The sequence below is a fragment of the Uloborus diversus genome, chromosome 8, assembly GCF_026930045.1.
Source record: "Uloborus diversus isolate 005 chromosome 8, Udiv.v.3.1, whole genome shotgun sequence".
Taxonomy (NCBI): domain Eukaryota; kingdom Metazoa; phylum Arthropoda; class Arachnida; order Araneae; family Uloboridae; genus Uloborus; species Uloborus diversus.
In genome coordinates this window covers 6,279,691-6,351,779 of record NC_072738.1, presented here as the reverse complement: position 1 = coordinate 6,351,779, position 72,089 = coordinate 6,279,691, and positions in this window count along the sequence as shown.

The following is a 72,089-nucleotide window of genomic DNA, read 5'->3' as shown; positions in this document are numbered from 1 at the left end:
CCGTAATTTTATCAAAAAAATTCCACTAAAAACCATTTGCACCTCTCCCCCCTCTGCACCATGTTCGGTGTTCGAAACATGCAAATTAGTTTTTCTGAAATGTATTGGCAAGCGGAAAACTAACTCCCGTTTTTGCGGCACGAAAATGGAACGGAAAACCACTCCCCCTGTACAGTTACGACCCCCCTTGCCCCCTGCACCATTTTCGGCGCCGGCAAAATCCTAATTCCTTTTTTGTTATCCTCCTGCCAATAAATACCTGTCAGAAAACTTACTCCCGCAATTGTATCACAAATTGTATAGAAAACCACTTGCCCCCCCCGGGGCAGTTTTAACCCCCCTCCCCCTTCCTGAACCATTTCCAAAATTGGCATCATCCAAATTCGTTTTCCTCGATCCAATACCTTTCAGAAAAACAAACTCCCATAATTGTATCACAAAAATCGCATAATCTCACCTACTTCGGGGCAGTCGAGATTTCGCTCGCAAGTAAAGGCGCGAAAAGTCACTTTTTCCCCTTCTTTTGGAGCTTAGAATACGAACTTGCGAGACTGCGATTTTCCTTAAAGCGCCATCTAGTGAGACGATCAGAACTAATCTCGCAAGGTGAATTTCGAGCTTGGAATAAGCACCCTGCAGCCAGATATTCAAGAAGGATGCCCGGGTGAGTTGTACCTTTAATGATATCATACGTAAGGAAAAATGGAACAGACAGGACTTTGATAGGCAGATAAACAAAGCTCTAACCTTGATAGCTCTAGAAAGAATTGAAAGCCCCCTCCAAGTGATCCTTAGTGCTGAGGAAAAGTTTAAATTATCTGATTCTGAACGTGTTAAATGCGACCAGATAAAAAATCAAATGATTAAGATTAAGGACAAAAAGATGAAATTTCTCGCGGAAGAGTACAAACTGTATAGGAATAGCTACCCCACCAGGACTGATAATATTGACTTGCCCCCCCTCGTCCCAACCTGATCTAACTTTAGATAATGATATGGCTCATTCGGCCCAAGGGCCCATTAAACGGGGCCGTAGTGATGATGAGGACGACGATCATCCCTTAGATGATGGATTCCAGAGAGCGCACCCCAGCAAAATTGCCAGAAATTTACAACATACCTCCCGCCCTGACACCCCTCTTAGCAACAGATTTGACTCCCTACCCCAAGAGGAGTTACTTGATGATTTCACCAAAGTCGAGAAGACTAATTACAATAGGGCCAGAAACCAATTTAGGAACAACTCCTATAGGAACCCGAATCACAAACACGTCCCCCCCATTAGTATTTACAACCCCCCTAATAACACTGATCTCCTCACAGCCCTGAACGAAACTTGCACCGATGAGGTTACGGGTAGGATGACCTTCTCCCATCAAACAAAAGAAAAGGTTCTGATTGTTTATCCCCCTTCAGCGGAAGACTACAGAAAAATTAGAAGATTCATTGATGAGCATAATCTGGAATCTCACACTCACCCCCTCAATGAGGACAGAGACCTCAATGTTGTAATTAGGGGTCTACCCCTTGATTTCCCCGTTGAAGACATAATAACCGCCCTCACTGAAGAAGAATTTTCTGTCAATAAAGTTAAGCAGATGAAGAGGGGAAAAGAACAAACCCCCATGCCCCTATTTGTGGTGAACATGCCTAAAGATGAAAAAAAACAAAACCATATACGACCTCGGAAAAATAGGTTATCTCAGAATAAATATTGAGCCCCTAAAAAAAAGGGAAGGCAGAATAACACAATGTTGGCGATGCCAGCAATTCGGCCATTCGAGTCGTTGCTGCACTCGCCCCCCCAAATGTCTGAAGTGTGGCCATTTTTATTAATTAAAAAAAAAAAAAAAGATTTCGGGTAGGAAACTCCCCCCCCCCCCCCCCGAACTCTTTCTCACAACGTTATCCGTCAAACAACGATTGAAGTCGCGTTTTTAGGACATCATTTTCAAAAGGTTTCCATGGGAGACGGAAAAAATATCTGACTTCCCAACATTTTTGGAAACTTATGCCGTCAAAGACAGCCGGCAATTGCGTTTTTGAAACTTCGGCATCGAAAAACTTCCAGAGAGCTCCTGAACATTCCCTATTCTCTTTAACGTCATCAGAGATAGACTAAAATTAATTTCAAGTTTCAAAATACTTCGGGAGGAAAAGCCAGTCTTTGTTGGATTTAGGGGAGACCCTTACACCACTAGATACAGCCTACATTTTCGTGCTTTTCAATTTTGTTGAAAAGCTTTCCGGACAGCGCCCCAAACCTTCCCCAATATCTTCAAGTATTCAAAAATAGCCTAAAATTGCTATTTAAACACTTCAGTTTCGGAAAATTTCCTTGAGAAGTCCCGACCCCCCCCCCCCCCTAAAAATGTATAAAACTAATTTTAATTTTGAAAAAAAAATGGAGGGAGCTCCCAGCATCTTTTCTATAAGCGTTGCTCTGAATTACTTTTTTTTCTTCTGCAAGAAAAATAAGAAGGAAGAAAAAAAGGTTTATTTTCATGTTTTCTAAAATCTTATCAAAATACTTTTGACTCTTTAATGTGTCAACTATTTCCCATCAAAAAGGGTGGCAAATTGAGGAACATCAGTGGACGACAGAAAGTAGCTATGCCACTGCATTTAATAGACCATCATCTGCTTTACTGAAGTCGCTGGCCCAGTAAGCAAAATATCTTGCCTCAGTATTGCATAAAGGTTGACATGCAAGAAAAATCATCTTGCATTAATGCTGCCTCAATGTTGTTATGTTACTCCATTTATGCTGTCAGCAAGCTGCCACAATATTGACTGACAAGGTGTATGCAGCATAATATCAGAAAAATATCAAGGTAGGCTGCTTTTGTGATATTGCATACGTATTGATATGACAGGATAATATCAAGATGTTGTCATGACAGCATGAAATCAAGGTCTAGGCAAGATGATCTTGCTTTTGTAATATTGCATACGTATTGATATGACTGGAAAATGTCAGGATACATTGACATGACAGTATGAAATCAGCACGTTTACAAGGTGTTTTATCTATTTGTATTATTTTCACTTTAAACTCGAGAATTAAATTTCATTCTTTAATTATTTCTGTTATTCTTCAAGATAGTTTTCTAGCCTAAGAATATTTTCTTAAAACTGACATCTGATCGGAAATTCATATGAAGGTATTAATAGTACTCGCAATTCAATTTAAAAAATGAAAGTTTCTTCGTTTTGCGTGTAATACTTGACTTATTTTTTAAATTCGTGCTTCTAATTGTATTATAAAGACATAAAATGCCTAGTTAGGAATAATTGCGGAAATTTTTATAACACATTTAGGAGCAAAGAAAGCAAAATAATAAATAAGTAAATAAATGCAATTAAGTACATTTCCAAATGGATGTCAGCATTGAAAATATCCCATTGACAAAACACATGAATTTATCTTAAAGAATAACATAAATAACCATTGAATAAAATTAATCTTACTCATGAGATTGAAGTGATAATACGAAATTCTGGGCTTCATGTCCTTTGTTTCAAAGTCTAGGGACGAAAAAAGTTATTTTCGGCCATTTTCAACATTGATCGCACATCGTCTGCGATATGACTTGTTTAGTACTATATTAATAAACAAATGCAGTTATCAGTCATTCATAAGTTATTCCTAAAACAATACGATTCCACACTAATAACTAAGCAACCAACTTAACAAAGCCTAAAGAAATGCAACGCCACGTGCAGCTCCTCTGAACCGACTGAATCGGAGGTCGAAGGAGAAAGATGTGCCAGCAAAGCGAAAGACGCTGGGTAGAAAGAACTGTGCGCATGCGCAAGTATCAACGAAGGTCCACCTGTTCTATTGTGTACTAATTACCTTGACGGCGACAGCATAAAATCAATATCATCTTGACGGCGTCATCATGTATGCAATGTTGTTATTGTAAGGTAATATCAATATTGATATTTTAAGATGAATGCAATGTTGCATACGTGTTGTTATTGTAATATTGCTTTTTAATCTTTGTGCAAGCTTTATGCAGTATGAAACACGTCAATATTGACGCCGTCAGTATAATATCAAGATCTGTCAAGGTTGATGCAAGAAATTTTGCTAGTAGGGGGACAGAGATCTTGTTTAGAACCTCCTGCTACAGGAACGAATGTTATAAATGGGTCCACCTCAGCAGTGTGGCGGAGTTCGCTGTCCCCGAACACCCCTCATTTACATTAGTACACAGATACAGATATCAGATAATATTGGCCAGAGCGAAGTTCTTTGCCAGATATGAGAAATGGGACATGAGCAGGGTTGCCAGATTTAAGAACAGTAAATACGGGACAGGCTTCTAGAAGTGAAGGGGGGGTATCTTTGAGGTTGCAGGCAAAAACTGGGTATATTTAAGGGGTGATTTCCGGCATAGGACGTCTCTTCATGATGAATCTATAAAATTCAATCGTAACAAAGCATTAAACCTTACAAAATGTCACCGATCAAAGTATAAAAATCGTTTTCATTGTGATTGATGACGCATGCGCATGGATATAATTCCAAGCATTAGTCAATGAGCAAAGAGGAAGCAATCATTCGGCTCCTCATGGTCTACCGCCAAAACGAAAATAATTTTTGCGTTTTGCTGCCACAAGATTTTCTTATAGCTCTTTATTTCATTCTTTGTTTTACATTTTTTCCCTTAAAATAATGTCTCGTTTTGTAAAATATTGTTATTAGCCAATATACGGGATTTTAGCCGTCCCGTATGGAAGTTCCCCGGGACGTGGGACAATTTTTCAAAATACGGGACTGTCCCTTGACGGGACGTCTGGCAACCCTGGATATGAGGGAATTGACATGAAGCAAGGTGTGAAGGGAGTGAGGAAATAAAAAAAGGAGTCGTTACAAGACCATCTTATTTTCAAATGTACATGTGTGTGAGAATATATGGAGATGAATATGATATTTATATGAATGTAATAATGAGAGCCGAACAAAATAGATACAAGAGTGAAATGATCAACACACTTTGGTTGGAGGAAATGGAACTTACTGGCAGGCCTACCTCTTCAGTAAGTGACAGTTCTCCACGCCTGGAAAAGTGGGAGTAGATCCATAATGCGGATCCTAGTATATTGAGAAATGCTGATCCTACATAATATTTAACTTTTGAAGGAAAAATGAGTAAACAAAGCATGAGACGGTAAATTTTTACCACCTGCGTCGTACGTGAAATATATTTGTTCCTTAAGTGAGAGGATGATCATGGGTCTCCAAATTCGCAAAATAATTGGTGGCAGTTTCAATGCACAAGTCAGTCGGGTATGGAGCCCCAGAATCGTTGCACAAGTATGTAATGTATGCTACGCTCCTCTTTTATTTTTAACTAGTGGCACCCGCACGGCTTCGCCCGTAATAGAAAAATTAAAGGTCTTTTGGTTTGCCTGTATATTTACAAATAATGTATGGTGAATTTTCTCGCCAATTGGCTTGTACCGACGTTACAGTTCCACGTTATGATAATTTCGTATCTCGCCAATTGGCTTGTGCCCATGTTACGGTTCCACGTTATGATAATTTCGTAATTTATGATAGTTTTTTTCTTAAAATTGGAATAAAAAAGAACCACATCGAATTTCCGAAAAATCGCTTCGAGGTGCACATTCCCATGCTACAAACTAACTTTGTGCCAAATTTCATGAAAATCGGCCGAGCGGTCTAGGCGCTATGCGCGTCACAGACATCCAGACATCCAGACAGAGAGACTTTCAGCTTTATTATTAGTAAAGAAGAATAGCGCGGTTACGCAACTGAATTAGAATAGACTCTGGTTCTAGTTCAGGTTCTGATGTTTGCACAGGTCACGGGGCGAAGCCCACTTTGCCTGATGTCTATGGGAGGGTTAGGAAAAGTCTAATCAAATGACGTGATCTGGATCTACAGAGAGAGGGAAAAAAAACACCACGGGAGGGGTGGAAAGAAAGAGGCAGCAAGTGTAAGAAGAAAAGGCCAAGGCAAGAGTCACTGGTGAGTGTCTATGCAGGTGACGTCACTTTTACCATCGAAAATCTCAGCAGAGCGTTTGCTCACACAATTACTCTTTGTTACACAGAAAAAATTATAACGGTGGTACATTAAATGGAAAATCAAAAGAAATGAAAATAATGCTAATGTTGTCAGTTTCAAAAATAGTGCTAAAAATCTAAGCAATAAAAAGATAAAAATTAACAACAAAACTACGCAGTACACCGCCTCCGCCAAGTACCTCGGAATCATTCTCGGTTTCAGGCTAGTTTTTCACCCGCACGGAGAAAAGGAATTGAAACACACTAAAGTTAAACTAAATATGCTCATCAGCCCTCTTCTTGGCAATGGCAGCAGCCTCAGTATCAAGAATAAAATCTTAGTTTACAGAATGATTATCAGACCGACGTTCCATTATGGTGCTGTCTCGTGGGGGAAAGCTGCGAAATCAACGATTACTAATATTCCAAGACTGCAGAACAGAGCCACTAGAAAAATGACAGATGCGGCGTGGTGAGAGAGAAATGTCGATCCGCATGACTACTTAGACATTAAATCACTCTCTGTTCACAACATTAAAAGTGCCATGAAATTTTCTTCCTTCCACGAAGCTCATCAAAATCAACAGATATTATCTCAAGCCAGCATGGATAGAGATGAAAAGTTTCTTTTTTCCGCCCACATCATGCACATAAATTACGATTTAGTCAACACTGAAAATCACCCCTAACCGAACTCACAGCTTGCCCTGCGCCAGCCGTACTGTTTCCTTTCACCGCGTAATAAGCATTCTATGCAGCGCGTATTTAATGAAGTTCTTCATTTTCCTCTTTTTTTATGTTTAACCTTATGAACTTCAGCCACAACGAAAGCAACACACAACAAAACACACACGAAACGTCTACAAACGAAACCAAGTGGGCATTAGAGCGAACGCGAGTTACTCTCTGAAACGCCGTCACTCATTCACCTCCCCCCTTCTCCAGTAACCCCCCCCCCGAAGGAGTCCGCATAAAATATCCACTTAGTTCCCTCGCTCAGTTTCACACCTGAAAAGAATGATAAAAGGTCCAATCCGGTCATGCAAGCCTACCCATATCGAATCCGATGTGATATAATTTAGAAAAATACTATTGATTTATCTACCAGTTTTGAAAAACCTTTTACTTGCTACTGTATATATAACAAAATATCTGAATTATTTGATGTAGGTATCGTCGTGAACATCAGCTTGTCGAGGTTCTGCCCGCAAAATGCGGCTAATTGTGTAGAAGACCGCAATGATAATTGACGGCAAATAATAGCTTATTTCTCCTGAAATAATGACAAATAAAAGCAGAAAAAATGCTCTTTCGAAAGTTTCAAAAATACAATACCCCAATTACTCACTGGCAGATTTAGTAGCGACGGTACCTTTTGAACGTTGACTCGATGTGGTAAAAATATTCTTGTAATTTTCGCGAGTATTGAGTAATCATCTTTTTTTTTTTTGAGCAATCACAATAGCTTATTGCTTTCATTTGACTGTTTTTGGCGTTCCTATGATTTTATTTTCCCACCAGCACCCTCTACAGCACCACCGTCGACCGGCCACCTCACGATGCTGCTCCTCTAGCGAAAACCGTCTCCAGGTTGCGTCAATATCTTACACTTACACGCATGAATACACGCACGTACGCACACGCAAACACATACACACATGCATATATACAGACACGTACACATACATACAGATACCTACACATACACACACACAACTACCCACACACTCATACCTGCACAGAGGCACAAACACACTTGCCTACACATATGCACATACCCCCTACTCATAAACACACAACCCCCCCCCCCACACACATAAACACACACGCCTACATACACACACACACTCGTGATTGCGAAAAACATAATTTGAATTCAAAAGGTCAAAATTCAAATTATTATTTTTTTTTTTTTTTAGAAAGAGATAGAGAGAAAAGGTGTTTCGCAGAGGCGCCAATCGGGGTCGGTAACCTTCCCCGAGTGATACACAAGATGAATTTCAGAACAAACAAAAAGTTTTAATGCTCTTTCTAAAATTCAACCAAAGCTCGAATCATATAAAATCTGTCGAATTTCATCAAAAACTGAGCACGGTATAGCGAGGTGGGGGGGATACATAGACGTCTTGAGAAAAAATTACGTAAAGCACATTTTTCTTGTATCTGGTCGCAGTTAGCTAATTTAAACTTTTCTTAATCTATATGTATAAAAATGAATGTTTGTCTGCATGTCATCCATGAACTCAAAAACTACCCGGCAGATTTGGCTGAAACTTTCACCGTTTGTTATTTTTGGTACTGGGAATGTTTATAGACCAGTTCGAAAAAAATCCCATCGATAGTTCCTTTTTTATTCCAATTTAAGTCACAATCCATTGGATAAATACGAATAAAATTATCGGCTGCAGAAATTAATTCGCGTGAAAGATCTCATTGATAAGAAGTTAACTGTTGCCATTTTTCTTGAGTTTGAACAAATAAATTCTTTCTTTATTGTTTTATGGCTTTTCATGCAACGGGGGGATTTAAAACTTTTTCTATTTGATATTTTTAGCGATTGATTGATATTGCAAACTGCGTGAGTACAAAATTTGAGTATAGTCACGGCTTCACTTGATACGTGTTTCTATAAGACGCGATAAGACGCGTATCGAGTGAAGCCTTGGTATAGTAAGCTAATCGGGACTTTTAGAAACGCGATTTAGACACGTGTCACATGAATTTTGAAACAAAAAAAGAAAAAAAAAAAAGGAAGGATATGTGCCATTTCGAGTCGAGAGTGAAGAATTTGTATAGATTGTGCGTATTTTTGACATTCAATATTTACAATATTGTGCGTATTTTTGACATTCCGAACGCATTTGCTGTGCAGTTTTTTTTTTTTTTTGGTAACATCGTATACCATCGGCGACTTGGCGACATCTTATAAATTCAAAAGCATCACGTCATCTATATATATAAAAATGAATGTTTGTCTGCATGTCATCGATGAAGTCAAAAACTACTAGACCGATTATTATGAAAATTGCTATATATGTGTATTTTTCCACGGAGAAGGTGCATAATATGCTCATTGAAGCCACTCGCCACCAGGTGGCACTGCAGAGTAGCAACTTCTGCCCCGTTCAACCGACTGTCATGAAAATCAGTATAATGATGTATTTTTTTGTTGGCGTAGCAACTCGCGTCGGGTACAGCTAGTTTAACATAAAAGTCCAAAAGGGCCGTAGCCGGGTTTCTATGTTAAATCTGCCTTTGCGGCCTTTTCAGCTCGCACTTGGGGGATCATTTTGGTGTCGAATAAAAATAATTTAGCCTAATTTTCAGTTCTTTAACTCCACAAACCTTCGAGATTTTTTAAAAAAACCTGTTTTTCCTATTTTAATTTTTTATCATAGTAAATTTCAGAATTAATGAATGGTAATTTTTTCCCTTATTCTTAGGAATAAAATACATGAAAAGTTATTATAGCCAAAATTTTTAAACTAAAAGCCGATTTTTGGCGACGAAAATAAAATTTAAATATTTTTTTTAATGCCTCTCTGAAAAGTCACTCACCAAATTTTGTCAGAAAATGTGTTTTATACTCTTTTACACTCAGGATTTTTTTTTTCGAATTTTTTGAAGTTGTGGAACAAAACGAAAAAAATTAAAAAGTGATTTTTTTTTTCATCATTTTGCTTTTAAACAAATTTAAATATTTTTGATTGCCAAAAAAATTCATGTGAACTAAGTCGTTAAAAATCGTCTGCTAAGTGAAAAATAATAAGAATAATAATAATAATAAAACATCATAAAAACTAAGACATATCCTTCATGAAGTTGGTAGGAATGTAAAGAAAAAAAAATTACGAGTTTTTAAATAAATATTATTCAATGCTAAATTGTACATAGAGACGATTATATAATTTGTCCACGCTATTTTAAAGATTTTTTCCGTCTGTATCCAAATAAAGATAAAAATTCTAAATAAACTGATAATCAAGAAAGCAACAATATGTTTTTGACTTAATACGTCACGATCTCACTTCAAATTAAAAATATTAGGTGTGATTTTGACATTATGGAGCCATCATCTTCATTTATTATCTCATCTCATACATATAAAATCTGAGTATCTATCTATCTATCTATGTCCAAGCTTCTTCTCCCGAACGACAGTGAACTGACCATCGAACCAGGTATCGATGGATTCGTCATCTTCCCGTCTTCATGTTTGGCTATTTAACATAATCCTCCGATAATAATTAGCGGAGATATCAATTAAAAATTATTAATTATGACTCTTAGATTTCAAAATAAAATCCATATTTTTCGAAGGCTTTCCTCCATTCAAATTATTATTCAGTGCTTCAATTCAACTTTCCGGATGAACGCTTTTATTAAAATTTACAGCGTGAAGAAAATCATTGAGATGAAAGATCTGTTGCCATTTCTTTTTCTCGAATATGAACAGGTAAAATTCTTGTTTTTGTTTTGAGGCTTTTCCTGTAATCAGGGGATTTAAATTGTTTACTTTTTTGGGGGGTTTTCCGCAATCTGCCGCAAAACTACACTGACTTTTTTTTTTTTTTTTTGGTTCAAGCCTGAGTGTTGAACTCGCGTCACTTGACATAACTTTTATTTTTGAGGTGGACCGTGCAAAGCCGGGCGACGCAGCTAGTTTAAGTGTAATATATCTTGAGACATTTGATTTTGACACATATTTTCTGTCTCATGCTCGATAGTTGGCAAAAATACGTAGTAAAGCCTGCTGAAATATTGAGTCGTCTGTTCACTGACGAAAAAGTCACCGTCTTTGTGATGAAGACAGTGACGAAGACTAACCTTACTTTAAAAAAAATCATTGTAAAATGTTGAAAATTATTATATTATCTAATGCAGGGTAGTCAACATTGGAGAAATAGTTTGAGGAGCATCTGTGGTGATTTTGAAGTTTAGCGAAGCAGCTCGATATTTTGCATAAATTCAATAAAAAATTTTAAAATCACATATTTAAAATTGTTTTTGAGCTTTGATAATCATTTTAAGCTTTGATAATCATTTTGAGCACTAGCATGAAAATAAAAAAACAGCCTTAAACACTTCGTCATGCTTGAAAGCGCACGGCAGGGGAATGCGGAGCAAAATAATTTTTTGCAGAACTGCGGAGTTTCACTAGTTTTGTGGAGCAACTCCGCAAAATGCGGAGCAGTAGGCAACCCTGCTAATGTCAGTTATTTAAAAAAACTATGTTAAAAGTTGTAAAAAAGTTACTTTAACATTCAAAGTTTTTGTCCTTATTGGATGCAGATTGAAAAATTATTCAAAATAGCGTGGACAAATTATGCAATCGTCTATATTCAGCATTTTTTACATTCTTAATAACTTCATGAAGGATATATCTTAGTTTTTTATTGTATTTTTTTCTCTAATAAAATAGTATTTTCGAAGTTTCTTTTTTTTTTATTTCCTTTTTTTACTTAGCAGATGATTTTTTAGACTTAGTTCAAATGAATTTTTTGCAAATCAAAAATTTAAATTTGTTTAAACACAAAATGATGAAAAAAACATACGTTTTTAATTTTTTACTTTCTTTTATATCTAATATATAGAAGAAAGTATTGGATTCGTGCAAATTTTCGAATTTCGAATTTTGACGGATTCGAGCGTTTTGAGGTGTGCTGAGTCCATTTCGACCATTTTTGGAAAATGTCTGTCTGTGTGTGTGTGTGTGTGTGTGTATGTGTGTGTGTATGTATGTATGTGTGTGTGTATGTATGTGTGTCACGTCTGTGTGTGACCAGTTTTTTGTGGCCGCTCTACAACAAAAACTACCGCATGAAATCGAACGAAATTTAGTACACATATGTGCCCCTATGTGAACTTGTGCCCATTAGTTTTTGGCGCGAATTCCTCCAAGGGGGGTGGAGCAATGGGACGTTTTTCGAGTTACGCGTGCTTGCTATTCCTCAGGAAGTTACTGGCGGAATCAAACAAAATTTGGTCCATATGTTGGTATTAACAGGAACAGGTGCTGATTCAATTTTGGTGTCAATAACTCAAACGGGGGTTGAGCTGTACAACGTTTTTTGTCATCAATTGTGACTGCTGTATCTCAAGAAATAATGAACGGAATGAAAGAAAAATTTATCGGCAAGTAGCCCTTAGTGGGTATAAGAACTGATTTTAGTTTTGTGTCAACAGCTAAAAGGGGGGTAGCGCAATCACCCGTTCTTTTTTTCCATTTTGAGTGCCCTATCTCAAGAAGTAATGCTACGTTCTGGTTGAAATTTGGAATATATGTGAATCCATATGTAAACAGGCTTTGGTTCTATTTTGACGCCGATCGCTCCAAGAGGTGTTGATTTTTTTTTTTTTTTTTTTTTTTTTTTTTTGCGAATAAAAATAGTTTTATTAATGCAACAATAAGAAAGATAAATCGTAATAGATTGTCGTCTGCGTATTTCTCGTGATTTTAATTGTATGGAAATGATAGGAAATATTATCTCAATGATTTAAAATTTTTAACTGTTGCCATCTTATGTTTGTTAACAAATAAAATATTTGTAATTCATTCAAGCAAGGCTTTCAAAATAACTTTCAATTTTCGCTCTTTGCTTTGCTTTTGCAATAATTCAGACATTGGGATAGTCGTCAAGTTTTTGCATGTGTAATTTTGTTTTTGTTGGGAATATTGCTTCCTCGTCAAGCATGGGGAGGGATCAGAAAAAGGAAAAATATAGAAGAAAGTTTCGTGATGGCCACAACATACTAGTTTCGTATTGTTCCACCATTTCAAAAATTCAAAAAAGAAAAAAAAAAATCCTGAGTTTAGAAGGGTATAAAAGAAATTTTCTAACAAAATTTGGTAAGTGACACTTTTCAGAGAGGCATTGAAAAAAAATATTTAAAATTTATTTCAGTCGCCAAAATTAGCTTTAGGTTCAAAAAAGATGACTAGAATAATTTTTCATGTATTTCATTCCTAAAATTTAGAGAAAAAATTACCGTTCATTAATTTAAATTTTCCTACGAAAAAAAAATAAAATCCAAAAAACAGGTGTTTTTTTTTTTTAACTCGAAAGTTGATTAAGATTAGGAGCTGAAAATTTGGCTAAATCATTTTTATTCCACACTAAAATGATCCTCAAGTGCGAGCCGAAACAGCCGCAAGGGCAAATTTAACATAGAAACCCGCTACAGCTTTTCGCAGTTTTTCACAACGAGTGCAAGTTTTTGCCACCAGAATGGAATTCAACGCATAGTCAGGGCTGCAGGAAGCAACGATCGAGCGGACATCTTGAATCTGCTTTTGTTGGTCTTGGATATGGACGGTGCGGACTTACTTAGGGTGTCACCCACGGTTCGCACGCCCCTCCAGTCAAGCGGAAACTTGACGAGTGGGCATCGCCCACAGAGGGAATTAGTGTCAATCAAACTGAGGGAGAGCAAGCAAAGGGTAGAATAGGGATTTTTCTTTTCCCTCTGAACGACACGTGTAGGGAATCTCTCTCTTGGTTGACCGTTTTTTTAGCTCCTTCAATTGCAAAATGGATTTCTCTTTTATTTCCTCAAAACGCGGAGGGAAATTGACAGTGAACAGTTACGAATTTAGGAATTAATTTACAAAAAAATTTAGAAGAGAACTCCCAAACACCTCATTCCCCATATCAATGAAGATCATCAAACATTTAATTTTTGAAACCTCATCACATTCCTAACTCCAAACTCCTCACTACGCAAAAATTAATATTACAATCGTCTCAGTTTTCGTTTTTATGACAAATATCGAATTCCGGACTTCATTTCGGAAAATTTCTGAGGAAGAAGTTCTTCCCTCAGAACTACCGTTTTCTGAGGGACATCACCCCCGAAGGACGATAGATAAAATATTTCTATTGTTGTTGTGGGGAGAAGTATTACTTCCATTGCGCGTATGAGTGCATGCATCTAAGTTAAGTTATTGAAAAGACATTGAATACCCAACACGGCTGAAGTGATGTAGTGCACTCATTAGAATTTTTTTTTAATTTAATAGATAGATCAGCATTTATATTTAATCATGTTTTACGCTCTTAAAACAACGTCCCCTCATTTAAACAACTTATTGTAACAGAAATCAAATGCATATGAATTCAAATTTTTTTGATCAGATTTCACTCGAAATGTGTCTGGCAACCTTTCCCGAAACGAAATTCTGGTTAAGGTCCTGTTCTAATGTTACTAAATAAAACCTATTGTGTTCTTAATACTTAATTAAAAAAATATAAAAAACGGCGATCTAGAATTAAAATTTGCTAATAACAGTTTAAAAATAGCATAAAGCAATTCACAAAACCAGCTCTTCTGAAAATTGGTGAATTTAAAAACGGACCAAAACTATAGTGGAGAAATTCCTAAAGCTTTAACAGTAAAGGATATTTCTTAACAGTAAATAAGTAGTCCTGAATCTTAACTAGGGGTGAACCAATTAATCGGCCATAATGGTTATCGGTCACACTGCCAAATATTTAATTAATATCCAATTTTAGCTAATTAGCGAATGGATTTATTTTTTTAATTATAATTATCTAAAAATGCTTAGAACGAGGACATATGCAGGATGACTTTCTTAACAATACCCCAATACACAAATACAATTTTTTTATTGTTTAAAAGCAAAGTTGGTGGTTATGAAATGGTTATATGCATTTCTGTCTCAGTTTTCCACGCTTCTCTTTTGAGGGAATACTCTATTCGGAGAAAAAAAAAAATCAATCTTCATATTCATCTTTTAAATACACTACGACATACGTTTTGCAATTTGTTTTAAAAACTGATACTTTTTGTCCTGTATAAATTGATTATTGAAACAATATTATTATTTTACAATATTTTTTCATTTAATTGTAGTACTACTCTATATGGAAATTAGTGTCACTTTGAAAAAAAAAAAAAAAACATTATCTTTTAAAAATATCTATTTGCAATTATAATTAATCGGATCAAGTCACCGGCTGCCAATTAATCGGTAATCGACCAATTAGCTTATCAGTGCAAACTTAGTTTTAACAAAAGGATAGAACACGTAATTGAATGAATTGCTCTTATTAATCGTTTCTTCTAAAAATAAGTTAGTGTATAGGCTATTTTCGTATGTGTTTCAAAAAATTGAATTTTCATGCCTTAAAAAGTTTTTAAGTTTCCCAAAGCAAAAAAACGCCTTAAAAAAATTTAAAATAAAGTATTTATACTTAAATTTAGAAAAATATTTAATAATTTCTATCAGGAACATATTTAGAATCTGTACTTAAGTAAAATTCAAAGTTTGAAGTATTCAACTTCACTAAAAAATGTAAAAATATTGGAAAAAAATCCTATACAAAAAACCACTCAATTCCGAAAAATTGCTGAATTATAATGTAGTAGCATAAATAATAATAACTTTTGGATGAATGGAGAAGAAAAAAAGAAAAGAAAATTAATTTGAATTTTGAATTCAAATTATGTTTTTCGCAATCACGAACTGAGACAGGACCCTACTCATTGGAGTTATTCTTTCTAGAAACGGCTCCTGTCCCCCCCCCCCAAGCCTGCCTCTCCTCCTGGGCGGTTACGTGTGCATAGTTGTGTGTGTGCGTAGACCTGTGTGTATGCACGTAGGCGTGTGTGAGGGTATGTGTGTGAACGTGCGCGTGTGTAGGACATGGACGCCTCCGACCAGGAGACGCGGGTAGCTCAAAATCGGAGCAGCCGCGCCGCGCCGCCAGCAGAGGACGGTGGGCGGTGGTGCTGCATAGGCTTCTGGTCCAAGTTGAAAAAGGCACGGACACCAAAAACGGTCAAATGAGAACAATAAGCAATCGTGATTGCTCAAAACTCCAAAATGCTTTTTAGAAAAGTCATAAACTCAAAGACTTCAGGAACAAACTAATTGAATTTTCGAGATTATCAAAATTTAAATTTTATTTCTTTTTGTAATTTATTTCAGTTATTCTAATACATGAATGCAATCTGCATCGGCATAAAACAACTTATCCATCGCCCCTTTGGAACAAACTTCAGTAATTCAAGTTAAAATAGTAGAATATCCTGTGCGCCACATAAACCAAGTCCTGCGAAAAATCCCTATTCCAAAATGTTTCCCCTACCAATTTTCTCTAAATTCCCTCCAAACAGCAGGTGTTCAGTTTGCTCTTCCAGCAGCTATTGTCCACTCTTAATCCCCTACCCTTCCTATTCATGGTGACAGGTTAGGGGAGATTAGCCCGAGCGAACCGTGGGTAGAACCTTACTTAGCGCCTCCGTGCTTAGCGCTATCAGAACGTCGCGTCGGTTGCATAGTTTTGAATTTTCCGCTGAGCTTCTGGGCAGCAACCGAGCGATGGAGAAATGCCGTGGGTCCATTATGGTTGTGTCAAAATGGACATTTGGGGTGCAGTGGCGAAGCGAAAGTATGATGGCACCCCGGAACGGAGGCCTAACTGTCCCCCCTCCCCCACACTCTTCATTAAAGTACCAAATGAAATTTGTCTCCCATTTTTATTATGTTATTTATTTATCTATCTATTTATTTATTTATTTTAAATAAGTCAGCAGGGTATTATGATTACTCGTCTGTAAAATTTGTATCTTTGAATGAAAACATACCAGCGAAGATTTATTAAACAAAGTTAATAGGAAATGAAGCATTTTTTTTCTTTTTTCTTTTTTTTTCTTACTGTAATAGCTGCGTTGCGCGGTCTCTTCGAAAATAAAAGTTATGTCAAGCGCGTTCAGCAATCAGTGGTAAGTGGGAGAAAAGCAAACAATATTAAAAAATTTACAGTCGAAATATTGGTGATAGCGCTAAAAATTCCCATTCGGATGAGAAATAAGTTTAATAGAGTAAATAAGTTTACATTCCCCTAAACATGTAAATATCTGAATGAGTAAGGATAAACATAGATAAAATCATCATTTGAATAAAGGAAAGAGTCTTACAATAACATTAATAGAACCTCATTATAATAAGGACAACAGCCCTCCAAATCTCCACTACGATCTCAACATTAGTCCCTAAAAATCCTTTACTGAGTAAGGAAAATAGTCCTTAAAGATCCCTTTGAGAGCAAGAAGTACAACCCCGAAAAATTCCCACTAGTCCCCCAGACTCTCCCTTCAGAAAAGAAAAATATTCCTTAAAATTCTGTGTTATGATAAGGATATCTGTTTCTAAATATTCCTGTTAGAATACGTTAGGATTACAGTTTTCAAATAACGTCAACGGTCCCTCTAAAAATATCTGAATAAGAGAAATATTTCTAAAACTCCTTTCAGAATGAGAAAAAAGTTACAAAATAACATCAACATTATCTCTTTAAATCCGCATAAGAAGTGGAACAATAGCTTCAATAAATTTCTTTTTGAACAAATTCTCTAAAAATAGGAAGAAACTCCTCCGACTGTCGTGGAATGATTACCAAGATCTTTTCCATAAGCCGACAACCGGTAAAAATAGGAAGAGCCTTTTCAAACCATTTTCGGGTTCTGAGATTAAAACTCGACTGGTCCGGAACTGTTTTGGCTGTTATTTTGGGTGTTATTTTTGGCCATTTTAACGAAACTCGAAACTTTGCTGTGGTAACCCTATTGCAAGAATATGAAAAATCCGATCAAAAATGGCCAATATTAAGCTTATGCGTCGGCCTATCTTTATAGTGGCTCTAAGTATAACTATTGAAAAAAGAAAGAGGGAGCTTTCTTTTTCTTTGAAGCGCATGCATATTTCATGCTTTTGAGAAGGCTTTAGTAGAAGCTTCATGTAAAAAGCACAATATAGTTTTTACTTTTGCTGCCATTTAAACGGCACTTTTCGCCACATGACCGAATAAACGTTAAGCCATCTCCATGCCATTAACACGTTTGTCTGTTTTTCTTCCCAACTTGGATTTTTTTTTTTTGTATATTTGCAGGTTTATTCTTTTCTTTTCTTTCTTTTAACTTCCTTAAACAGTATCAAAGCTTTGCAGGTTAACTACCAGTAGCGATAGAAGTCAACTCTAAATGAGCCACTTTCGATTGAACAGTGGTTTTTATAGTTGTTATTCGCCGCGAAGTTACGTAGTGCTTTTCCTTGCTGTTTGAAGGGCACCGATTCCGTAACAGAGAGCTTGAGTTTAAAGAAGCTCTCAAAGACAACGGGTGTGGTTCAAACAGCAAACCGTAGGTTCCAAGAGTTTCCAATCCGGGTGAGATGATAGAACGCACGTTAGACTACAATATACGCTAGCCTTCTTAATTTTATTTTTGACCTTCAAAAGGCTTCTAAAGGGTGTCCCAAAATTAACACAAGATTTGATTTTGCCACAATTTTTGCTGTAAACTGTTGGCAGCCACGGAAAAAGAACAATTTGACAGCTGGGAGTTTAGGGTTAGTAAAAATGGAGTGTTATGCTATTATACAGCCAGCGAAACAATTCAATCACTGCATAAGGAATTTCCTGTTCGTGTACTCTCTCGTTTCGGTGATACGAACTGTACCCTAGATCGTGTGATTTTACATCATTAGACTTCTTCCTATGGGGTTATTTGAAGTCAAACGTCTATGTCAGCAATCCCACAAAAACCCGCGCATTACCTAATTGCGATATCGAGCGCCAATAACAGTAAACCGCTTGACCCGCCCAAACTTTCATTATTTTTCAAATAATTGAGGAGCAAGCATTCAAACCATGTTTTCTCCTTCGGATACAGTTTTTCAGGAAACAAAAAAAACTAATATATTTAAAAAAAGCTCGTATTAGACCCCAATTATCATTTTTTTAGTTGTATTACTAATTACTAGTAAGACTTGTAGGCGTACTTTACCTAATAAACTTAAAATGAATTAGAAAAATGCATTTGAAATTTGGAGAAATCATGTTTTGACCGAACTCAAAGGAGGAAACGTGTTTTGAATGTTTTCAATGTGGATAAAACACTTTTTGAATGAAAAAGATAGTAACTTAAATTGCTACGATTACATTTTTTAATGGAATAAAACTAATTAATGACATAATAAAACTGATTGTTATAAAATAAAGCTAGAAATTTATATGTGAAAAAAAATTGTCCTGCATAATCCTCATCCAAACAATCGCACACTACTTCCTCCGTTTCATCATTGCGTGCAGGTAAATTATAAATAATGTCTTTGTACCAATTAAAATCAGGTTGATTTTGCCACTCTTTGTCATACATTAAGTTTAAAAGTTTGTCTACGTCTCTTTTCTTTTCAACTGATATTCCATGGCTAAGAGGAAGAGATTGTAAGACAACACTTTTCACAATGTGCATCTATTATTTCTTCCATCCCTAAATTAATAATAAAAATTTAGGTAAAAGCACATCGCTCTAAAATAAACAAACAAACCCCCCAACATAGCACCAAGCAAACAATAGCATAACCTCTGAAACACTAGACACATTGGGAAATAGCTGGGTCACGTGATCAGTAAGAACAGCTCTGATTGGTTGACTGGAAGAATCACTGTTTGACTGGAAACTGGCTCTGGAGGAAACACTTTTTGAATGAAACCTGAATTTTATAAATAGGTTTATAATGGGAAAAAATATGTTTTGGTTGAAAACAATAGCATATTTTTGTACCATTTAATGTTGAGTTCAAAGAAAAATCACTAACTCATTTTTTTTCATTTTTGGAGAAAACACTGTTTGAATGTTCGCTCTTCAATTGTTCGATAATGAAAACGCATTATAGAATCGAAAACGCTCCATTTGTAATAACCCTAGCCCTCAGCTGCCAAATTGTTCTTTTTTCAAGATTGCTCACAATTTTTTGCAAAAATGGCGGCAAATTCAAATCTTGCGTTAATTTTGGGACACCCTTTATATATCTCGGTTTTTACGAGCAGATATCGCGGTCCCTTCGCTCTCGTTACAACCGAGAAGGACTAATAATATTAGGGCGATTCTCGAAAAATATATTCCGTGCGGAACGCTAGGTTTTTTATTTTACTCAAGTCGCTATTTATTTAGCACGGGATTAACTGCTATGCTTTGATAGAAAATTAAATTATGTATTATTCCCCAACAGCAATATCTTTTGAAGACTTTGGTTATCTGGAAAAATTTAAAAACTTTGTGTTATGCACGGCACATTTTGTCGAGAATCGCCCATTAGACGAACTGAGTTGGAGCTTCCCAGGCAAGGTGTTAAAATATCGGAGTAAAACTATTCGAATAATTTTTGTATCGAAGATAACAAAATGTGCAGAAGTGAAATTGAACCGAAAGCACTGATAGCATTCTGCGAATGAAAGAGACGGTCTAGAAGAAAGAGTTCACTAACTCATTTGTTTGCTGTTGCTGCTACATCTATCGAAAATCTAACAGTTTTGCTATCAGTTTTGAATATTTATCTTACCTGCTGTGGTATACATAAAAAACCTCTAATTAGGAGAACGGGTATCGTCTCGAAAGCCGAAGTTACATCAGCGAATGCCGGAAAATATTATGTGACCGCATATAAAAATGGACGGCAAAGCAGAAATACTAAACGAAGGGAGCTATTGCAAATTTTTCAATATGAAAAGCGTGAGACAAAATGTGCCCAGGTCTCATGACTTGTTTGGGAGAGTAGTGGTCGCGTTTTGGCACGCACTCGCTCCTTTGGGATTAAAAATTCATTACACGACGGTGCTAATAATAATGGAGTCCGTGCTACAAACCAGTGCTGCGGATTAAGAGCTCAAATGACAAACGGTGTCTACGTCCAGGGCCGGCCGGCTCTAGAAATTTTACCGCCCTATGCTATGTTGACAAGTACAACCAGAATATAATTGCGTAAATTGAGTCCTAATCCGATTAAGATTACATATACTGTGCAAAAAAAAAAAAAAAAAATGCCCAATAAAGACCACGCAAAAACAGATATGTGTACAGGCCCGTCATTTGGGCAATCCCCTCTTTCTGGATTTTAAAATGTAATGCAACTCTGCATTCCCCATGCATTTTGATGTTTATTACTTAAATGATGTGCAAGTATAAATACTTTATGTTCTGTTATTGATTGAAAATTTATGGAGTCCTATGTCTTGTAATTGATGTTTTGAAATTGTTTCATACGCATGCATACTAGTTTTTAAATGAAATCACAAAGACAACAATTATTTATTCCCAAATCCAAGACTTGTTCTAAACGTATCTGCTGATTGTAGGAGCTTCGAGAGATGGCTACTCGCCAACAAAGCAAATAGGCACAAAATACTCAAGAGCAGTAAAAATAATTACGTACTAGTTTAATAAAAAGTGCCCTTATGGAACTGAATAGTTATTTATACTCATGAGATACAATATTTCATTTCATTTATAAATGAAATCAGTACGAAAATTAAAAATTATAGGCAACTGTGGGATATGTACTAGTTAAATGCATCAGTTTCTTACTTTTTAATTATTTTAGAAGTCGAAATTATTCGTACATACCTGTGAAAAGTCACTCGACCTCCTGCTGTGGCTTTTTTTTTTTTTTGACAATTGGTAATGCAAAAACCAGACTTACAGATTTTCAGCTTTATTATTACTAAATTGGGGAGTTTGATTATGAATTTTTCTGATATTTCCTGCGTTGTAATGGTTCACAATTTAGGGATACATATTCCTTATTTAAACTTTAACATTTTTGTTTTGAATGTTTTCTTAATATCGTCTATTTAGACGTGGTTCTAACAAAATTTGGCTAATGACTTCATATTTCCCATTTTTGTTTTGCTTCATATTTACCAACATGCGCCACTTGTTCTTAGAGGATTCAGTTTTGGTGGTCTACCCCCACATCAAATGAAAAAAAAAAATGACTCCTCTTAAAATTGTCTTTGTGTTTACATAACCTATTTAAAAGGTTTTCTTTTTTTTTGAAAAGCTTTCGGGGGAGGGGGGGAAGACATCAGAAATTACTGCCCTCGGTGACGCCGGTGCTTGGAAAACCACTGACTTTTGTTTCAGGCTACAATACAAATATTGCTGTGGGAATAAAAGACAGTTATTTATAACTAATATTTGTGAATTACAATTGCATATTATTTTTCTGAAATAAAAAAAGCAATAAATGCTACTCTAACTCTCGGGCGGAATTTAACTGTTAAGTTTTCTGTTGCCGATGAAAATAAAAAAGGTTTTAAAGCTAATTTTAAAAAGATAAAGGTGCTTTTAACCTACAGTTTAAAACACAACATAAGAGAAAACATTCAGATTCTGGTAACGTTAAACGACGATGTTCTAGAAAAGCAAAATGGTGTTGATGGGAAGGATACGCCTGGGGATACACTCTGCGCTCCCCCCCCCCCCCCCCCCCCCCCCGTCAAATCTTAGATCTCTCAATGGTCTGAGGATCTGATAAAAAGTGTCAGCAATTCAAAGATATAACCGTCAGGGGGCTTGAAATGCTGTCATTGGGCAAGAATTATCATCTGCTATCAGCGGGTTAACTGTCTTCAAGGAACTCCTAACTAACTACCAGGCGTTTTAATGACAACATGTAATATATACATCAGAACTTCTGACAGAGTAATATCCAAAAACTCCTTTGATATTTCTTTTTAAAAAAAGGTGTAGTGCTTAATGCTCTGTGCCGTTAAAGCTAAGGTAAGGTTTTCTACACCGTAGTGAAAACGATCACTCTGATCCGATAGTAACGAGCAGTAAATACAATTTTTAGCGTACACGTTTTCAGGTATGACGTAAAAAATAATTAGTTTCATTCGGTGTAAGACTACACAGTGAAAACAAATTAAAATACAGATGAAAATCTTCCGAAGTCCAGGGTTTGTTTCAAGCAAAACATTGCATAACAATTCTGGTCTTATACCTGACTGACTCGATCATTGAAACTGCCACCAGTGTTTAAATTGGAGCCCATGACAATCCACTGATTAAGATCACGTGGATTTCACTCACAACACAGCAGACACGTAGCTAGGATTTTGTTAAGGGGGGGGGGGGTTCAAGATTGCACGAACTTGAAAAATGGAAGCATGCCAAATCAGAAGCATTAACTGTTCATTGTATAAATTAATACTATTCCAATCAAAACTGCAATTAATAAGTATGTTAATTAGCTTAATTAAGTAATGATATAATATAAGTATGATAATTAAAGCTTTGCAATATATTTGCTTTCAAAAAAAAAAAAAAAACGCTCATTAAAAATTATCATATAAGCTTTGTGCTACAATATGATTAAGGTGAAAAAACAACGTAAATAAAGCACAAATATTCGAGAAAATTTGTGCTTTATTTACGTTGTTTTTTCACCGTAATCAAAAAAACGCTCATATTTATTTTAACTACATTATCAACTGTCTAAATCAATAAATGCTCCATAATTCCACACTCCTCACTGCTTCGAATTGGATTTTGGACTGCATTGCATTTGATGCTTCTATGGACGAAAATATCGCCAAGGCTTATTAAAGAGAAGCTCAAAATGTTTCTTAATTCATTTAAATTTTTAGAATTCATTCAACGATAAGAAATGGATTGATACTTCTAATCTTCATCTTTTTTATAGTATTTTCATATAAAAGTTTAGGAAAGCATTAATAAATCTGTTAAAACAGCTAAAATACATCGAAAGTGTCGTTGCTCGTTAATAAGTATTTTCTTGTGATGTATTGCTAAAATAGATATCTAAGGATCAGTTATGATATTTACGATGAATTAAGTTAAACAATAAAATTTTGAAGAAAATTTGAATGATAATTTGTTTTTAAATACTATTTTTAGGACATCAAACATATTAGACATTTTTCTTGGACATTTTGTCTTTAAGGAGTTTCGCATGCAGGATCATTTAAGGGTTATAAGAGGAAGTATTACTTTTAGAACTTAGGAAAATGAATGAATACACTTAAGAACACGTTCCATATACACAGTATTTTTATGTATAGTCTTTACCCTTCTTCAGGAAAACAAATAAACCAAATCAAATCCGTAGTTCTGTTCATTATGCTGATTCAAAACAACTTCTGTGCAAAATGTTCCATTCCAAATATAAAATTGCAATTTAAACAACTGTAGGGGAAATGACCGATAGTAACAGTAATGAATCATCACAACAAAATTTGACACTCTAAACCTAGTTATTTTACCAACAATATGGAAATATAAAAATGTTTAATTTATACATTTGGCGGTAGGCATCCGTTTTCGATCCTTTCGGAGGTAATCTTTGCCCTACTTGTGACAATACGGCAGCACCAAAATTAGATATACTGTAAAAAGCTAATAATCTTTCGGTGACAAATATAAAAGGTTTATAGGTAGTTTGAAGCCTCAATTAGCAAACATTTTGCTCTAAGTCATCAGATGTTATAATCTAAAGGTTTAAAAAAAGACAAATCTCTTGTAAAAACTCTAAGAAAATTTGTAAATAAAAAATTTAGATACGATTTAAATTGATATTTTGAAATTATATAACAACTAGAAAATCGCCTATCAAGATATATAATGGATGAAAATTGATTTCACATTTGAACGTAGCAATTGCCCGTTTGGTGACATTTTTGATAGTTGACATTTTAAACCCTAACTCCAGTGGGTTAACCCTAAGCTTCAGTAGATAACGTTCATTGTTGACCGCTTTATCGATTCTTTAGTACCCTGAAATGACACAGTCTTACCTGTAAAACAGTTAAGTTAGTGGATTCAGTTCAGTCTTGTTACAATAAAGCCTTTCCCTGCATTTTAAACATTACCAAAACATGTTATCAAATTATCATGGCATGGAGCGAGTTTCAATATTGATGAGGTCAAGAGCGTTACTCGATCATTGTCTATTATATATATGAGGATAAGAACAACAACTATTATTTATGCATTCGGAGTCTACTGTGCTTTTTAACTATGAATATACAGATACTTATTAAATAATTCTTGAATACAAAAAAGTCAGTAAATAGCTATCAAAAAAATTGCTAAATGAAGCATATGCACGAATATTATATAGTATTTTATTCGAAAAATGGAACTAGAAGATAGAAGAAAATATATTTTTTTCAGTTAAACTAATTAATAACTTTTCCTTTTGACCTCGTGAACACAATTCAGTTAGTATTTTAAAATAATGATTTAAAATAATTTCATTGTGAAATATGTACAGTGGCTCCCAAAAGTGTTCGTACCCCTACGGCTTTCAATGAAATAGGCCCCTATGCATTGGTTAGAATTAATATTTCGGAATAGGTATTTAATTATAAGATCTATGATTTACTTTTCACAAAACTACACGAAAATTTTTAATAAAACATTAAAACTTAATTTTTTAAAAATCAAAAACCAAAAAGTGCCCGAAATTTTATCTCACAAAAGTCTTCGTACACTTTGAAAAAATGTCAAAAAATTAGTAAACTTTGTTCAAAATTATTATTTAGTAGAATATCATGCAGTATCAACAACAGCTTTTAAACGTCTGAAAATAGATTTCATTCTTTTTTCTTTCTTTTTTTTTATGCAATTTCTGAATAAGTGTTCAGCCGCACTTCGAGTCTTACTGTTTCTAGTTCGGAAAAATAGTGGAAAATATTTAACATTGCAACTGATTTGTAAAGTTCTTTAATGCGAATGAACTAATGAAGGTTCAAGTTGAAAGAATTGGCATTAGTATGATTACTTTGTACCTCCAAAAGTTGCCGTATTCGTAACTTAATCTTGAATGCAACTCAGATTTATAGAAAATTAAAATAGAATAGAATTAAAAAAAAAAAATTGACAATGCAATTGTTTTACTCTAAATAGAAGTAAAAGTTAGATAAATATGAATAGCCTAAAGTCTATGAATAAAATCAGTAAAATATTACTCATAGCTGTTAAAAAAATTTCGCACAAAAAGAAATTTTAAAAATTTCTACAGCGTAAACAAAAATAATGTTTCAATAATTATCATTCATTTTTTTCGCAGAATGTGTTTCCAGTTTTATTTTAATGCATTTTTAAAATTTTCACATATCAGATACATAGATAAATGGCAGCACTGTAGAATGAATAAATGAATTGGTAATTTTATCAAATTTTCCGTAACCAATATTTATTAGAATTTAAAAACAAAGAAAAAATTAGTACTTACGAATACATAATTATCTTTCCCTGAGAAACTGAAGACCTTGAATTCCATTTCGTATTTGTCTGAAGTCCCAATTCTTTCACCAATTTATTGCACTGCTTCACATTTTTTATGTTGCTGTGTATAGTAACACTTCCTATTTACAATACAGTTACTAAAAGAAGGGGGAAGTTTCATTTCCAAACAAGATTCGGTAGCCATTATTCAAAATTGAAAAAGAAAATGTATACATTCAAGAGTGAATTAAATGAAAAAGAAATTTGTTCATACGCGTTGGACGAAAGAAAAAACATGGCCGCCGTATGTAAGAGCTAGTCATTTCGCTTTAGCCAATCAGAGGCGTCAAAACTTTTACATGGTCCCCTGACAATGTAAGGGTTGTTTAAATGCAACCCTGCCCCCTTCTCCAGCACCCCCCCCCCTTCCCCAAGGAGTCTGCATAAAATATACACTTAGTTCCCTCGCTCAGTTTTACACCTGAAAAGAATGGTAAAAGGTCTAACCTGGTTATGCAGGCCTACCCATATTGAATACGATACTATCGAGCAATACTATACATTTAGAAAAATACTATTGATTAATCTACCAGTTTTGAAAATCCTTTTACTTGCTACTGTATATATAACAAATTAACTGTTACGAGAAGTAGGTACTGTCGTGAATATCAGCTTGTTGAGGTTCTGCCCGCAAAATGCGGCAAGTTGTAGATGACCGCAAAAATGATTGACGGCAACTAAAAGGTATTTGACTTTAAATATTACAAGTAAAGGCAGAAAAAATGCTATTCCGAAAGTTTCAAAAATACATTTCCACAATTACTCACTGGCAGATTTAGTAGCGACGTTACCTTTTGAACGTTGACTCGTTGAGGTAAAAATATTGTAATTTTCTCGAGTATTGAGTAATCATTTTATTATTTTTTTTTAAAAAGAGAGAGAGAAAAGGTGTTTAGCAGAGGCACCAATCGAGGTCGGTAGCCTTCCCCGAGCGACACACAAGATGAATTTCAGAATTAAAAAAAAGTTTTTCCTGAAATTAAACGAAAGTTCAAATTATATAAAATCTGTCAAATTTCATCGAAAATGAAGCGCGATATAGTGGGTGGGGGGTGGAGGGGGATCTCGAAAGAAAACGTCTCTAGAAAATTAAAATGTCTAAATTAAAGGTCTGTCTGTATATTTACAAATAATGGATTAAGAATTTTAATACCTCCTTCCCCTATTTCATTATTTTTTCCCTTATCCATACCATTTCCTCTATTCGCCAACTACATGGTGTCCTGAAAAAGACCGACTGTTTTCAAAACTTAATAACAATAAAATGGCTAATGATAAAAAAAAAAAAGAAATTAAAAATTAATTTGAATTTTGACATCTGGAATTCAAATTATGTTTTTCGCAATCACGAGTGTGTGTATGTATGCGTGTGTGTATGTGTTTGTGTGTGTAGGTGTATGTGTGTGTAGGTGTATGTGTGTATAGGTGTATGAGTGTTTGTGTGTGTGTGTATGCGCGTGTGAGTAGGACATGGATGGAGACGGCTTTCGCTATAGGTGCAGCATCGTGAGGAGCCCGCCTGTCCACGGTGATGGTGCAGAGGGTGGCGGTGGGAAAAATCAAAGGAACGTCAAAAACAGTCAAATGAAAGCAATAAGCAATCGTGATTGCTCAAAGAAAAAACTTTTGCAGAAAATTTATGTGGTGAACCGTAAGTTTCATCCCCCTAAGTTCCAAAATATAGTTCAAGAATTTTCCAATAGATGGCACTGCAGAGCGTAAAACCGTAAATCAAAGAAAGACAGAAAATTACATCATAGTTTATCGAAAACTATTTTTATTAAACAAAGTTACGCAACAATATTTTCAAAAGGCTTGCCGTCGGCTGCAACCATATGCCGCAATCAGAAGAAAATCGGCGAATTCTAATAATTATTTTTTGAATTATGAGTTTACTATCAGTAGCGTCATCTATTGAGATAATTTTGAACTAAAATTTGGAACTCAAGGAGACGAAACTTACGGCACACCACATGAATTTTCTGCATAAGTTATATTTTTATCATTAACCATTTTCCTGTTATAAATTTTTGAAAACAGTCAGTCTTTTTCAGGACACCCTGTACATCAGTTATAGATTTTTACACAGAAATAAATGAGTGAATATCTCACATTTACTGTGATCAGTGACACTCAAATTTTGCACATTATAGGACTTCCAAGTGATATTGATTAATGAGCTCTTTGTAATAATAATAGAATATGAATTATCTAAAGCAATTTGGAAAAAAGTAACATAAGTTTATATTATGTGCTTTGTAAAATATTTTTAATTTTTATCTGCCAGTAATATTTAAGACAAACGTTGATATAATTCAAATAACTTTTTTCCGAAAATTGTTGCATATATTTGTGTACTCCTCTCAAGTTTCACGTCCGGCGTCGCCGGGTGTGTTTGTATTGATGTTGGGTGTACAGGAATGGAAAACTGCTTCGTCGAAATAATTGAATTAGAAAATTCCTGAGGAGCGTCACCTAGTGAAGGAAAGTTTTACTATTCTAATACGGTTTTATACAATAACGATTTTTAAACCATCACGATTGCTATAATTGTTTTCATTTGACCGTCCTTGATGTTTGGTTCCTCTTTCAACCCCACCGTCCTCTGCAGGCGCGACTGCTCCCGGTAGCAGCTGCTCCTGGACGGTGGCGTCCATGTCAATTACACACGCACGCTCATACACACTGACACACATCCACACACGCGCCTTTACACACATACACACGCCAACGTGCATACACACAGGTCTACGCACACACAAGCCTACACATACACAACAATGCACGCGTTACCACCCAAGAGGAGGGACAGAAACTGTTTCTAGAAACAAGCTAGTGGGATAGCAATCAATGAGTAGGGTCCTGTCGCAACTCGTGATTGCGAAAAACATAATTTGAATTCAAAATTCAAATTAATTTTTAAAATTCGGATTTTTTTTTTTTTTTGTTCGCTTTGCATGTTCCATATTTTGGAGATAGAGTGTAATCCTCTAACATTCTCAAGTGCTGTTATTACGTTACGAAAAACGTCTTGTTTTCGCAATACCTTCGAGTATAGCGAAACATAGTTATTGCTGCTTTTACGATTAATTTATGTAAATAGAAAAATTCATTTTTGTTCATGTCAACATAGGCGGATTTAGGACTGAGTTCCTGGGGGGGGCGGGACTTTTTTTGGAGCAACATTTTTTATTGCCCCCCCCCCCCTCTCCCACGTTTCTGTCTGTTTTCTGTGATGCATAAGGCCATTCTTTACTTTTTTATGCGTCATTTTCATTACTGTGTGTAATCATGCTGTCCTTTTTGAATTGACCTCAAAAGAGCTGGTATTAAGAGAGTGACGCAGGGCTCCCTTTTAAGTGGGATATAGAATATCTCCAATTTTCGGGGGCCCGTGGGTTACTCCCCCGGAGGAAATTATATAAAATGGATATAAAAATCTACATTTTGATGTCTTATAAGGGTTAATTAGAAATAATAGGCAAATATTTTTTTTTAAGTTTTATGCTTTAAAAGTGCTTTGTGATGCAAGTTAATACTTTAAAAGAAATGAGATTTAGAGAATAGGTATCAAGAGAGTAACATACTACCCATTTGAACAATTCTTAATTTATACACTTGATAAGAAATAAAATTGAAGCACACTTTGCTTAGGAGTTTCAAAGACTTGTCTAATTATTTTCAAGGTTTGGTTGGTTAGATTGGGTTTCTGGCTCAAGGGCCCTGGTAGGCTATACTGTGCCAAATCTTTTCAGGGATTTTAGAACCTATCAATAATTTGCACTTTCCAGTCTCTGAAATTGAGTAGTAGATTATACAGTTGTACAGTAATGTTCTTTGTATAAGGCTATTTTAAATTTAAAAGAAAAAATTAATTTTTTTTAATTTCTCATCACAACTTTTTTTAATTATAAGTAGTACAGAAAACAAAAAGGAATAGGGGTAATGTATCATTTTTTTCCCGGGCTAAACAGATTAACAACGTGCAGTAAAAGTAAGATAAAAGCAATCAATACAAAAGGATTTCCAAAATTCTGCATTCAGGATTAAATTAACAGCAAGATATGAAGCATGTGAGTCACAAAAATTTATTTCAAGTAATATGTTACAAACGCGAAAACCATGATTTTTACATTTTTGATGCAGGATGTAGCAAGGAGCTGAATTTGACACATTATGGCATTCCTCCCCCTACAATTTGTTAGAAATTTTAAAATTTAAGGTTTGTAGCCACACGTTTCCAAATATTCAAGGTTTTCAAGTACTTGAAAATGAAATTAGTTTTTCAAGCACTTTCCATTTTTTTAAGGAACGAATCACAATTTTTTGGGAGTTAGGGGCCCTCTTCAAAGCAGGGGCCCTAAGTTATAGCTTGTTTATCTTATAGGCAAATCCAGCCCTGCATGTAATTCACTCTTACCTGCAGATTTTTGTTTGATTTTTTGTAATTGTAACGAAAATTCGTCAGTTTTTACAGTTCAAGGATTTTTACGATGTTACCAATCTGTGTAAGGTTTTTATCGGTTTTTATCAAATTTCAGCAAATTTTTCCAAAACTTTTGATGACTGAATTACTCAGCTTTCAATAATGACAATAACTGTCTAATTTAGACTTAAATGATTATGACTTACCTTAATTTTTAAACAGTATTTAGAAAGTAAGGAAAATGGTACTTTCCCTCTAATAAAAAAGATTCAATTAATCAGAACGTTCAGATAACTGAAGTTTATTCAGTTTGCGATAGTACTTATTTTTCTTTCTCAAAAAAAAAAAAAAAAAGACAAGCCGAAAATTTTCCAAGCGCATGAAGTATAGCTCTAACTATTAGTTTCATGTATAAAAATTTTTTTCTTTAAAAAGATAAAGAAAACACATTTATAAAAACATTTCATCAGGTAATATTGCGATCTTACAAGAGTTGTGCTACGGTGTTAACTGTTACTTTTGATAGTATTTTGCTGTACAAAAACCTTTTAGCTATGTACTTCTTTTGCAAAGCATACATTTCAAATCAGCCAATTTCATTTGAACGTGTGAATCCAGAAGGTTCTTCAAAATCTTTCGTCTGTAACAACCCAAAACATCTAGTTTTTGAAATCACGCAAATTGAAAATAAACATTCTGAAAAGAGAGAAAACAAATCGTAACGAGTAGATTGTTCTGTTAGCGCAAATTGGGGAGGGGGGAGGGAGGGTCCCAGCAGCTGAATGCATAGCTCGTTTAGCCTATATTTTCATTCATACTTGCCCAAATGGTTTTCAGTCCGAAATAGTGAATTTAGACCAATTTTCAGTACCCCAGTGTATTACTTGTATTTAACGTTCGGTTTTTTTTCTTTTTCTTTTCTCCCTTCAGAAAAGGACATTCGCTATTCTCTTCATTTTAATTGAACTATTTAAAAAAGAAAAAAAAACATGATTTGTTTTGTTATATTATTTTGGAAGATAAGTTGTTACTATATAAACTACTGCCAAAACTGGAGGGTATTGCCCCCTTTGCCCCCCCTATAAATCCACCCATGCTCTTCTGAACTATTCAAAAACAAAAAAATAATGATTTTTTTTTTTAAATTTTTGGAAGATGTGTTGTTACTACATAAAGTCCTTCCAAAACTGGGGGGGCATTGCCCCCCTCTGACCCCCCATAAATCCGCCCATGCATGTCAAATTTTTCTGCCTTCCAAATGAAATACGAAATTTAATGAAACAACTAAAACGCTCTCTTTTTTTTTTCTAATCATTTTTCTTAGAGATATCCTTTATTTGGAGCCAGAAATTGATGTTTTTAAGGATTATCTCTTTGACTTTGCGGTCCTTTGTAATATTCGCCCGGTTAGGTTAACTGATATTTCTTCTTTTCAAACTGCTCCAGGACCATTGTTTAATGAATAGGGTTGATTTTCTGGTATTTAGTGCTTTCGTATAATTCCATATGGCGATGCAGTCCACTCAAATAAATCAAGTGAAAAATCTACATTTCTGACTAACGCATCACAATTGTTTTCCAAAGTTGTTATTTTCTCCGAAAATATCATTAATTTATTCGTTCTTTTTTTTTTTTTTTTGACTCGATATTCTTTTTTACCTTCATCAGATGGCGCGACAGCAATGCATATGAATGCATACGTGTTCACAATTGCTCCCACGAATTATTTTCTTTTCCCAAAATAATATTTATGTTCATTTTTTCCAGCCCATTGCAATCTTCATTTACTTTTAACAGTTGGCGCTACAATACGTTTTGAGTGTTTAAAATATTCTTTGGTTCCAGTATCAAGGTAACCATAAAAGGGTCCAACCATGGGCCATTTTTCGATGTTTTCAAACAAAATTCCGTGTACATATTTGTTTCAGAAATTTGAGAACTTTAGCAACGGTAGCTATACATCTCGTCTTTCGAATGAAATTTGAAAAAAAAAAAAAATCTAAGTTGGAAAGAAGAGGAGGGGGAATTTTTCCCCGTTGCCCATAGTTGAACTTCAACGAGGTCTAACTATGAGCCACCTCATTTTAACCTGGAAAACACATTCAAAACTTGATCTGGGCTATTGTTGTGTGAGACTACAGGTTGTCCTATGCTTGAAACTATAAAAAAAATTTTAGTCCATCATTTAACTTTTTTTTTTCAAATTTTTAAGACTTAATCATCACTTGTCGTCTCGAGTGATTAATTTGGTTCAACATGGTAAATGTAGGTAACGTTCTTTATTATCTGCCTAGGTTTTGACATAGAAACATTTGAAAACTAGAAAAATCTCGCCAATTACAGGCTAGGTACCCATACTTTGGTCTCAGAAAATACGTACTAGGTCTGAAAAATTTTAAACGTGATCAAAAAAAAATTTTTTTTTGAAAACTAAAATGCGAAATCACATTTATTTTTCTAAATCTCGGCAAAATGAATATTTTTTAAAATCCGTCTCAGTTTGTATTTGGTCCGGATTTCATTCAGCACCTTCTTCAAAAACTCCTATGAGTACTGGCCATAGGGCGACCCCAAGCTTTCTTCTGTCTTTTCTTGCCATTATTTACAATAAATAACACAAAATATAACGAAAGCATCCCTACTGAGAATAAAATGAAGCTCCAAGTCACTAAAAACCGTGAAAAATAGGTGGCCCATTGGTGTACCCCAGCATTCCTATTTTCGATAAATGTTGACAGCTTGTGAAAACTATGACACATTTTAAGTCAACAAGCGGCTTAATTCATAACTGACAAAATAGTAAAGCAAATCTGAACTTACCAGATTTTGGAAAACAGTAAAAGTGGTTTTCCCAAAGGAGCCTTTTAGCTCTTCCAGGAGTGAGTCGAATCGGGGGCTAAGAACGACGAATTATATACAGTAAAACCTGTAAAGTTGACCACCCTTGTACGTTGATTACTTGTCCATGTTGACCACCAATATGCATCAAATTTGTCTGAGAGCATATAACAAACCCTTTGTAATTTGACCACCTGTCTAAGTTGACCACTAAAGTATACTGCACCGCAAGTCGGCAACTTACACAGGTTTCACTGTATAAGGTATATAAAAGCAATGGCAATATCTGCAGCATCTTTAACTACTAAATGGTCACACTACCTGGTGATTTTTTTTTTTTTGGAGCTCGTAAGTTCGAAAAAGAGGCCACTAGAGAGCAATGTCATCACCATGGCAACAGTGGCCCATTGTTGCACCTCTGGCAAAGTTGTACCAGTTTACGGTTATGATTCTGAGTAATGCATTCATGTCATACATCCTCTTACTTATTTTGAAGAATATCCTCATATAAATAATAGCCGATGATAGAGTAACCCGCGTGTTTCAACAATGAAATTCGTGCAACGGCATGATAATTTGATAATGTGTTTTGGTAATATTTAACATGCAGAGAAAGGCTTTATTGTGACAAGGCTGAACTCGATCCGGTAACTTTACTGTTTTACTGGTAAAACTGTCATTTCAGGGAAGTAACGAAAAAAAGGTCAACAATAAGCGCTACCTACCGGAGTTTAGGATTTAACCACTGGAGTGAAGGTTACAATTTCAACTATTAATATGACACCAAACAGGCAATAGGGAAGTTTTCAATTTTTCAATTTTATTTTTATATCATAGAGTAACATGTATGAACATCATAGGAGAAAAAATTTTTGCGATACGATACGTATTTTTTTTTTTAATTAATTTTTAAAGTTGTCAAATGGCATAGGAAGTGACGTCATGCGCTCTTCCGATAGGGGAGAAACCGAAGGACGTGCATTCGACTTCGAAAACGAAACTTAAAAGGCTTATCTCCTCGCATTTAACTCCTCGCGTTTCTGGAACATTAAACCTCTCATCCTCTCGGAAATATTCGAATATAATCATTGATGTTACTTGAGGAAGATTATTTAGATTGTGCTTTAACGAATCCGGCCTCCATAATGTGTTCAAAAGAATTATTGAATTTCTAAAAAATAAAAACATCAGCGCGCTCAAAATGTTCCTAGCGAAAGCAAGGGATCTTCGGCGGAAGGCTGCCTATTAATGCCCTGTGACGTAAGCTCGTGACGCTTCAGAGGAGCGCATTTTTGCGCGTGGATTTTTAAAAATTCATTAAAAATCCATCACGGTGTTTTAAAATTCGGCGATGGTGAATTTTTTAGTTTTGAGGGTCAATTTACAATATCCAATAGCCAAAATATGAACATTTAATAGGTTGCAACGTCCCTATTGCTCCGTTAAAATGTAGAAGCGAAGCAATGTTCACCCGTCATACCTTGATGGGCGACTTTCTAGTACTCCCAATTATTATCGATGCACAATTGTTTTTGTGGCGAATTTTAAGTTATTCAATTCCTTTCCCTTCAGAAAATTTTTAAATTAATTCAAAATACTTTGCATATATATTTCCAAGTACTTGAATCATTATTTTGTTACATTTCCCTTGTTTAAGCAAACGCTATATAATGTACGTTTAAACAAACAAAATATGAAAACTAAAAAGTGAATGCATTACGAAATCAAAATACGTGATTTAACAACCTGATGGCATTGTTTTTTTGCAGAGAAAAAGACATATATCAGGTGTTATAAGGGGGCAGAGGAGAGGGGTCATGGCATAAACTATGACACTGATTTTCGGATGTGGGCCTAAAGGGATCCGAAAATCAAAGGAATGCTGTGTCCGGACAAGAAACAATAGATGACTAGGGCGAACGAAAAGTTTACTATTAAAAAACAAGATTACTTTTTTACACTGTTAGTGGTATGAGAGAAAGAGGCATTCATAAGAAACTCTTGACGGATTAGAAGTAAAGAAATACCTTTGTGTAGCAAGAACTTGTGATTGTATTGCTATGTACACCCAAACCTGTTTGTGCAGTCTTTTTTGTGCGGTTTTTTTTTGGGGGGGGGCGAGAATTTTTTTTCTGCGATGTATGAAAATTATTTATAAAGCGATCAGAAATTATTAAAAAACGAGTGCGAGGTAGTATCTTCAAGTGACGACAGGGGCATCCTAATGGGAAGTCACTGTGACCTCCCAAAAATTTTCTTATTCGGGAAATTTTGCGGGAGACGGTAAAAGTATCATCACTTGGACTATTTTGATTTCGTTTTAGGATAACTTTTTGGGTTATTTTCTACGTAAGAATTTTCTTATGCGGTTCCTATCCGCCGCATAAAAAAGTATTTTTTAACTGTGTTGCGAAAACAACTTTTTACAGCTACTCGTGAAGTTTCGAATAATTTTTTAATGTGGTTATTTTATGCGGTCCCTATCCACCTCATAAAAACAGGTTTGGGTGTATACGCAAAGTTCCAGTTGTCTGCAAATTTGTGCAGAGTTGGGGAGACTGTTGTACCTTGACCATGGTGTACCTTGCGCCATGCACTCTAATCAGCTAGCGCTTTTACCTAGTGAGGGATGACGATACTATGTCAGCCATGACAGTCTCTCCACCTGCCAGAGTATGAGTTGTAGGTTGAAACTCCATCTTTTATGTGGACAGCGATTGTTTTGTTATTTGTGCAAACAAAAGTAAATAATTCCAGTGTTACTAAAATGAAATTGGACTTTTAAAGACTAGTGTTACCCAACTGATTGACCATTATATCTATTGCCTATCTCTCGTTAAGTGTATTCAACATTTAGTCTTTACGTTTTACGTAGCTGTTAGGTTAGGATAGCCACTTTTGTATTAACATGCACCCTCGTGTACCTTGAAACCAAGCTCCACCTTGTACCTTGAACCACTGGATCAAGGTACAATAGGTACAGTCATAGAAAAAAAAAACGAAACACTTTTAATTATTCGGCCATTATACATGCTAGAAAGGAAAGAAAGGTATCATCCGACTTGGTTTAAAGTCTTCTTCAAAACTACATAGGTAAAATTTTGATAAGGGACCATATACAAGGCAAAACGAGCACCAACTCTTGATTTTCAAATGGGAACCCCTATTTTTTGCTACATAATTATGTTTAGACCGCAAAAAACAGCCAGGGTACGAAATTTCACTGCATTCCGTGCAGTAGAACAGGAGTTATTAGCAAAAAACGTTTTAGGGACCGTCACCACATTGAAAACGCTTCTTTCAAGGTCACGCCTTATCAAGTAACGGAATGTAAACAAAGAAAAGATCGAGATTATCCAGCTCAATTCATGATTTTTTGAAATTCTCTCTTTTTTCCGTAATCGATACTTTTTGGGCCGATAATGTTGCGCCAAAAAGCGATTTACGGTCGAAAACTTTTTTTTTGAGAAAAAAGTTAAAATATATATACAAATAATGGATATTATACAAATTTTTGCTATCAGTCTATTAACCTAAGAATGACGGACTGGGTTTGACTGGTTCATCGTATAGATCGTTGTTTAGTAAATCGAATAAGGACAAATTAAAATAAATGGAACTTTTTGCCTTTTCTAATATGAACCTATTGGATTGCTTATATAATCATTCAGCAAATTAGCCTCAAAGAAATGTAAATATCAAACCTTATACCTAGAATCATGATGTGAATATGTTTGATAAATGTATTGCACCTATGTTACAGGTTTATTTTGGAATGAATAGAAAGTCTTTTGATGTCAAATGGAATTGCGCGTTTTTAATTTCGCAGAACATCGGCAGAAGTTTAGGCCATCGCACACAAAAATATAAAAAATATACCGCACAACGTGGGAAGACGCAGCATAAAATAGATTGGAGACACGAGTGAAGCAAGGTTTATTTATTCCGTGAAAATTTGCTCTATATACATAAAATGAACGAAGTATCAATCTGAAAAATAAAACAGAAATAGGAGAATATAAATACCCGTTATTGAGCAAACTGTTCATACTCGAATTTTATTTGGTAAAAATTTGGTTATATGAATTAACACAGTGGACAAAGACTGTAATTGTTCTAGCGGTTTTTTTGTAATAAAAAAAAGAGAATTTGTTTCAAATCCAAATTTGATGCGGAAGATCATAATGCGTGGCAATATTAAAAAAGCAGAACACAATTGGCGGTTTTAGTTAAACATGTAATGGCTCTTAAAAGCAATTTAGGAAAGTAATTTCCCAATGCTATTTCTCGCAACGAGATTCGAGGTGATCCAACTCGTAATTTAAAAAGACAAAAGTTATTTTAGCTTAAACCAAAGTGAATCGAAATCAGACTTCTTGTCATTTCTCCGATTTTGTAACTTAGCACATGCAAACAACGCTTAGTATTATTTGATTTTGTTTCGCGTACTATATATTTGCAAATGAACATTTCCTATAGTGTGAGGCTGTAGGCAGGCGAACCTAGAGCAATACCACACGAATTATATCCGACAGATGAGTTTAATCTATAAAGAAACTACAATTTCGTCCTTGCTACGGATTTCGTAGACTGGAATCGAAACTAATCGTGAGGGATGCAGAAGTGACCTCATTGAAGCTAAGAGTGCGAATAAACTGGTAGGTAAAGTAAATTTATTTGCTGTATGTTTACGGCATCTCACTGGTGAGATAAATTTTCTTCATCCACCAGTTTTTAGGCACTCTCGGCCTCAATGACATGACACCTGCTTCATTGTTAGGTTAAACCAGATGTTCGGTGCAGGGCTGTTGTGCTCAGTATTAGGCCCCCCTGCAGTCATCGAATGGGATGACCAAACCACAGTAGAGACGCGGCCACATTCAGCCCTCGCAGCTGGTCCATGTGGCCCGTTGTTTGCTTAAAGAATAGGACCAGAAAGTTGAATTAGAGTGCCAGTGTCATAAAGGTGGAACCGAATATTCAGATATTGGATTCTGAAAAACATGCATTTAATAAGATAGGTATATAGTAGTTGATAACAATAATTTTTTACAACTCTTTTTTTTGTCGATATTTTTCCACTTTCCACGTTATTAAAAAAAAATTGAAATTTTATCTTTGTCTTGCGAGAATAGTTTTAATGTGAAATGCACGGACAATGACCGAGAAAATAAATTGAAAAAAAAAAGTATTTAAATTTTAATTAAGAATAGACAAAAACTCAACTTAATGTAACACGCAAATTAATGTTTTGTTAAATTTTTGACGAAGTCAAAAAAAAAAAAAAGTTCACAATTAGCTACAACTACAACTTTTGTGCAGAATGAGGCTCAAAGCACGCGGCCCTCTACTGCTGCTAAAATTTTCTCTCCTACCACATTGAAAATTATTCAAACACTTTACAAAAAATAATAATAATATACTGTTAAAGGCGAAACTTCACACCGTCGGCTATTTTTCGAGTGCTTTTTCCCGATTTAGATAAGGCAATAATTTTTCCTTTTAGCAAATTATTACCGGGAAGAGCCATTAATTCTACACTGTCTATTGCAAAAAAAAAAAAAAAAAAAAAAAACCCGAAGTATTTTAAGTGTAGCTTTTAATTAAAAAAGATCTATAAAATATTCTTTTATTAAACAATGAAGTAGTGTTTCGCATTATTTACACATTGACGTTTGAATGATATCCACAAAAAACTGACAGTTGCAATATTGTGTTGTTTTTCTGCAGAGACAGCGAATAAATTTATGCATTTAAAAAATTCATAGACGTAACTCTAATGTAGAAAAACCACGTTATAATTGGTTTGCTTATTTTGTTGAACATTTTTTTTTTCTTTTTTTACGAAGAAACCAACTTTCATAATTTCTGTTTTAAAAAAGTATACGGACCCCTAAAGTGAGAAAAAATGAAGTTTTAAGCATAGTGCAAAAACTACTGAATATTTTGAGCTCAAATTTTGGATTCCTGCATAAAAGCTCTTCTAGATTGTTTTTCTGTTAAAATTTAATATAGTTTCAGATCATATTTTTTTCAAAAAATATTAAAATAATTCATAAAAAGACTAAAATTACATTTTAGGTGTTGTAAAGGGTGTTTTTATTATTGGGTCGATTCATATTTTGATATAAAAAAACAATCTTTGCCGTGCCTAATCTAGTTTTTGTGTTATGAGTAAAAATATCAAAATACGTTTTAACATTACGAGAGGGATTTTTCAAAACTCAATTCTGAAGTAACGGCTGGTTCAAATTAAACAAAATTTTGTATACAAAGTTAAAAATGAATGCTGATCACAAATATGTGATAAAAAAAGGGGGTTCTCATTGAAAAATTTGAAGTTGATGCTCGTTTTAATATGAAGACGACCCCTTAACAATAATTTTTTAACATAATTATGTAGAACTTTTTATTCCTGAAACAATGACACCTTACACGTGTCTCTAGTGTCAATAGTCTTTGAATACGATCGAGTGTTTCGTTTTTTTTTTCTATGACTGTACAATAGTTTGTAGTGGCTGTTTTTTTTTTCTAGGTGGGATTTCATTATGTCTCGAAGTAAAACTGGAATCAAGAGGGATCCAGTAGATGTTGATGCATTGGAAAATGCTATCAAAGCAATAAGAAGTAATGATCCTGACAAAAAAATGAATTTTAGAGAGGCCGAAAAAGTATTCAAAGTGAGCAGGTCAACCATGACTAGGCATTTAAGAAAGTTGAATGAAATTGGGTGCAATAAACTTGAATACAACGTAAGTTATGCAGTTAAGCAAGTACAAGAGACCTGTCTCAAGGTACACGAGCATCACGTACCATGGTCCAAATTACATGAAATTTGTGAAAAATATACAAAAATAGAAAAATATTTTTTTATAATCCGAAGTATTTTTTTACTTATGCAAAAAGGCTTGAAGTTAAGTTTTAATAACTAAAAACCATAAAAATCACATTTTTTTTTTTTGAAAACCAAAAAGTTTTTGAAGTGGTCCAAATTACAATAGTCTCCCCTTGTAATATTTTCTTTCACCACAGATGATTACTGCTTACGCCATTCGAGATGCGCCCCAGTTTCTTCTGCTAGCAGGGATTTCCAACATGTGGTTCGGTAGTCCTAGTGAAGTCATGAAGCGCTTCTTATGGGGTCGTGACCTTATTCCTACCTTTTAAAGTTTTATATTACATAGATTTAAAGTCATTGCAGAAAGGGAAAAATATCTTGTCTATTTTCCTTTGTAGAGATGGTATACTTGCGGTTCGTTTTGTATAAAAAGGAAGTTTAAACTTGGTTCGAAAAAATATCTTTGAGGTTTTTTTGCCGTATAAGTTAATTGCATTGTTTGTTACTTTTCATAAGTTTAAAAAAAAAAAAAAAACTGATTCGTACTAGACACAAATATACGGGAAAATCAAAAATCAGTTGAGTGCAAGATTTTTGAAAAAGTCAAAATATGATCATTACCCAAAGTGGGGACAAAAAAAACGTTCTTCATTAAATATAAAGTATTGAAATTATATAGCAAGAAAAACCACACATAAAAATATGTACCTTACAGGAAAAAAAGTCATTAAAAAATTATTTAACAAGTATTTATTTTTTATTATCGCTTCTTCTTAAAAAATAAGTATTGATAATCAGACTTACTTTCTCAAAAATATTTTTTGGTTGAACAATGTAGCTACCAAACATATTCGGAAATGTAAAACATTTAAAAAGTTACATTTTTACTACTAAAGCATTCCAATGAGTTCTGCAACGTTAAAAACAACAAATACAAAGAAAGAAAAAAAAGAACATCATTCCAAGTCTCCATTAAGAGACCGCTGATAACTTTAACTAAACATTCATTCATACTTTTCGAATTATTATTATTTTGCCAACTAATACCAGAGTTGTTTTGCAACGATCAGCTAGTCTACGAACGCTGTTAGAACTAAAGGAAATTTCCCGCTGATCGCCTGTGGGAAGTCACCTGACATCAATTGTGCAGTACAGTACGTAGACATAACTCTATAATCGCCATCTGTTGGTTGTAAATAGAACTATTTTTCCCGCTGCCAAACAAACCCGGCTTCTTTTCCATCCTTTTAAAGCAAACCGCATCTTTCTACCTTTATTCGTTTTCGAATTATTTATTTTTAATGTTCGCTCTGATTTTTGGATCACAGGGTACATAATGATGCCCATTTTTAGAACTCTTACATGAGAAAACAAATAGTATTGTTGGTATTTTTCCACAAAAGCGATCTTAATTATGATTAATTTAAGCACTAAAAGTGCAGTTTTTAAAAAGTGTCTTAAAATTGTCCTTGAGCTCTTATTTCTATAATATTCATTGTAATATTTGCTAATTTTTGTAAATTTACAAAATTTAACATTTAATTGTTTGTATTGACCGCAAATGTACGGTAGATCGAATGTTTCTTCAATCAATATTTGAGTGCGAGAATTTAGAAAATATCAAAATAGATATTAAAAATTATAGTTCGTGCCATTTTTTAATTTCTACATTTTATTGTGTGTTACATGAGTTAATTTGCAAAAGTAACACCTTGAGTATTCATGTAAAACACACGCAATGTGTGTTTAATAACAATGTATGCAATGTGATACAATTTGCTAATTAGCTTCGCGATGTGAAAAAGGTTGGAAACCACCGTTCTAAAGTGTGATTGCGCGTTCGGAATTTCAGAATCAGCGACACAGATGAAAACAGTGTTCCCGATCTTAGTATGCTTTAGAGACAAAAAAAAAAAAGAAAAGAAAAAAGACTCATGAAAACTCTATTCTTTTAAGAAAATATTTGTTTTCCCACTGCGTCCATCATTAGCAACTTCGTTTTCTTTCTCCAAAAAAAGAAAAAATAATATTACAACCAGCCAGAAAATGTGTCAAAAGACGTATTACTATAAAATAATCGATTAATCGTTACACGTTTCCGACTTGGACATACGCTATCGAGAATGCGCACCGCCCGTTGAGGTGTGTACGCAAGATATCTCAGCACAGCTCCTTCGAAATCGTGTATAACGATCGCATTTCCTTCACTAAGCATATTTCGCTCTATGCATGCAGCAACCTTGGGTATGCTGGACAGCGCTGCCTAGCGTCAATTTGAGATCGAAAGGAGGGTTTCTTAACGGTTGATACGGGAGTAATTACGAAATTAGGGGAGCCATGGGTCCTTCAAATTAGGAAAATTTTTCAAGTGAGGATTAAATGTTCCGCCAATTTAGTCTATTAATGGAAAATGACGAAACATTGTGCACCATTATCTTCGCACAAACCACAAAACTTGCATCAGTTTTTTCTTCTAAAACATGTTTTTTTCTTTTTCTTTTTTTTTTTTTTTAATAAATTAAAATGAGATAACATTCCTAGACATATGATTTGTAAATCAGAATACACATTGTGCGCAAAAGTGTCTTGTAATTAGTACTTAAAGAGACACATCATTTCAAAAAATTTCGGGGGGAAGGGGGAGTTTATGGAGGAAAATACATGCAAAATGCGCATTTTCATTTCGTTTCTTAAATCCAAGAGGTGTCAATTTAGACCCAACCCCTCCCAATGGCCCAAGTGGCGGGCCTGCCCTTAAAGAGTTAATTTTCACTTGCTATGGCTAAAATTCTTCCTGAATGCAGGGAATAATGAATCATGAATGTTTCCCTGAAATAGAGAAAGTACAGCAAAATGATCAAAATAAGAATTTTAGTTGTTTATTCCAGAAGAACATGCAGATACAGTTTGTCTTTTTTTTTTCTTCGTTACTTACTGCATTATTTTTTGCAATATTTGCCCAAATTAAATATTTGGAATTTTATCTGACATAATTTTTGAATTTCAAAAGTGCTTTGCGTGTAAATTTTTCTTTCGCCAAGAATATGAAAGAAGGCTTAATATCCCATAAAAAATATCGCTAAAACTAAAAATAAACCAGGAAATAAAGTTTAGTTAAATGAATGCGTACAAAAATTTTGAAAGTAGGCTTGGGTGAAATGAGAAGATTTTCTCTGCATACACCTTGATGCATTCAGAAGAAAAAGTCTAATTCAAGGATTTTTTCCTCGAAAATAATTCCTCACCATTTTCCAAGCTTAATTTTTTTTCTAAGAGTTTATCGTGCAATTTTCAAGTTTAGGGGTGCCCCTCCCCAAGTTCAATGGCGCAAATCCCCCCTAAACTTTTCTCAACTCTTTCCCTTTTTTATTTTTTATACATTTTAGCTCTCTTTTTTAATTTATTTTTCTTTTTAAAAATATTTTTATTTATTTATTTAATTTTTTTTTTGCTTTTTAGTTCTCTATTTTATTTTATTTACTTTTTTAAATATTTTTTATTTGTTTATTTATTTAATTTTAATTATTATTATTACTATTATTTTATTAGAAAAGTTCTCTGCTACGGCAATGAGATATGCACACACAAACTAAATAAATAAATGAAATGAAATATAAACAGGATAAAATATAATAAATAATCTAAATTAAAAATAAATGAAGAAATACATTTAAATAAATAAATTGAAAAATCCCCCCCCCCAAATGTGTTGATGCGCCGTAACCCCCCCCCCCGTGGGCACCCCTGTTCAAGTTTAAAGGAAACTTGACACGAAACTCCGTAAGGATATTGCTGAATCTCGCGCAAATCCACATCTAAGTATGTAATAGTTTGATTATATCTTTGAAAATGAACTTTAAATGTAGAACTTTCAATATTTAACAGGGGTGAAGCTGTGTAGTGTACACATAAGATTTCTTCCCTTCATTTAATACATACGTTGTTTATTTCATGTGTTCGTGTCAATGTCTCCAAAGCATCATCCCTCATTTAAGCAACCTATTGGATCAAAAATCGATACAATACAGTGGACGCCGGTAAATTGAATCAGTGGTTGATTGAATCAACAGCTTTAATGAATCAAATACAGTAGAACCTCTCAATAAGGGACACGAAGGGGACCGGACAGTTTGCCTCTTAAATAGAGGTGTCCCTTCTTCGGAGGTAGATGAGTTCATGCATGCTCTGTAAACCCGGAATAATTTCAAAATAAACGTAAACTAATAACATTTAAGATGAATTATTGAAGATATTTCTTATATAGATACTAAATAAAATGCAAAATAATTCAAACTGAAAAAAAAAGAAAAATTAATTTGAATTTTGACATCTTGAATTCAAATTATTTATGTTTTTCGCAGTCACGAGTGTGTGTATGTAGGCGTGTGTGTTTGTGTATGTGGGGGGGGGGGGGGTATGTGTGTTTGTGTGTAGGGGGTATGTGTATGTGTGTGTAGGCATATGTGTTTGTGTCTGTGTGCAGGCATGAATGTGTGGGTAGTTGTGTGTATGTGTGTGTGTTTTTGTATGTGTGTGTGTATGTGTAGGTGTCTGTATATATGCGTGTGTAGGTGTATGTGTGTGTAGCGTGTGTGTAGTTTTGTATGTATGCGCGTGTGTATAGAACATGGATGCAACCTAGAGATGGCTTTCGCTAGAGGAGCTGCATCGTGAGGAGCCGGTCGACGGCGGTGCTGCAGAGGGTGCCGGCGGGAAAATAAAATGATAGCACTTCAAAACAGTCAAGTGAGAACAATAAGCGATCGTGATTGCTCAAAAAAAAAAAAAAAAAAGAATATTAAAATTGTATCAATAATTTTGTCGTATCACAGTTTTGTAACTGATTTTCATTAATTAGTTTTGAATTAATCTCTTACGTGGATTTGATTTATGTCATGTAATTTACAATGCGAAAAGAAGTGTGATCATATTTCAAGTGCGCAACGCACTATCTGTTTGTGTTTAGCTCATTGTAAAAAAAAAAAATGATGAGAGAGAAAAGCATGAATGTTGGTCTTAGCAAGAATTTCAGAATACTTATTTGTTTATTTGCCTGTTAATGTTAAGAAAAACTTTTACCAGTTAATTTTTGGACAAAAAAGGCACCTTGAATTCTAATAATTTCGATATTTTTAATGCATTTATACATAAGTTTTGTGTAAATTTTCTCTGTGACTGTCCCTTAAATAGTGTGTCCCTTAATGAGAGGCAAATGCATGGATGTCCCGATTCAAAGGGACTGGGACCAGAAAAAGTATCCTTTAAATAGAGGTGTCCCTTAATGAGAGGCAAATGCATGGAGGTCCCGATTCAAAGGGACTGGGACCAGAAAAAGTGTCCCTTAAATAGAGGTGTCCCTTAATGAGAGGCAAATGCATGGAGGTCCCGATTCAAAGGGACTGGGACCAGAAAAAGTGTGCCTTAAATAGAGTGTCCCTTAATGAGAGGCAAATGCATGGATGTCCCGATTCAAAGGGACTGGGACCAGAAAAAGTATCCTTTAAATAGAGGTGTCCCTTAATGAGAGGCAAATGCATGGAGGTCCCGATTCAAAGGGACTGGGACCAGAAAAAGTGTCCCTTAAATAGAGGTGTCCCTTAATGAGAGGCAAATGCATGGAGGTCCCGATTCAAAGGGACTGGGACCAGAAAAAGTGTGCCTTAAATAGAGTGTCCCTTAATGAGAGGCAAATGCATGGAGGTCCCGATTCAAAGGGACTGGGACCAGAAAAAGTGTGCCTTAAATAGAGTGTCCCTTAATGAGAGGCAAATGCATGGAGGTCCCGATTCAAAGGGTCTGGGACCAGAAAAAGTGTCCCTTAAATAGAGGTGTCCCTTAATGAGAGGCAAATGCATGGAGGTCCCGATTCAAAGGGACTGGGACCAGAAAAAGTGTCCCTTAAATAGAGGTGTCCCTTAATGAGAGGCAAATGCATGGAGGTCCCGATTCAAAGGGACTGGGACCAGAAAAAGTGTGCCTTAAATAGAGTGTCCCTTAATGAGAGGCAAATGCATGGAGGTCCCGATTCAAAGGGTCTGGGACCAGAAAAAGTGTCCCTTAAATAGAGGTGTCCCTTAATGAGAGGCAAATGCATGGAGGTCCCGATTCAAAGGGACTGGGACCAGAAAAAGTGTCCCTTAAATAGAGGTGTCCCTTAATGAGAGGCAAATGCATGGAGGTCCCGATTCAAAGGGACTGGGACCAGAAAAAGTGTGCCTTAAATAGAGTGTCCCTTAATGAGAGGCAAATGCATGGAGGTCCCGATTCAAAGGGTCTGGGACCAGAAAAAGTGTCCCTTAAATAGAGGTGTCCCTTAATGAGAGGCAAATGCATGGAGGTCCCGATTCAAAGGGTCTGGGACCAGAAAAAGTGTGCCTTAAATAGAGGTGTCCCTTAATGAGAGGCAAATGCATGGAGGTCCCGATTCAAAGGGTCTGGGACCAGAAAAAGTGTCCCTTAAATAGAGGTGTCCCTTATTCAGAGGTAACCCTTAAGGGAGGTACTAGTGTAGTTAAAAATAGACCAAAATCCAGCTTTATTGAAGGAGCCGTTTTATTTAATCAGCTGCTTTGTGGAATCAAAACTACTTAGAACAAACGTAATTCATATAAGTGGCGACCACTGTGTTTAAGGGGGTCCGGGACACATTTTGAAAAAAAATTTTTATTAAATACTTTTGAGTTTTGAAATTTTTTGCACTGATTCACGATCTATTTAATAAGCAAAATCACAACATAAATACTAAAAAAATATTTTTTTATTTATTTATTTATTTTTTTTTTAAATGGGATTGCTTTAACTTGCTATAACTCAAAATATTCTTGGTCAATTTTCAATTTTTTTTCAAAAAATTATGCACAAACTTCTAAGCTTTAATTTTTATTCGGCGATTTTTAAAATATTGATTCAATAAAAGCTAGAAAATATTTGAAGAGAAATTCGAATATACTTTTTTTTTAAAAAAATCATATTTTTTTTGCAGTAAACGTTTTTTTTTTTTTTTCAAATTCGCCGAATAAAAATTAAAGTAAACTGCTTGAAAAAGATATGCTGCAAATTTCATTACTTTATCTCTATCGGTTCCTGACTAATAAGAATTTGAATGCAAGAAATCGGGAAAAATTGCATCATGGAGAAAAACGCGTTTAAAGTTTTAAAGTTAAATACACATTTGTTAGGTGCATGCAACAAAAATAATTATATCTTTCGTTCTAATTAAGATAAAAACAAGGTTCGAACGCCGTTGTAAGCAAATCAAAACGGAGTAATTTTTCATAATTTTTGTGTCCCGGACCCCCTTAAATGAAGTGAGGTTTCATTGATGAAATGAATTACATGAGATATGTGTTTGGTAAACTCTTCCAGAAATTGTCTTGTTACGGTCCTGAAATGAAGTGTATTTGCCTCCTTTAAGGAGTTGCCGCCTGGGGGCAGAGGCATCATTCCCCCCTCCCCCCCCCCCGTTCTGAAACTTGCTTTCGGGTCGAAATTTCAGCAAAATATACAAGGAATAAAATTATTCAAAAGAAAATGAAATAGCATCTCACTCATATCATAAAGTGCATTGACTTTTAAATCAGTTCATTTTCGGTTAATACAGTTCTGTCGCCATACGTTGTTTACAGAGCAGAACCAGAAAATATTCGTTCGAATCAGTGGCGTAGCGAAGAGAAGGAGAAGGGGAAAACCTCCCCCACGATAAAATAAAATTTATAGCAGTAACTGTGCTAATCAAAAATTCTCTGCTTGAAAATTATTGTTTTGAACTTATGCAGTTGTGTTAATATTATTAAAATTTGTCAATACTGTGTGTAACAAGTATTGAAGCAAGAATTTGCAAGCGGTATAAAGTAAATTGAGTCTCAGTTGTAATTTATTGATCTGCCTAAAAACGGAAGAATTTGCTAGAAATTTTGCAAAAACAACAACATTCACTGAATACTGTTTGGGAAATGTTACCTTCAAAAATTTTTGTTTTTCAGTGATTTATGCTTATACTTTAAATATATCAAATCGTAAATCACAATTCAAAATTTTTTTGTGTTTTAGTATTGAAGAAATACCAAGTTCAGAATATACAGTAATTTTATTTCATTATTAATTTTCAACAAAAAAATCAGCAGTTGTTGTCTAGGCAACGTTGTTAGGCAAAGTGCTTGACTTTTGCTAATATTCGAATGTTTAATATTGCCAGTATTAGTAAAGTTAACCTTTCTGAGTATATGTATTTATTTTCACAATTACTTTGAAGAGTTTTTTTTCTGTTCCCAATATATTACGAATGCATTTTTTATTTACCGTGAACAGATAGCGATGCATTACTATTCAACCTAGTTCAAGATTTTCGGTTTAAATTTTTAAACTAATATTTCTGATTGATGCATAAGTCGTCGGAACTGCTTTAAGACAACTGAAGACAACTCCTCCACTTCTCCCCCGAATGGCAACAAGACCTTCTCGGTTGTGGTGAGAGATGTGGAGTGACCAGAGAGGTAGAAGGCAGGAGGTAAATCTTTTCTATTTAGAAGTGGCAATGATTCTTCACTTTATTTTTAGAGGGCGCTGTCGGCGAGCCGCTCCCGACAATCGCTGCAGATCAATGTAAATGATGCTAAATTTCTCATTATTTTAGAGGCAGCTATTAAAGCAAACAAAGAAAAAACTACTGGAAATTGGTTGTAATAAGGGGCCATATAGTGGACGATGTACGGCTTTCGTCCACGGGAAGTTTGCACAGTATTTTGATGGAAAAATTAATTTTATTTTTCATCACCAACTTGCCGAATTCGTCTGCTATTAATATTGGCTTGTGCGATGATTTATTTTTTACGAATTGGAATTTTTCTATTCGTGTAAATAATCGACGAAATGAGAAGGTAGTAGAATTATTTACGTAAATCCTTTTATTTAATTAGTTGTAAATGTCGTGACATGTTTCGAGAACTAATTAAAGCGAAATAATTTTTTGCTTTCACGACCTTTAACAGATAAGAATAAATGTTAATGTTCTATTTACTTAACTTCAAGCTGATATTGATTACAATAATTTCATTCATGTATTTACTCAATGCTTAAACAGAATTGTTATCATTATTTTTTTATTATTGTATTTTTTTCAACTACCAAATGGGAAAAAAAATCGAGAAACCTTATTCATTCAAAAAATTATACCTTAGAACGCTTTTTTGAGATAGTTGTGGGATTTTCTGTTGAAATTAATCAAGTTTTCAAAAATTACAATTTACTCTTGTTGTACATGTATCTTTTAAATGAAAAAGGTCCCCCCCCCCCCCTTTTTTTCGATTTGGTTGTAGAAAAGAATGCAATAATAATAAAAAACAATGATAACAATTATGTCTAAGCATTGAGTAAATACATGAATAAAACTATTATAATCAATATCAGCTTGAAGTTAAGTAAATATAACATTAACATTTATTTTTATCTGTTAAAGGTCGTGAAAGCAAAAAATTATTTCTCTTTAATTAGTTCTCGAAACATGTCACAACATTTATAAGTAATTAAAAAATATATATTTACTTAATTAATTCTACTTCATTCTCATTTCGTCGATTATTTACAGGAATAGAATCATTCCAACTCGTAAAAATGAAACATCGCACAGAGCAATATTAATAGCAGACGAATTCGGCAAGTTTGTGATGAAAAATAAAATAAATTTTTCCATCAAAATGCTACGCTAACTTCCTGTGGACAAAAGCCATACATTGTCCACTATATTTGCCCCTTATCACAACCAATTTCCAGTAGTTTCTTTCTTTTTTTGCTCTAGCATCATTTACATTGGTCTGCTGCGATTGTCGGGAACAATCATTGCCACTTTTACACTAGCAAACCAGTAGGACATTTCTCTCCTTCTTCCTCCTCCGTTATATATATATATATATATATATATATATATATATATATATATATATATATATATATATATATATATATATATATATATATATATATATATATATATATATATACAGTAGCTGCCAGTTTGTTAAATGATGGAGCGTGCTATATATTCAGGAAATCGTAAAGCTTGTTGTAATCTAACTACAATAACCGCACAAAGTCACGTAAAGGTACGTGTACCTCTAAAATATATGCCTACGTTATTGTGTTTGTTTAACTTCTCACTAGGGAGTCTTATGGAATCCCGCAGGATGACTTTACCTCCTTAAACATAATATAGTGTCAGATAGAGAAAAAAGTCGTGCTTTTTAGGACGGACTGCTTTTCGTACTTGAAGTAGTATTCTCTAATCCCGTAAGTTAATGGCAGAGTACTGCAAATTCACCTACCAATGAGAAACTATTGTTTAGTACGAAAAAGTGTGCTCTAAATTAAATAAAATGCAACGGAACTTGAAAGGATAGGAAGGGACTTTTGGGCGGAAAAGAAAAGCACTTGATGAAAATGCGTGACGTGGCTTCACCACAGTTGTTCTTACCGAGAATCGAAAGAGAGAGACATAAAACAATAGGCAAAATGTGCAATTAGATTATATTTTTAAAATTCAGGGGGGTGCAGTGCCCCCCCCCCCCTCTGATCGACCACATGACATGCTTGCTCTGTCACTAGTGAATCAACTATATGGTAGCTGCCAGTTTGTAAAATGACGGAACCTTTTATATACATAAGAAATAGTGTTGCCCGAGTGAGTTCAGTAGTTCCTAGTCTCTTTCACGTTCGAGTAGGTGTGGCGCTAAGATCCATGCTTACAGTCCTGTGCCGGTTTTCACTTCTAATTAGGGTTTCCACGCATCGAGTTAAGATCACGTAAAGAAACCCGGACAGCATATTCCCTTTTCATCATTAGGAGCGAGCCAAAGTGGTTCACAAATCACGAGCATCAGGGTTTGTTTTTCTTTTTTTTTTTTAACTTTTCAGTTCGATTATAGACTTGCTGTTCTTGCAACTGTTTACATGATGTCAATTGTTTCTGAAACACATTCATCCCCCATCTCCCCCTCCCCCCCAAAAAATAAATAAATATAAATTTAAGTCTAGTAATTGCCAACAAAATTGCATTAAGGTTTTTTTTTCATGAAAGCTGATAAAAATAACCTTTCTTCATTTTTTTTTTAAACATTTAAAAAAATGAAATAGAAGTAATGGTTTTTTGTTTTAATGCATCGGATAAAAGCTGAAAGAAAAGTAATTTTTTCAAAACCGTTGATTTTTTTCTTATTTTTCATAGAATTTGGAAAACTTAAAAAGTTTTTTGAAAACTTTTGTAATTTATGATTTTTTTTTTTGCCGTCATCATTAAAAAAATAATAATAATAAATAAAATAAAAAATGGCGGAGCAATTTCGTCAAGCTGGGAGCTGTTGGCAACCCTGCATAAAGTCACGCGGCATATGTTCAGACTGTCCAGCCAGATGTCGCGTCCTACCGCGACATAATCAAGTGAATGACTGTGTACTAATGTGCGGAAATGTTTGGTAAATTTACCTGTCCTCCATTTATAGGAAATTTTTGCGGGAAGAGGGGATCTGAGCCCTTCTTGAGAAATGGGGCTACTAGTGCGTTTTTTCAGCTGGGTGGGTAGTGGGCAAATTTAAAAAGAGAATTTATTATTCCTGTCTTATTGTGTAAATAATTGACGAAATGAGAATGTAGTAGAATTAATTACGTAAATGCTTTTTTTAATTAGTTGTACATTTCGTGACACGTTTCGAGAACTAATTAAAGCGAAATAATTTTTTGCTTTCACGACCTTTAACAGATAAAAATAAATGTTAATGTTCTATTTACTTAACTTCAAGCTGATATTGATTATAATAATTTTATTCATGCATTTACTCACTGCTTAGACATAATTGTTATCATTATTTTTTATTATTATTACATTTTTTTTCGATAATCAAATGGGGAAAAAAATGAGAAACCTTATTCATTCATATAATTATACCTTGGAACGCTTTTTTGAGATAGTTGTGGAGTTTTCTGTTGAAATTAAACAAGTTTTCGAAAATTACAATTTACTCTTATTGTACATGTATTTTTTAAATGAAAAAGGTTTCCCGATTTTTTTTTTCCGATTTGGTTGTACAAAAAAATGCAATAATAATAATTAAAAAAAATGATAACAATTAAGCAGTGAGAAAATTCATGAACAAAATTATTATAATCAATATCAGCTTGAAGTTAAGTAAATAGAACATTAACATTTATTTTTTCTGTTAAAGGTCGTGAAAACAAAAAATTATTTCGCTTTAATTAGTTCTCGAAACATGTCACGAAATTTACAACTAATTAAAAAAAAATGTATTCACGTAAATAGTTGCAATACATTCTCATTTTGTCAATTATTTACAGGAATAGAAAGATTCCAACTTTTAATAAATCGCACAGGGTGAAATTAATAGCAGACGAATTCGGCAAGTTGGTGATGAAAAATGAAATAACTTTTTCCATCAAAATACTGCGCTAACTTCCTGTGTACGAAAGCCATACATCTACACCACTATATTGTCCCCTTATTACAACCAACTTCCAGTAGTTTGTTTCTTTTTAGCTGCCTATAAAAAAATAAGAAACTTAGCATCATTTACATTGATCTGCTGCGATTGTCGGGAGCGGCTCGCCGACAGCGTCCTCTAAAAAAAGTGAACAATCATTGCCACTTTTACACTAGCAAACCCGTAGGACATTTCTCTCCTTCTTCCTACGGAGTGAGTTTCCAACGCCATCCAATCAAGAAACTCGGAACAACAGCTGACTTGATTAAAATTTTGACAAAATACAGTAACACCATCAAAATCAACGTTTTGTGTACATAATTAAGAAAATGACGTTGCTTTCAAAAACATAAATGATAAGGAGACACACACAAACACATACACACATGCCTACACGCAAACCCATACCCCCCTCCTCCCACACACACGCAAACACTCACGCTTAAATACACACACACACACTCGTGATTGCGAAAAACATAATTTGAATTCAAGGTGTCAAAGTTCAAATTATTATTTTTTTTCTCTTGCTTCTTTTTGTTGTATTTTGCTTTAGTTACAACAGATGGCACTAACTTAAATTTTGGCACACGTTTAAGAAATTCTATGATTTAGATTTTAAAAATAATATTTATTCTGAGTAATGCAAGTGCTTGACATTTTTGAAGAACGTTTTCGCATCTGCTTTTGAGAGTTGTCCCTAATATAAAATCGAAGCATAAGCATTATTTTTCTTTATTATTCTGTTCTTTCAGTGACTCTCAATAGATGGCGATACCTATCATGTGTCACTTCCGACAGGAGATTCTCTGATTTAGTTGTGAAAAATAATATTTCTGAGTCGTTATTAAGCTCAACCACTACCTTCCTATACAAAAACATTCTGACCATTGAATGGAGATTTTCGGGCAGTGACTCTGGTGACAATCTTTGTGATTATTTTTTATTTCAACTTGTTTTATGTTTATAATCGATAAAGCGATTTTAATCGCATTCGCACCTCGGTTTGACTAACCTCAGAAATTTCGTACAGCTGGACTTGTGAATCCAATCACTGTTTCTTTTGATAATTTTGGAAACCAGGAACAGGTTTCCCACCTTTATTTCCGTCATATTTCTTTCCAGTAACACAGCGATCGATTCCACCAATCCTGCCGGACAAAAATCTGGTAAAAGTCAAGCCAAGTTGCACATTTCAATAGGATCGTTTTATCGATTATGAAAATAAAACACCTTGAAATGTAAGTTAATCGCTAACTTTTCATCAGAGTTACCGTCTGAACAGCTCAAGTCAATGCTCAGAATGTATTTCAATAGGAACGCAGCGTTTGAACAAAGTAATGATTATTTTCCACATTTAACTCAATGCATGTCTCATGGCGAATACTATATGTAAAACAGCGCCATCTATTGAGAGTCACAGAAAAAACGGTTTTATAAAGGAACAAATGCTTATGCGTTGATTATAAAGTACAACTCTCAAAAGCAGATGTAAAGAAGTTCCTCAAGACCATTAATTTTGTTTGCTGAAAACAAAGGGATCTCTTCTGTGTGTCGTGAAAGGAAAAACGCAATGATAAGAGAAAATAATGCGTCGACAATTTGTAGTGAACATAAAACAACGCTTTTTCACAGGAAGTAATATACACATGTATTCCTCAGAGTAAATATAAATTTTCAAATTTAAATTATTGAATTTCTTAAACGCGACTCAAAATGTATGTTAGCGCCATCTGTTGAAGTTAAGGAAAAATACAATAAGAAGAGAAAGCAAAAAAAAAAAAAAAAAGAAATTAAATTAATTTGAATTCTGACATTTTTAATTCAAATTACGTATTTCGCAATCACGAGTTGCGACAGGACCCAATTCATTGGAGTTATTGTTTTTAAAAACGGTTCCTGTCCCCCCCAAGCTTGCCCCTCCTTCTGGGTGATTACGTTTGTACAGTTGTGTGTGTGTGTTTAGGCGCGCGTGCATGCATGTGTAGGCTTGTGTGTGTGCGTAAATCTGGGTGTATGCACGTAGGCGTGTCTATATGTTAGTGTGTATGTGTGTGAGCACGTGTGTGTACAGGACATGGACGCCTCCGACCAGGAAAGTGGATTCCGACGCGCCTGCAGAGGCCGGTGGGCGGTAGTGCTGCAGAGGCCCCTGGTCCAAGCTGAAAAAGGAACCACAACGCCAAGAACGGTCAAGTGAGAACAATAAGCAATCGTGATTGCTCAAAGAAAAAATTATAATTTACTTGGGGAAGAAAACAACTTTTAAAACAGTTCTGAAGACCTACATAGACATAGACATCACTCAGAAATATTATTTTTAACATTTAAAACCAGGGCTGTGGAGTCGGAGTCGGAGTCGAACTGATTTTGGGGAAAAGGAGTCGGAGTCGGAGTTGTTAGAAAACATGCGGACTCCGACTCCGACTCCCGGCTTATTTTTTTCTACTGACTCTCCTTGCATTTTTTAAAAACTGACTACCAATTGGTTCGATTACATGTATAAAAAGATACTAATGAGAAAATAACTGCCATTATGGCAATCAGCTAGCTTGAATGCTTACCGAACTTTCTGTAGCCGTCCCCTATTTTGCTTACTTTTTAACTTAACTAACAGCATCTGTCAGCAAACGGTTTTGTTGCCTAACATTTTCAAGTAATCTCTTTCAAATAAAAATAGAAATATAGTGTTTTGTTCGATCTGAGTTATAAAATAGTAAAAGAAACGTAACAAATTAGTAAGTCGAGCCCCGTAGCTAAGGTTGAAACGTTAAGGGTGATCGGCAAATTCAAAAAAGTTCTGACGCGAAAGCACGAATCCAAAAGATCCGATGAAATAATCTAATGTTTTTTTTCTTTATTAAGACTATTTCTATAAGTTTGTTCTAACTAAAAAGTATGGAACAAAATAAATGTAAATGATTTCTTGATTACAACATTCAATATCATCTTAAAATCTTCATATTAAGGTTAATTCTAAAGCAGGCAATAAAATTTAAATTAAAAATTTAGCGAAGAAGAAATATAGGTATAGTAAAAGCTATTCGTACAAATTTGTATACCGCCGCATTTTGTGTAAAATTAGCTCCTGATGTATATGTGGCCTATTTTCGTTGAAATTTTATTGATGATTTAAAATATATTCGCGAAAATTTTCCAAATTAAAGTATTTATATTTTTTATAAACTCTGAAATTAACTTTGGGTGTCATCTACCAGATGGGTGTCACCCGGGGCAAACCGCCCCCTCTCAAGAACTTGGATTTAAAAAAAAAAACCTTTTTTTCTCTCAAGTTACAGCTTTCAAAAATTGAAAGCACATGATTTGATCAATATCTATTTGTTAAACATTAAAGGGGGGCAAGTTACAGATAATCCTTTTCAAATTTTTTAAAAGAGATTTTTAAGTCATCTCAATTTTTAACTCGTAACTATTGGAAAATTTGATTTTTAAATTGAATTTCTAACGCTGTATGCGTCTTGGTTTTACAATAAAAAACAAAATGTGAAATTTTCATGAAAAGGAATCAATATTTCAATCTCTGTTTAGAGGTTTCCCCCCCTCCTTCCCCTCAAGGGAGAGAAGGAATTGAAAAAATAAAATTTAAAAAAATAATTAAAAAATCCGGAGTCGGAGTCGGGCGTTTCAAAATTCAGGAGCCGGAGTCGGGGTCGGAGTCGGCCATTTTCCTTCCGACTCCGTAGCCCTGTTTAAAACAAAAATCTTGAACTAGGTTAAAATTTAAGACTGCGTCATCTATCGGCAGCAAAAAAATAAAATAAAATAAAATGCAGGAAGGGAGATATATCATTCGTAATATAAGAAAACAACTATTGAAAGTAATTGTGAAAACAAATACACACACATGCATTACTGAGAAATATAATTTTTTACACCCGAGCAAAATATCTCTTGATCTAACTACGCATTAACTGCAACGTTATATGTTTTATTCCAATATATTAAATATGAAAAAGTGTCCTTATTCATTAAACCATGGCAACATTATTATTATTTTTTTTTAAAGAAAGAAAGCAACATCAATGAACCAATTTTAACAATAAACCATTCGAATATTTATCAAATAAGCGCAAAATTAAGGAGAGATTAGCAAATTATTATAACTCCTGATTTTTTGTTGTAAATTAATAATGAAACAAATCCGTGTATTCACTGAATTTGGTATTACTTAAATATTTTAACACAAAATGTTTTTAAATTTTGATTTACGATTTGATATTTTTTAAGCATCAACATAAGGAAATGTCTGGTCGCGCTTCTGCCCATTTCTGTCCATAGGGACCAACTTCCCAGTACGCGCAGATGGCTGCACCAATATCATTGTTCCAAGCAATACAGCTACATTTGTCAAATATGATTGAATTTAATAAATGAATCACTAAAATGTTTAACTAATTGTTATGATGAGTAACATATTTTCCTAATTTTGAGGATGAATTTCATAATTTATATTCAAGTAATATCAACGTCATTTTTATTACTAACTTATTTTTACGGTACGCACGATGCAAAATTAGGCTATAGTTATGCGCCATCTTTTGATAAATTTCTGAATTATTTTTTAACACCGTAAAAAAGTTATTCCTGTACTATTCATATTAGAATCAGAATCTCCGTCAATAGAGGGAATTGAAAGTAATTATGTTAGGGAGAGAACAAACAGCAGACAGACTGACAGATCGATACACATTTTCTCCATCTCAAACCCTTCTTTCGATTTCTTAAATTTTCAATATTTTTTTTCATAATTTTTGACTTTTTTTTTTTTACATTTTTCAGTTTATTTAGCCTGCTTTGATGCTTTTTGATTCCTTTAGTTATTTTACGGGATATAAGGCTAAAAAGAAGTCACAGATTTAACCCCGAAATAGCATTTTGCCGATTTTAAATAAGGATCCCATTTTTAGCTACAGGGTGTGTTAGTTGCAGAGTCGTTCAGCAGAAGAAACATTCATCATGTATGCGCAAAAAAGTTAGTACAAGAGGATTTTTTGCTACCAGTTACTTTTTCCTTCAAATTTATTATATAAAAAAAAGTGGAGGAAATTCTCGTACGGAGGAAACGGCCCTTTCCCAGTATCTAAAACGGGCAAGGCATTGCCCGATTTTAAGCATTGTAGGAAAACTTATTCTGGGGTCCTTAGATTTTGACCTCATACGCCTGCGCCACACTCTCGCACGAGAGGCTCCTTAAGCGCCGAGAGATTGGCGAGGGTAGCGCTGATCAAGAGAGCCGTGCCGTGGCCCCCGAGAACCTAGGAGGCCAGCCGGCCTCGCTTCTCATTACTGTATGAGTCATCAAATGTAGTTGGAGCAGGAGCAGCATAGAGCGTCTTGTTGGCTTCAGCAGGATCGAGCTTCAAAGCGTGCGTGGTGAGCAACGATGTGTTCCAAGGCATTTTTCGTTTATTAAGGACATAAAACCATTATCAACAGTGCCATGCAGACTTATGGAATGACAGTCCAAGTTCATAACATATAAAAGGTAAGCTTATTTATGTTTTTATTTATAAGTAGTTTCTTAAAAATAATATATCCTTGATAGTGTTAGGCCTATATCTGTGTTCGTTCTCCTGCAACGCTATTTGAAAATAATTTATATTTAACTTCATCTCAAAAATATTTTGAAGAACATATCATTTTTCAAAAGAGAAGTTAAAATGTTCTTAGTTCATCGGATAGTTATTTATGATTTTGTAGCCTTATCTATGTGAAGATAAATTTTATTTTTACCACTACTGATTTGTTTTCATTTCATCAACTAAGCGGAAAAAATGTTATGAAGATGAAGCATCTTAATTAATCTTTTTTATGGCAGAAAAACTCTCGTTTTTCGTTTTGTAAATTGTACCACTGTATTTTAACTTGCCGTGTCGTATCATTAAAATAGATATTTTTCTCAGAGGAAGTAAAAAGTAATGAATTTGAGGATAAAGAAAACATTGGAATTGTGTTTTGTTATAGATTTTTATCTGCCAAGACCTAATAACTTGTATTTTGTTGTTCTGATTTTTGTCTAAACTTGATTACGTTTCTGTGTTAATAAAATTAATTTGTAACTTTTTGCTGCTTTCGTGTTTGCGGTGTTAATTTTAATGATGTATTAAAGTGGTGGCATTCGGTATGTTATTGTTACTTTATTTGCCTTTGAAGTTAGCATTAAACACAACAACGTTTATGATAATTTTGAATACTTTGTTTAATAATGACAGCTTTCCTTTTCCTTCTTTTTCTTGTCACAACAAATTATGCTTTAGCACTTACCTATTTAATATTGAATTGTTAATTAAGTATTACATTTTTCCTCATAAATCATTTTTCCCTATTTTTTTATAATTTTATTAAGTCTCCACAATTATGTCCTATAATTAGGAGCTGTCACACGGTCGGAAAAGTTTATTTTTAATTATTATCAACATAGTCAGTTTGGTTTTGTGCTGAACCTAGTAAATACAAAACTTTTTCTGCAAAATTGAAAACACAGAAAACAGTTTTGATAATAGTGAAAATGTACCAAATTCTTCGAACTTAAAGCTGAATTTTTTTTCTTTCAGATGCCATATACTTGTTCAGTTCCTGCTTGTCGAGGAAATTATGATGAACAAAACAAAGTCCATGTTTTTAGTTTCCCTTCAGACAAAGCTCTCAGGGAAAAATGGTTGCACGCCATACCAAGAGAGGATTTCATCATTACAAAAAATTCGAAGGTACGTACAAATATTTTCCATATATGAATTGCATTCATACAAGTATTCCAAATGAATGATCAATAGTTTTACTATCAGACCTCTGTATATCGAAGGAGCAACTTGCGAGGGGGAGGGGGTGGATTTCCATATGTAGAAACAAGCTTAATTTTATCATAATTACTAATGTTTGCATTTATTGAATCTTCTAAAAACTTCATTAGAAACGTTTTAAAAAGTAAGTCCAAGACGTAATGTTTGAAACACCTAGAATTTCATTATTTGCTAACTTGGAAATCTTCAGTTGCTCAATCAAATGCATAAAAAAGTATTTCACAGGTTAATTCTGAGCATGTAATTTTTTCCCTTGCAAGTGTTGAGGTACAAATAAATAGTTTGTGTAAAATTTTGTTTTGCTTAATTCATGTTTGTATTTTAGGTCTGTGAAAAGCATTTCAAGGATGGCGAGGTGCTTACTAGAACAACTTTTTATGTAGAAAAGACGGGTGAAACATTATCAGCCCCATTAAAAAGGCCCAAGTTGAAAGAAAATGCTGTGCCGAGCATTTTTCCTGGCTGCCCTATGTACCTTTCTTCACAGTCCACTACTATTCGTGAAAGTCCAGAGAAGAAAAGAAAACGGTTTGAAAGCCAACAGGTAATGCTTGCTTTGGCTGAAAGTTTGAGTACAAAAAGTGAGCATGATAAAAAAAACAAATTTGAAAACTTTCATGAACTGCAAAATCTTGTCAAGATACATAATATTTCTAATAACTGGTCTGTTATTTTTAAAAATGACACTTTATTATTTATTGACATTACTTTACTAGATGATGTTCCGCAATTTAAATATGCAATATCCGTTAATAATGAATTAAAACTTAATATATCTTTTAAGGGCAAAAAAATGTTAAGGCATAAAAATGAGATGTTACCTATTCATGTTAATAATTTTAACCAAATTTTAGAAGTTATTGATTTTTATGAGGGAAATCAGTGCATGGATTTGGAAAACCTTTTAAATGAAAGTATAAATATTATTGAATCTGTTTTGAAGAGCTCGGAAAATTTGTTTGTTGATGAAAGTAAGAGTCTTTTTAATTTCTTTCTTGAACAAATAAATCTATCTAAATGTAAACCAGAAAGATACAGGTACTCTCCTGACACTTTAATTTTTGCTTCCCTGTTATTTTACATTTCCCCTCAAGCTTATAAGTTTATTCGGAGTTCAAACTACATGATTTTACCAGGTCCGAGCACTATTAGAAAGCTTTGCTCGACACTGCGAAATTCTCCGCAGAGTGAAGACAATGATAATTTTCTTGCTTATGCCAAGCATGCATTTTTAAATTTGAAAGAGTGTGATCACCATGTTTTTCTCCAGGTTGATGAAATTCACATTAAGCCTTTCCTTGATTATAAGGGAGGCAATATAGTGGGAACAGCATACAATAGCACAAACTTAGCAACAAGTGTTCATGTTTTTATGCTTGAGAGTCAATTCTCCTCGTATAAAGATGTTGTCCACATTGTTCCAGTTGACACATTTGATGCTTTGAAACTTTTTGACATTCTCAATAAACTCATTTTGGGTTTGGAAGAAATAGGGTATCGTGTAAATGGTGTAGCAACTGATAATAACTCAATTAATCGTAAAGCAGTATGCAACTTTTCAGACCCACCTAAATTACAAGTAAAATATACTCATCCAGCAGATAGTTCGCGACCCCTTTTTTATGTAATTGATCCTGTTCACATTTTTAAATGTTTTCGGAATAATTGGATGAATCAGAAGAATGGTTATTATTTTTATTATCCATCTTTTATTCCCTCTAATGGAGACGAAGTTATAAAAACAGCGTCCTTAAGTACTGTGAGAAAACTGTATGATTTAGAAAGTTCTAATTTAATGAAAATTGGGTACGGGTTAACACGTAAGTCTTTGTGGCCAACAAACTTGGAAAGGCAAAATGTGAAATTGGTGCTTAAACTTTTCAACAAGGATGTTGTGCATGCTCTAAGAGAACTTGGGAGCAAGCATAACTTGGAGCATTTTGATGAAACAGCAGAATTTGTAAATATACTTTGTACATGGTGGGATATTGTTAATGTTAAAACTCCCAATAAAGGGAAAATTAAATGCAATCCAATGGCCACACCACTTACATCTGATCCTTCTGATGAGAAATTGATATTTTTGAAGCAGTTTGCTTCCTGGATGACAAGGTGGGAAAATTTTGAATCAGACAACGGCCGGTTGTCGAAAGAGACATTTCTTGCTGCACGGCATACCACAGAAGCATTTGTGGAAATCGCCACTTATTGTACGCAAGAACTGAAAAAAAAAATATGTTCTCTTGGGTAAGATACAGACAGATAAACTGGAATCTAGATTTGGTCAATACAGGAGTATGTCTGGAGACCAGTATCACATTTCAGTCAGGCAAATATATGAAACAGAAAGCAAACTTCGCCTGTTCCATGAACTGAAGCTTGCTTCACACAAAAAAGGGGTGATACCTGTTGATTTGTCAAACTTTAAAGATGAAGATAAGGAAAACTATAAGCAACAACCCATAGATACAATTTTTTGTGATATTACAGTTGAGGAATCTGATATAAGAGAAATAACTGATAGTTTAGAACCAATAACTTATTTAGCAGGTTATTGCTCTCATGCCGTATTAAAAAAAACAAACTGTTCAGATTGTCATCAAATGTTGACAGTAGAAAAAGAATCTGTCTCCCAAAGTAACTTCAGGTTGATTGCGATAAAAAATAGGGGCGGCTTACTCTTCCCAAGTGAAACTGTTATCAATGCAGTTGTCCATACTTATATAGTAGTACAAAAACTTATCAGTAAAAAATATGAGGAATCTTTCATTAAAGTTTTGAATCAGCGCAGATTGGTTATTAATCTTGTGGAGGATATTTTAGTCACTAAGGATTCTTTTCTATGTTTTGAAACATGTGTCAAGGGGCATGATTTACTACCTCACATAACAATTATTTTGAAAGCTGCAACAAATAGCCTCCTAAATAATTATTGTAAGCTAAAGAATGATAGTTTAAAAGTGAAAAAAATACCTAATATTACTGTAGTCTCAAAAAATAAAAGAAAGTTGGAAACTCTTACTAAAAACTCTGTAAAAAGTAAACAACCAGATAATTAGACCAGGGTTTGGGTTTTGGATCTCCGAAACTAGTTTTGGATAGGGCAAGTGGTTTTTTATCTTCTTGAAGTGTCTTAAACTATCCAAAAGTAAACTTAAGGAGTCTAATCAATTCATATTTAGTGCAATTTTTTAATGCATAAATATAGACATTAATAAATGTTAATGAGTATTTGATAATATTTTCTGTGAAATCTACCCTAGAGAGGATAATCGACACAAAGAGGTACGAGTCTCAAACAGTTTTGTATGTCATGTATAGTTTTTCTTCCGCTGAAAATTGTCATTCATTGCATTTAAGTTAATGGCAATTTAACTTCAAATGGCTTTTTATACTTATATCTCCTTTTTTTTTTGGAAACATGCCAACGTCGAAAATGGCTTGCTGTATTTGCTGCTGCTTTTTCATCATGCCTGCTGTTTTTTCAAACATTTTAATTACTTTGAGAGTTGGAAGTTTTTAATTTTTAAAACATACCTCTTAAATGAACTAAAAGAAAAAGGACTGTTTTGGAAGAACAATGTAACTTGCTATATTCTTTGATAAAGATTTTTAATTTAATCATTATTTCCCTAAATATTTAGCTTATTTTTTTTTTTTTTTAGTTTTAAAACATAGATAACTATGATTGTTATGAATCCTTGCTTGTGAAAGGAATATTTGTCCAATAATTGTAGTTTGGATAAATTGTGATCTCTAACAATATTATCAATCATGGTTCAATGGCCTAAAAATTATATGTTGCTATAAAAAAAAAGTTGCTAAATGATGAACAGAATAAACAGTGCTTGCGAAGAAAAGGAAATAAATTTTTCTACTATACATTTGCAGCTATGAAAAAAAAAGATGTAGTTGAAATTGCTGATATTTAAAAGCATTTGAAAAATCTTCCAGCATTTACTCAGAAATCTGTGTAATTTAATTTTTATGTTACTTGTACTTTTAACTTGCCCAAGCTTTTTTAACAATTATTTGATTTTTGGAAGCATATTTTGGTTAACAAAGTAGGTGTATTTGCAATAAAAATGTATAACATTATAATAATAAATAATGTTAGGTCGACATTTGTCAATTTGAAAATGTCAGATTTGTGGTTCATGCATTTCACTTTATGCTTTTGTACTAAGATGTATTTTGTTTCATAAAATAACAAAACCTGCTTTGTGCTTGAATAGTATTGTTAATCTATGATTAATTTTGCAAAGTTATTTTGTATATACTTTGTTTGATAATACATGTGCTAACTGTTATTTTCTGTTTATTTACTGTAAAGAACAGAATAAATTTGTTTTTATCCACTCTGAATTTGCTTTATTCTTGTGTGGTTAAGATAAAATATTATTAAAACTAATCCAATTTGCTCACAAGTTACATTCATGAAGATACATAAGTATTTATGAATTCACACATGATAAATTAATATATATAATGAAATTCTTCAGTTTATTTTAGAGAAAAAAAAAAACAAAGATTTCAACAGAAGACTTTTGTAGGAATAGTTGAATCGACAAATCTCAAAAAAAGTGAAAGAATGATAATAAAATTATTGAAAATTAGGTTTATACTACTATTTACGTACTTTACGGAATTTAGGTTGTGATATTACTGAACAGCTGTTTAAAAAAAATTCAAGTAAGCTGTTATTTTAATTTTTTAAGAGGCTTTGCTACTAGTTATTAGAAGTTATTCAGAAAAATTGTAAGTATTAATTATTATATGCTCTTACAGATTATATGACACAAATTTATGCTTTTCCTACTACTAAACTTTTAAAAATAGGTATATGAGCTTTCATTTCAATAAATATTTTTCTGTATAACTTTTTGAAGTAGAAAAGATTTTTCAAATTAAACTCGTAAAAAAAGTGAATAATTTTTTAAATGAATTGATAAAGGCATATTATAAAAGTACATTTTATAATATGTTTTCATTAATCTGAAAATCGTCTGAAATCCATTAGCGAAATATAGAAGAAAGCTGGGAAAAGCTTTTTTTTTTTTTTTTTTTTACATTTATTCAAAAATCAGTATACTGTAGCAGATTTTAATCTATTTGACTGTACACAAGAAAAGAAAAAAAAACTCCTCCGTAACTGCTTTGCAGTCATGAAAATGACCTCCAGAAAGAAACGGAAAGACATTTCTTTAAAGAATCTCAAGACATTATTCACTCTTCCGTGCCGAACACCCTCTCCCCTAGAAGTGGTGACTCACCTCGCCAGCGAGCTGGCCTCACGGCCGTGCACACTGGGGTGGGTCAAGAAAATTTTTTTTTCGAAATGTTAAGGGGCAGGGGTTTAAAAAGGTGCTAAATGGTCTCAAACTAACATGTGTGAAATTTTATTCCATTCTGATAAGTCTTTTTGCCTCCGGATTGAGTTTGAAGCTTGGATTTCCTTACCTAAATAGAATACGTTCCAAGTAAGATTGCAATGATAATAAATGTTATTTCGTTTACAGAAACAAGTGATGAAACTTTCAATATGCACTAGATTTAAATTTACACTTGCCATTTTAAGTGCTAGAATTGGCTGAAATGTGTGAGTTAGGGTAAACACTCCCCGCCTACTGTGCAGCGTAAAAGAGTAGGAGATGCTAAAAATCTACCTATTGAAATGCAGCAGCAATCTTCTGAAATCCTATCGGAAAATAAATAAGAAAATAATCAGAATCGTTTTACCAAGCTATTGCCATTTGAAACTTAACTTGCAAATGCAAAGATATTTACGACTACATTTGTCCAAAAAAAAAAAAAAAAACAACTTAAGAGAGGGAGAGAAATTGCAACTTTAGCCTCAAGAAGAAGGTGAAGACAGTTTTAGTATCATTACTTCATCGCATCTCTTCTATCGAATACGAACAGTGAGGATGAATTTAAGGGATACTACCTACATGTACAACAAAAATATTTGTCAAATTCAAAAAATATTCAAGCGTTCAGCAGGAGGCCTAGAACTTGTGATTTTCTTCAAAAAAAAAAAAATAATAATAAAAAAATAACATTTTAAAAAAAATGTAAGGAACACGTTAAGAAGTTATCAAGCTGAAAAATATAAACATTTGAGTCGATAATTAGCGTTAAATAGCAAATTTTTGCTCTTTTGCAACATTAAAGTTTCCGAAATGATACTCAATATACGGATTTTCTAGATTTTTTGTTTAATATTTCATTTTAAATATATTATTTTTTTATTATTAATTTGCAAATGTTGATTTGAAAATGTGTTCGACAATAATTTTTGATCTTGATATTTAATTTAAATGTATATGTAATTTTTAGAAATACAAATCGAAAAAATCTTTTTTTTTTGAAGAAAATCATAAGTTCTAGGTGATTTGCTGAACATCTAAATATTTTTTGATTTCGATAAATATTTTTGTGATACATGCGAGGCTATTGGGGCAACGTTTTATCAACATGAAATTTCGAACTTCTGAAAGGGTTGCCGTTGTTCAAATTATATGAAACTTCTTTCACAATTGTCTTGACCTTAAAGGAAAAATATACGTGGATGGGTGACTTGAAAAACTGACTTTAGTTTTTTGGAGACACCCTACCCTGCATGTATGCACTGTTAGGGGCCCAGAAGTCTTGCTGTGCCACTGCAATATTCCTATGACTAGTATTTGAACATAGATAATTGAAATTTCCGCAAAAGACCCCTGCTCCCCCTGCGAAGATAGTTTTTGTTTCCCAATGTAGCTCGAAATACAAATTTTGTCTCTTTTTTTACTACCAGTTTTAAATATGTTTCTTGTTTATAATTTTTTTTTTTTTTTGTATTCCTAATAATAAAGCTGAAAGTTTATGACTCTTCCTATAGGTCGCTCTTCGTTCCTCGGAAGTGTGTCATTACATGTCAAAAATCTTACTACAAGGAACGGACAGTGTGGGACTAGTTTGCCTAGTATCTTCTCTCAGTCGGTGAGGTGCTTAGAAAGTGCCGATCGACGGACGAAAAGTAAGGTCAGATCTGTGGAAAATGCAGATGGCACTGTGTCCAGGGAACGAGCTATGTTTTTTAATCAGCCTCGTTTAAAATGGGCGATTACATGCTAATTTCGCTGCTTTAAAGCCCCGTTTTTCGGATCGAACTTATTTCAATGTAAAAGATAGATTCTCGAACACATTCTATATCTGCCAGGGGTGTTTATTTATTTTTCGAAGCCGCACAAACATTACATGAATCCTCTTTAATGAATATAGTACACTATAAGTTTTTAAAGCAATTTTTTCTTTTTAATGATTTTTTGAAACTAAAGAACTAGTATTTTGTTAGCGATAATGGTTTCGTGTTTTACTTTATTTCAACAGATATTTCATTACAGTAATTGGTGTGATTTTTCATTGTTCCTGGAAAGAAAAAAGGAAACTGGATAGCAAAATTTTTCAAAAGAAGATTTTTGAAGAACTGCGCGTCTCTTATTTCCTTATTAAAACTGCTTCTGAATTATTTCAGCGAATTAAAATATCATTTGCTAAAAAATGCAGCCTGAATTTGAAAATTTGATATAAAATAGATAAGTTAGTAAATTTAGAATTAATTTAAGATTAAAAAAAAAAAGAAAAAGAATAGTTTAGAAGTTGTTTTTAAAGGATTTTGTCTCATTACAAGGGTCGCGTTTTGGGGGGTGTTTACTAAAATTGCAGGGAGGGGGGGAGCATGACTTTTGGGGGTGGGCACCTCTTGCTAATGTTTCTGCATTCTATTCGGTGAACAAATATTGCAGTAATTTATTCAAATAATAATAGCTAAAGCAGGGGTGCCGTCGGTGGAAGAGGAAGAGGGGGGGGGGGCTCATGATGGAGGACTGCACTGCCGAAAATTTCAGAAGAAGGCATTTTAAAAGAAAATCATTCTCAATTTTAGGGAAACGATTTTCAGGGGGTCTGTAAAATTGTGAGAGGGGATGCTATCGCCTTCCGGACGAGCTTTCCTAACTAAAGTTTTTGCATAGAGTATCCAGTGGTCATTTTGTTAATTAAATGCTTCAACATTTTTTCCTAATAATTACAACTAAAACAAGAGTGCCCACTCCAGGTGAGGAGGGGGGTAATGGCTCATTGGGGAGACTACACTATTGAAATTTCTATAGAAGATGTTTCAAAATGATTTTAGTCTCATTATCGGAAAAAAAACACTACTGGGGGGGGGAGGCCAAGTAAAATGGGGAGGGGTGGGGGCACTTTGTGCCATCACTCTTGGAAAACATCCATAGCGTAACTTTCAGCATATTTATTTCTCTTATGAGAAAATCAGTCGGCCCGTCTCGTTAAGTAAACATTTCAGAAATTTAATTCTAATTATTTCACTAAAGCGGCGGGGGGGGGGGGGGGGGGATGGCAATGTTTATGCCAATTAAATTTTTACAGAGTGCTTTAGAAGTCTCCTTTTTGGGAGATAACATTTCTGAGGTATGGGGTGCTTCGTAAAATTTAGGGATGGGGATAGGTTGCGCGTTTCCTCGGGGGGGGGGGAGAGAGGTCACCCCCTAGTGAAACCATCTACAATTTTCAAAATCTATCGGCCATCTCGGAAAGTAAATGTTCCGGTTAATTAATTTTAACTAATGCAGTTAAAGCTAAAACAGGGATGCCAAGGTGTGAGGGGGGGGGGGGTGCAGATTAAACCATCAAAACTTTTAGAGGTGTTTAAAAACTATTTAAGTGTTATTTGGGAATGTTTTCGGGTGCGGTGGGGCTTCGTTAATTTTTGGGGGAGGAGGGAGTGCTCTGTCGTTCTTGGGAGGGGGAGGGTGCACATCAAAGCTAAAGCTGCATATTTGGATCTGCAATAAGAAAAGCTATCGGTCATCTCGATATACCAGCAGTTAGAGCAATTTACCCTTAGCTATGCAAGGGTGCCGAGGAGGGGGGAGAGGGGGTTATGGCGCAGACTACACCATTGAAATTTTTAGGAGAAATCAAAGAGATCCATTTCTTAAGTTTCTTTTCATCTTCGGGAACTTTGAAAAGCGAAACGTTTTGTTTGTCTTATCCGTAAACCCTTTTGCACGCAGGTTTAAAACTAGATGTATTTTTTTTCTCTTAATAATCGACTTTGATGTATCTATTAAAATATCTTAAAACTCTTTTATATTTCTTTTACGAAATGCGGAAAAACACCATTAACGCATAACCGAATTATATCCCGCATCAACTAATGAAAACTCCGTCAAAAGTAGCGTGCTCCCTAACCGCACTGCCCTAAGCAGATTGCCGAAAGTTCGTCTTCAAGAATCGTGGGGAAAACAGCGGCGGTCGGCGCACTACTCTTTCTAAGCACTATACCGGTGGTCTGCGAGCCCCTGGGGGTTCGCGAAGATAATACTGTAATGGCGAAATGTAACATTTTTGGTTGAAATGAAATCTCAAGTACACACACACACACACACACACACAAGCGTTCTTTTTTTTTTTTTTCATAATGAGTTCATTTGTCTCTTACACATTCACTACTCTCCGGACGCAAATATGTTAGCATACTTGCTGGCATATTTTGTAAATTTCAAGAATTCAGTCTGTCCTCATGAGGAGCGGGTTTTTACCACTCCCATTGAGCGTATGATAGAATTGAAGCTATTTCGAAATGTTTCCAATTTTGAGTACAATGACAGCATACGAATGCTTTGGTTTTCACTGTAGCTTCCGATCAAAAAACTCGATTAAGTTTGATGGAAATATTTCATGGAGTATACGCGGACGTCTGAAACTATGATAGTTAATTTTCAACATTTAGTATCTTCAGTGGTACACCGAAAATCCGTAGAAGTGTGATTTCGCTACTGTTGGTTGTTGAAAATTTCAAATTACCTAAATTACAATGTACTTCGAACTTTATTGACGAAAAAGAGATGGAATCGTTCGCAACCCAAAAATACTTCAGGCGGTGTGAAGGAAAAAAAAACATTTTACTTTTAAAAAGAATGCTCTCTTAAAGGTAAATTCTGCCAGAAACAATTCCTGTGAAGAAAACGCAGTGCAACTACTATTTCGTGATATTAAAAACCATTACTGTTCATTTCAGGAACCTATGACACTGTCCATGCGCGAAATTGAATCATTGTTGCACTTCAAAGATCATCTACTGGAAACCAATTTTCTGATTCAATTTCGGATCATTCCACGTCAAATCACCTAAATTAAATAGTCGGCCGTGCCGTCATGTCTCCGATGAGAAAAGTTTAAATTAATTTTTTTTAGATTTTTTGAATGAAAATTACGCTTTGGAGATTTTTTTCAAAAATTAGATTTTTGATCGTTTTTCGGAGTCACCGTTTTGGTATAAATTCAGAAAATCTCTCCAATTTCTTTATTTTTTAAACCAATTAAGCTGAATTTGGTATCAATTTCAAGCTAATATTTTTCTCTTTCAGTGTGCACGACAGAAAGCAGTGGCGGCTCGTGGGAGGGGCCAGAGGGGGCCCGGGCCCCCTCACTTTTTCAGACAATTTATAACTTTATCCATTCCCCCCTCCCTTTTTTGTGCCTTGCGTTTGTGCTTGAAATTTAAAAATAAAATGGATTGCATGTAAGGAAGAAGAAGGAGGGGATCAGAAAATATTTTTCAAAATTTGCTTTAATTTTTCCCCTGAAATGTATATCCTAATACTCCCAATGTTCCTTCAAGAGCGATCGGCGCGAAGCCGGCCGATCACTGACAAATAAATGTCTTGCGTTAAAGAGCATTTTGCTCTTTGAAACTTCAAAAAACGCATCTGCGAAAAACAATAGGGCAGAAGAAATTTTAATTCGAAAAAATAATAATTTTAGAGTAAATCTTGATTTCTTTTAAAAAGAAATCTTTCAATTACAAATTTTCAACACTTGTAGCTAATTGGTTAGCTAGTTGGCTTCCCCTCTTCCCCCAACCTATTTCTTTCCTTTTTTCCCCCCAAGTTCGTCTGAAAATAAAAGAGTCTCTCCTCCAAATCCTCCTTCCCCTCCCGCCAAAAACATTACAGAACATCTCAATTTTCATTTCCAGATCTTCAATTTCATAAAAATTTCAGGGGAAAAAAACTCCGAATACCTTGTAACATCGTTTAAAATTTTGTGATCGAAAATCATTTAAAATTGCGTTTTTGAAGCCTCAATTTCGAAAGATTGCTGTCCCTAATAATATTATCAAATATGGTAATACAATCGGGTATTTACGACTTCATTTTCAGAAAATATTCGGGCAAGGGCCCCCGAACCGCCTTTCTTTAATATCATCAAAAAATAGGTTGTGTTAAACAGCCAATTATGAAAAATTTAAGTGGAATAGTCTCTGAATCCCTCCTCATCATATCACAGAATACGTGCTTAAGTTCTTAGGACTTCAGTTTTGAAAAAAATTCCAGGGGAGAGCTCACGAACGCCTTCTTATAAAAATCTTCAAAGTTTGTCTACAATTGCGTTTTTGGCACTGCAATTTCAAAAAAATTGGAGGGGGGAGGAATTAAGAATTTATATCTATTTATTTTTCGAAAAAAGGAAAAAAAAGCACTATTCGGGGAGAGTCCCGGAGCTCCATTCCTTACCCTGAGGTCAATAAATAGAACCAATAACCGTTTTAAGGCTCAAATTTCTATACATTTCCACGGAGTCCCCTGTACCGTTCTTTCCCCTAACATCACCAAAGACCGTCTGAAATTTGTATTTTTAAAATTACAAGTTTCAAAATTCAGAGATTTTATGAGGAAATCAATCAATGTGATGAGATTTTTTTCCCTCTTGTGCCCAGTGTTATGTGTTGTGTTGTATGTACGTATGTGCATATCGTCATCTCAGGGCAACAGTAAGATACCTGATCCCAGAAATAACACTAAGATATCTTACGGTTTCTCTGAGGCGACGATATATCGTTACGGAAAAAAAAACAATGTCGTCCCATTGTTACACAAAAATTATTAATTGTTTTAAATTACTGCTCATGTAGTAAAGAGTTCGATATTTTTTGTCTTTGTCTGCATAAAAATTCTGAATCTGGTCCATGGAGGCAAGCAGAATCATACGCAAAAAGATACACCCTCGTTTAAACCGCAAAGAATTTTTTTAAAACTAGTTTTTAATTTATTTAATTTTAGTTTTTTTTAAATTAATTTATCTATTTTTGTTATACTTATTTTAAAGCCAATAAAGAGATGCAAGGGAGGCGTACTGCAGAGTCGGAAAGCGTACTGGATAGAAACGTGATATTAGTAATTTTCGTGATTTATTTTGTAGCTTTTCCCTATCTGATTGAATAATTATATTTTATTTTTGAAAGTCAAGCGGTGAAAGTACTCCACCCTGCCGTCAATCAAGGACATAAATATGATATTAATATCTTTCGTGATTTATTTAGTATTTTATATATTTTGTAGCTTGTTCTTTGTCTAAAATGAAATATATATATATATATATATATATATATATATATATATATATATATATATATATATATATATATATATATATATATATATATATATATATAT